We start from the raw sequence: 72089 nt of genomic DNA, 5'->3' as shown, positions 1-72089 counted from the left end.
GCAGAAAGCGCCACTGCACTACCAGGCTATAACTCATTCAACACCTTTCAGCCCCAGAACATGGATTGAAGCTCCAAAGGTGGTGGTGTTTCCATATTCATAAAGTATGCGCACATCTCCAAACTGGTAGCCCAACATAATGCATCAGAGATAATTCAGGTGCAGCTAACATTGGTTAAGACAGTGACTCAGGTCATAGCCTGTTATAGGTCCCAAACCATGTCTCAAGACTCACACTCCATGTTCCTAAGCACCCTGGAGAATATTAGGGTCCAATCTAACACTCTCATACTGGCGACTTCAACTACCCCTGTATTAACTGGGAAAACTACTCATGTACCAATACACTTGCCCAACATTTCCTGGAATTATTTAATTCCAATGACCTGGACCAGCTCATTCTTACCCCCACTAGAGGTAGCAACATCCTTGACCTGGTCATTACTAACATGCACAACCATTGCTCTACACCAGTAGTCAACTCTTCCCTGGTTAGATCCAACCACAAACTAATCACCTTGGAAATCCACCCCCCCCCCACCAAAGGTAACCACCATGAAAAACTTCTCCAAGGCTAACTTTGGGCTCCTAAAAACAGAGGTGGCTAACCTTATGGCACCCATGCAAATGGAGAATAGTTGCATGACCACTGAATCATACACCAATGCACTGTACAAACATGTACAGAAATGCATGGATCTCGCCATACCCAATAGAACCAAGACGCTCTCCTCCAAGAAAAGGAAGCCAATCTGGTGGGCCCCTGCCATAAACAAACTCTACAACAGAAGGAGGAAACTGATGTGGAATAAGGTGAAGTCCCAAGACTGGAAAAGCTCCCTTATCAACCTCAACAAAAAGTTGAGATCCCTCATCAAATCCTCTAAAGCTAGCTATGAAAACAGAATTGGAGCAGATAGTAAAGGCAACCACAAGACCTTCTATAGTTATGTAAAGAATCTCCACAGCAATACCCAGATTTGCTCTGAGCTACTGCACAATGGTACCTCCTATACCAAGCCAACATAAATTTCCAATATACTGGCTAATGGATTCAGTGCCAACTTTACCCCTCCCCCCAAAGGACAAATCACAATACCAGTAGATTGCCAGGCACCCAGTATTACTGCTGCACAGGTTAAAACAGCACTTTCCAATGCCAAGAATACAGCTTCTATGGGACCTGACAATATACCTGGCTGTGTTCATAGGTTCATAGGTTCATAGGTTCATAGGTAGCTACTAGGCAATTGGCCCTAGGGCCTATATAAGTCTAGCCATATGGTACCTGTCTTTCGCCACCCAAGAAAATTATTTTCCTGTGCCCCTGTCAAGCAGAGCCACGGAAGTGATCCCTGGGGTGAATTTCCTATCTCCCATCCAATCATCAAGATGTTTCTTGAAGAGTGCTAATGAGGAGTTTTGTTTGATATAGATAGGTAGTTTGTTCCAGAGTATGGGAAGTCTTTAGGACAGGACTTTTTCCCTCCAGCATGTTCTGTTTATTGTGGTGACAAGGTTTAGATCCCTAGAGCATGTAGCTTGGAGGAATTGGGATTTCTTTAAGTGGATCATGTTCAACAGCTCTGGGTTTGACATAGCTTTGTATGTTAGGCAGAGATCACCTCTGAGTAGGTGATATGCAACGGAGTAAAGCTGGAGTTTTTTGAGATGGTCTGCATAGGCATCTGTTTGAGGCCGGTAATCCTCTTTGTGAGGTATTTCTGCAGCCTTTCCAGTTGTTGTAGATGTCTTGTAAGGTACATACCAAAAGGGTCGTTGCACTCTATAATGGGTCTAATGAGTGATGAGTAGAGGGGAACAATGACCTCTTTTTTCCTGGATGAGAAACCTTTTGTGATGAGGTGTGCCACGTAGAAGGATTTCCTGACTACTGTGGCAATGTGATTATCAAAGGAGAGTCTACTGTCCACCTGTGTCCCAAGGTCTCTTATCACACTTTTGGTGTTAAGTAGACTACCGCCTATGTGGTAATTCATGGGTACAGAGTTTTTACCAAAAGGGATGACAATGTACTTTTTGGCATTGAGCTTGAGGCCATGGCTTTGACACCAAGCATCTGTCCCAGTGAGGCCCTTTTGTAGGATGTCCACATCGTTAGGAGTTTTGATCATGGCTCCTAGTTTGCAGTCATCTGTGAAATTAAGCCAAAATCCTTCTGTGCTAACCTGTACTTCAGAGGAGTAGATACCAAACAGGAGAGGGCCCAGGACTGAACCCTGTGGTACTGCACTTGTCACTGGTCTGAAGTTGGATTTAGAGTCTGCTACTTTAACAGTGTGGGTTCTGTCAGTGAGTCAGTTGGCAACTCATCTTGTGACATAAGGAATTATACCTAGTTTAGTGAGTGTATCTATAATTCCAGAGTGGGGGATGGTGATGAAAGCCTTGGCGAGATCTAGATAGGCTGTGTGAACCACTTTACCCTCATCTACGGCTTTGGTGACTGCTTCAAAAAAGTCTATCAGGTTTAGGAGGCATGATCTGCCTTTTACAAACCCAAACTGGTTAGGGTCCAGAGTTTGGAGATTACCAATTTCATTGTTTATAAGTTCCATGATAATACGTTCCATAGCCTTGCAGACCAGGCTCATCAGGCTAATGGGGTGGTAGTTCCTGGGGTCTGTGGTGGCTCCCCCTTTGTGGAGTGGGATAACCATTGCTGTGCACCATTCAGTGTGCACAAAGCCCACTGAAAGTGTTCTACATGAACTACAGAGTGAACTGGCACCTCACCTGTGTACCCTGTTCAATCACAGCCTCTCCTCAGGCTTTGTCCCTACTGAATAGCACACTGCTATAGTCATCCCTCTCCACAAAGGAGGAGTGACTACAGACCCTGGGAACTATCACCCCATTAGGCGAAGTCGGATATGCAAAGCTATAGAATGCATCATCATCATCATGGACCTAATAAACAAGGATATAGGGAATCTCCAAACTCTGGATCCTACACAGTTTAATTGTGTGAAGGGTAGATCATGCCTGCTAAACTTGGTCTACTTCTTTGAGTCAGTCACCAGAGCTGTGGATGAAGGCAAGGTGGCTCATTGGTTCATACAGCCTACCTTGATCTGGCCAATGCCTTTGATACCATTCCCCACTCAGGAATCATAGAAAGACTAGGCATCAACCCCTATATCACTAGGTGGGTTGCAAACTGGCTCACAGATAGAATCCACAGTGTGAAAGTAGCTGACTCCAAGTCAGACTGCCGACCAGTCACGAGTGGAGTCCCACAGGGATCCATCCTGGGCCCTCTCCTGTTTGGTATCTACTTCTCTGAAGTCCAGGCCAACACGAAGGGACTCTGGCTGACAAGGTTTGCAGATCATTGCAAGTTGGGAGCCATTACTGACATCCCAAGTGATGTTGACATCCTACAGAAAAGTCTCACTGACAAATTGTGTCAGAACCATAGCCTTAAGCTCAATGCTAAAAAATGTGTCGTCATCCCCTTTGGGAAAAACCCAGTTCTTATGAATTACCAAATCAGTGGTCATCCACTGAACACAGAAGGCATTATAAGAGAACTGGGAACACGGTTGACAGCAACCTTTCTTTTGACTACCACATTACCACTGCGGTCAGAATATCCTTCTATGTGTCACATCTCATTACTAAGAGTTTTTCATCCAGGAAGAAAGAGGTCATTGTCTCCCTCTACTCTTCCCTCATTAGGCCAATTATCGAGTACAATGCCCCATTTGGCATGTACCTCACTAGACACCTGCAACAACTGGAGAGGACGCAAAAGTACCTCACAAAGAGGATACTAGGCTTTAAACACTTGTCCTATATGGACAGACTCAAAAAACTCCAACTATTCTCTGTCTCATATCACCTACTTAGAGGTGGTCTCTGCTTGACTTACAAAGCCATGTCTAATCCAGCTCTGTTAGAAATGCTACATCTAAAGAAATCCCAATCCCTCCGCACCACACGCTCCAGAGACCTCAACCTCATTACCACAGTCAACAGAACATGCTAGAGGGACAGGATCATAACTCAGAGATTGCCCATGGTATGGAATAGACTTCTCATACATGTCATGCAGAGCACCTCACTGGCCCTCTTGAAGACAAATCTTGATGAGTGGATGGGAAATAGAAAATTCACCCTGGGGATCACTCCAGTGGCTCTACTCGACAGAGGCGCTGGGAACTAAGGTCGGGTGGCACAATACCAGGTTATTCCTTTGGGTTAGGCTTGTAGAGGCTCCAGGGCCATTAGCCCAGTACATACCTATGAACCTATGAACCTATGAACCATTGAAGATTAAGACCAACCTAATCACAATTAGTGAAAGGATTTTATAAATTAATACTGTTATAGTAGGTTTATATTTTTTAACTTAAACATTTTTACAGACAGACGCTAGGCTGTTTAATTCATAGGTACTTACTAGGCTACTGATCCATGAGCATCCTTAGAAGTCTAGCCATGCATTCTTTAGAAGGCTTTAGCCCTTCTATTTTAAATAAAAATAGCCCAGAGCCAGACAGGCATTTACATTTGTAGGGATTTGTATCCATATCTGTAAGTGCCAAACCAGGGGAGAACTTATTTTTCTTTATCTGGAGAGGAAGACAATTCCAGAGAAGTGGCATTCTCCATGATACATAACTATCACTCAGATATGTTCTATGTATGTTACAGACGAGATTAAGATCTCTTGATCTGGTGTATGTGTCACTGTTAGACTCACAGATGCGAAGTAGTTCCAAAAGGATGGGATCAGTCAAGGCTCTGTAAGTGAGACAGAGATAAATCCACAGTAGAATGCAAGATACTGAGAAGAGGGATAGTACATTGGGACTGTCAGTGTGCAGCTTTTATGATGTAGGCCCTTGATTTTCTTGATGAGAAGGCACAGTGGTCATTCGGGTTGTGAGAAGTGTTTGGACAGATTCATACCAAAGGAAATATTATACTCAAAGCCTAATAAATGCAAAATACAGTGGAATGATCATATCCCCTGAACACAACATCATACCCTTGCAAATAAGCTGTGCAATGAAAATGGATTTTCTTACAACTGCAGACACATGGTGATCAAAGTATAGCTCATTATTTACATAGGTTCCCAGGTCCCTAACTACCAGATAAATTTTCAGGTATGTGTTATTAATGTAGTAGCTGTACAGAACATGATAACTGTTGCAGGATACTATTATACATGTTTGGACATTTAGTTTTAGGCTACAGATTTGACACCAGCTATTTGTATGTGAAAGGTCTTCTTGGAATATCTTAGTTCCTTCTGGAGAGTCTATGATGGCACCAAGTTTGCAGTTGTCTACAAACTTAGATAGACAAAAACTTTTAACATTAGTTTTGACCTCCAAAAAGTAAAGGCCAAAGAGGAATGGCCTAAGGACTGAATCCTGGGGTACACTACTAGTGAAAGCTCTTAGGTTCATAGGTTCATGAACTAATACTGTTATACATGTTTGGACATTTAGTTTTAGGCTACAGATTTGACACCAGCTATTTGTATGTGAAAGGTCTTCTTGGAATATCTTAGTTCCTTCTGGAGAGTCTATGATGGCACCAAGTTTGCAGTTGTGAAAGACTGGATTAGTTTTGACCTCCAAAAAGTAAAGGCCAAAGAGGAATGGCCTAAGGACTGAATCCTGGGGTACACTACTAGTGAAAGCTCTTTTTGAAGAGTAAGAGTCACTCACCTTAAATTTTCTGTTAGTCAGTCAGCTTGCTATCCACTGAGTTATTTAGGGATTTACATTTAATTGGGTTATAGTTTACCAAATATACCTCAGTGAGAGATGGTGTTGAATGCTTTTGTGAGGTTCAGATACATACTGTGTATGCATGTTACCTCATCCATTGCTTCAATAACTTTCTTGAAGAATTCAACCAGATGAAGTAAGCAGAATCTTCAATTGAAAAAACTGAACTGGCTCGCGTCAATAGTTTGTAGGGTACCTAAGTCCTTATTTATAAATTCTATAATAATCTTTTTCATAGCTTTACAGATAAGGCTGGTCAGACTTATGGGACTATAATTACTTAAGTCTGTTGATGCCCCACTTTTGTGTAGGTGGATAACTCTTGCTGTCCTCCATTCATCTAGCACAAAGCTTGTTTGCAACTTATATTGAATAGTCTCTGTGGGGGGTGGAGGTCCTGTTTTAGGCTGGCCAGTAGACATACTGGTATGTTATCCTTTTCCATATGTTATCCTGCCCCATAAAAGCAGTGTTCTTGCCTTGGATACTGCCTTCAGGACTTGTCCTTAGGAGATAGGATAGGGTTGAGAATGCTGGTGTATGATGTGGGAATATGGAGGGTAAGAGGGGATTGAAGTTAGAGATACATGTATTCACCAGTAGATTGGTTATGTTTATGTATTTGTTATCATTTACTATTAGCTCTGTGCAGTGCTGAGCATTGTTTTCAAGGTTTCTAACATAGTTAAAGAAGATCTCGTGGTTGTATTTTGCCTGGTCAGAGGTGCTGGAAGCTGTTGAAGACTGGGGGGCAGAGGGTGACAGAGTGACTTAGTGATCTAAAAAGGGCAATTTTTTTAAAACTATTTACTACCACAACATAGGTTCACTTGATGGACATTTTAAGCTTAGCTAATTTCCATTTTGCTGCTTGAATTAACATTTCCTGATTGGTCTTACCTGTCCCATGGCTGATAATTGTATATTAGCCCTAGTGAGAATAAATGTGATCACACTGTAGATAATTCATGTAAGGGATGCAGCATTTAGGAACTCCCTCTATCCATTAGTGGCATGAGGGGTAATCCTGGAGTACATTTTCTATTACCCATCCTTAGATCCAAGTTGTATTTGAATATGGACAGGGATGAGCTTTGTTTTACTTGAATGGATAGTATGTTCTGGATATATATCCACCCTCCACAACATTCAGTTTTGATAACTGGACTGAGTATTTCTTATGCCATTTGACTTGCTGATGTTCAGTAGGTCCATCTGTATTAGGACATGTCTTGTATGCCAGACATGTCACCTCTAATCACTCTGTAGGATACCGAGTATAGTGATAAATCTTTGAGGTGGTCCATGCAAGACCTACTGTTTAGGACTTGTATCCTTTTAGTAAGGTACCTCTGTGGGTATTCCAATTGTTGCATGGGTCTGGACAGATACATGCCAAATTAGGCATTGTACAAAATGATTTACCTAATGAGGGCTTTGTAAAGGGGGATAATAACATCTCTAGATCTAGTCACAATCAATTTGTTTATAAGCTGTGCAATATAGAAAGACTTTCTTATGACTCTGGGCACATGTTGGTCAAAAGTTAGGTCACTGTACACACAAGTTCCCAAATGACAAACAACTGGGTCAGTCCTCAGGTGGCATTGTCAATTTGGCAATTCCCTGGAGTAGATAGATGACTTCCTAAAGGATGTGATAATGTATTTCTTGGAGTTTAGTTTCAATTCATTTGTCTGGCACCAGTTATTGTTTGGGACAAATCTTCCTGCATGATGGTTAAGTCATTTGGGGATTCAAGAACTGCTCCTAGCTTGCAGTCATCTCAAACTTTGGCGACCAAAACCCTTTAGTATTTTTTATTTTACTTTTGAGATGTATATGTTGTTGTCTTTTGGCTTTTCTCAGTTAGGGGTCACCACGGCGGAACTCCGGTCCGCTAATGATTGGCAGTAGATTTTCATGAAAGCCGAGGTGCCAGCTCGATGTTTAACCTTCAACGAAGGCACATCCATTTACGCATGTCTTTCGAACGCCCACCCAACCGTGGGGAGGACATGCAGACTCCACACAGAAGGCACTCCCTGCACTCCAGCCGAGAATTGAACGGGAGAACCTCTTGCTGTGAGGCAACAACGTTACGCCAAACAAAAAAACTCTCAGCACCGAAACCTGGGGTGCACCATTGGTGACTGGTCTCTTCCCCTATTTTGATCTCCTGCATCCTGTGAGCAAGCATACATGTATACATTCTTTGATTCACCTTCCTGATTGTATTAACTTGATTGTATTAAATTATATTCCTTGTATAATACAGAACCACTTGTTAGAATGTGTTTTAAATTTGTAGTTTGGAGCAGTCTTCTAGTGAGCAATGAAACAAAATGTATGAACCAATAATGACAAAACTACCCATTTCAGAAAATGTCATCCATAAAAGGCCACTCAAACTTCTGTCATTACAATCCACCAATATCAGTAAATATGCAAAATCTCTGCAGAAGTAAGTCATCTAAATAATTCCACATTAAAGGGATCTGTAACTAATGAAGAGGTTGCTGCTAGCAAACAACTTTATATTTCATTGTTTCATCTACAAATAAAGTTCCTGTTGCCCTTGAAGAATAAATTGCCTATGCTACATTAAAAAAATGATAAGCTAGAAATTTTGCAATGGGGAATAGATGGCAAACTGTTAATGGGTTCATAGTTGCTAAGTAACTCCTCCAAAGGAGGACATTCATAGGACTGCAGCATCCACTCCCATTGAAGTACAACACAGCCCAGTATCAGTGATCCATCTGCATACTGTGTGAGTAGAACCGACAGCCTTCTGTCTGCATCAAAAGCAAGTATACTACCTTTTGTGCTACTAACAATGCAAGCAACTTAGTATAAGTAGCATTAAACTTCTCTTCCCATGAAGCTCTCAGCTCCTTGTAAAATCCACTTGATGATCAACTAAATCTCTCAACTTTGCAGCACAAGAAATCTGGAAAAAGCCAAAATTTATTTGGGGGGCAAAGGCCCAAAACCAGGAATGCATTTTAAATATTGCTTGTATAATCTTAGAAAGTTGCTAAAATAAAGCGTTTTGTGTTACCATGTGTTTCCTGAAAGATAGGAAGACTGAAACTTAAAGAGCTATCATTATTTAATGAATTCAGTTCTCACTGATTTCCCAGAAAAACACAAATTTTAAGAGGAACAGACCAAAAGTATGAACCAAGTATTCTGTGAAAATCTAGACAGTGGAGAGCTATGGACTCAACTCTCTGAATCACAGTTGGTGGTATGGGTAGACAATTCAGGATCTTCTTTGAGCCTAAGTAACACTAACCACCATGTATACCTCACTGGGGCATTTTACACTCACACACACACACACACACACACACACACACACACACACACACACAAACACATGCGGGAGCAGCATAACTCTTGCAAATAAAAGAACAAAACTGTCCTTATCGGCATGATTCGGCAGCACCAATGGAACAGTGGCAGCATACCTTCTGTAACACAGAGCAACAAGGGAACAAGAACAGCTAGTTTAGTTAGTTTACCTTCACCACACGAACACGTTAGAGTGAAAACTTCATTTCATTAATTTTTCCTTACAGATCTTGCAACTGTAAAAGTGGGGGGGGGCTCCTGCTCCCCCTGGCTCTATGCTTATAGCACCCATGGCCTGGGTGGTTATTTTTTACCTCATATCTAGCTTTCATTGATTTGATCATGATCCAGAGTTCCCTGTTAAGTTTGGCAAAAGTATTTTTGGCATTTAGGGAGTTACAGTTATTTTTACGTGTAACAGCTTCCTGTGCTTTTATTGCAGAGCTTGTCTATATTTGGATTCCACCACTGGGGTTTATTGATAATTTTGGCAATGTTTTTACTTCAGACAATGGTAGATGCATGTGTGCAGTTAATTACATGTGCATAGAATATTTCAGTAAAGGATTCCACATATGCAGAGGGGTAATAAGATTTCATGGGAATGCTGAATTTAGCTAAATCACAATTCAGTTTTAGTAGATTAGCTTCAGCATAATCTCTGAATTCTGAGTTATTGGAAGATGCTTCTAGTTTCAGTCTGATGGTATTTGTGACTGATTTATCACCCAATTTGACTAGGGAGGAAGTTACAACTGGTGGGGAATAGAGCCGCCCTATTTTGGTGAGAACCAAATCCACTACATTGCATTGTTTAATTGTGTATAATTAATGCATTTTCACATTTTATTTTATTTTCCTAATGAAGGACATTAAAGGAATCTAGCTTGTTTGAATTAGCAGTCATCTAACAACACTAGAAAGTTCTCTTAAATATTAAACTTGTTCTCATAATTGAGGAGGGGAGGATTGAATTTACTGCCAATTAATGAATACACAGTGTATTCTGTGACCGAAAATAGACATTGCAGTCATTTAATAACTTGTGAACTAGATGATATCTCTAACTGACTCATTTTTGAACTATGTTTTGGCATTTACTTATACAACTTCTTTAGGAAAGCAGTTGAATGCATTCATAACCCTCTACAGGATAAAATGCATCCAAATACTTACTGCCTTTAAACCACTGCCCATCATAAATATTACTTCCAAGTCACCCAATGTTTACATCTTGTCAGTGGTAAATATTGAACCCATTTATTATCTCTGGACATCTCTTAGACTGCTTTATACCTCGCTGAGTTCTGAATGTCTTTCACAAACTATTTTCTAGTGTGCTTAAACATACTGGTGCACTAGATAAGTCTCAAACAGCTGTTTAAACAAAGGTACTGGCATGTTTTCTCATGATATTACCACTCCTGATGCATCTCAGTATTATTGTAGCCCTCCATATTGACTTCACACTTGTCGACATCGAATAATAATACATTTAATAATACATAAGGCAGTCACTGATTTGTTTTAACTTAGGAGAACTGTAGTTTGTCTCTGGTCAGTACAGAATGTCAAACCTAAAAGATTTCCAGTGTCCTGTCATGGTGACTAGACATGGAGAACAGTGTGCTTATGCATGTGCACGCATATGTGTGTGGTTGTAGTTGAATCTAATCCCAACGCACAACTTCCCAAATGGCAAAAAAAGAAAAAAAAATGTTTTTGATTGACACTTACCTTAACCAAAAATCAAAATTCCAGAACCTAACCTCATTGATACAAACACAGATCATGTAAAACCCACACAGAATTGATCACAAAAGGCAAATAGCCTTACTTTGTCAGTCAAACACCAACATAAAAAAAAAATAAAAACTGCCAGACATACTTTGAACAGTGGCACTGTCTGTGAATGTTTTTTTTTTTTAGAAAGTAAGATGCAGGTTTGATGTTAAAAGCAAGAGCATATATAAGTTTAGTGTTAGAGCAAGTAAACATGAGTAAGGATAGGCTTTATCCCCATTCACCACCTTACCCTGCCACTAAACTGAACTGTATACCTTACCTTTTGAAAAAATATTTCCCTAGCAGTACCGCTTCACAAGACACAACCACATACTTCCAACAATATCAGAACACATACAGAACACTGTAACTATTACCTTACCCACCCCTTACTCTAAGCCTAACATGCAAACTCTCACACAAACACAATCCCACCCCTAATACTAAACCACTTACCTTTTTCAGCAAAACTCGCATTTGGCAAAATGCACATTTGTTCAAAAAACATTGCATTTTACTTTGTTGAGAAAATGAATGGTCAACAAAGACAACTGTTTCTTTTTTATTTTAGTTTGTTTGAATTGATTCCATTTAATATTAATTTTTTCAATGATTTTTACTGGATTTGGAGGATTTTTCTTTCTTTCTGTCTAATTATATATTTATATATATATATACACATACAGATATACACACACACACACACACACACACACACACACACACACACACACACACACACATATATATATATATATAGATATATATATACACACACACACACACACACACATATATATATATATATATATATATATATATATATATATATATATATATATATAGGTTCATAGGTTCATAGGTTCATACTAGGCTATCTGCCCAAGGGCATTTATAAGCCTAGCCCATAGTTATGTGGCTTTCGCCACCCCTTTAGTTTGAATAAAAACTATGCCTATCATTTTCTGTGCCTCTGTCAAGCAGTGACACTGAAGTAATCCCTGGGGTATATCTGCAATCTCCCATCCATTGGTCAAGATTCCTCTTGAACAAGGCCAGAGAGGTGCTCTGCCTCACATGTACCGGGATTTTGTTCCACAGCATAGGGAGTCTCTGGGTGATGAATCTGTCCCTCCAGCACATTCTATTTATAATCGTGTCAAGGTTTAAGTCTCCCGCCCTTGTGGTTCTGAGGGATCTAGATTTTTTGAGGTGAAGCATATTCATCAAATCTGGGTTTGACATGGCCTTATATGTCAGGCACAGGTCACCTCTGAGCAAGCGGTATGAGACTGAATAGAGCTGGAGTTCTTTCAGTCGGGCAGCATAAGACATATTTTTGAGACCCTTTATCCTTTTGGTGAGGAACTTTTGGGGCCTTTCAAGCTGCAGCAGGTGTCTGGTCAGATACATTCGAACGGGCATTGTACTCAATCATAGGTCTAATGAGTGATGAGTACAGGGGACGATGACCTCCCTTGATCTAGATGTGAATCCCTTCATGATCAGGTGGGCAATATAGAAGGTTTTCCTAACTACTTTAGCAACATGAGTGTCAAGCGAAGGCTACTGTCAACCTGGGTCCCCAGATTCCTGATGACTTTTTCTGTGCTCAGTGGATTGCCATCTATATGGTAGCTAGGTGTAACCTTGTTTTCGGTATGACTATGCATTTTGGCGTTTAACTTCAGGCCATGGCTCTGGCACAAGTTATCCGTTTCTGTGAGGCCCTTCTGGAGAATATCTGTGTCAGATGTGTAGTTTGCAGTCATCTGCAAACTTTGTCAGCCATAACCCTCCTGTGTTTGCTTGTACTTCAGAAAAGTAGATGCCGAACAAGAGTGGACCCAGGACTGAGCCCTGTGGGACACCACTTGTGACAGGCTTTGAGTCTGACATGGCTCCAGCAACTCTGACCCTGTGGGTTCTGTCACTTAGCCAGTTTGCAACCCATCTTGTGATGTATGGGTTTACATTCAAGCTGATGAGTTTTTCGATGATACCTGAGTGGGGTATTGTGTCGAAGGCCTTTGCCAGGTCGAGGTAGGCTGTATGGACTGCCTTTCCCTCATCAATGGCCTTGGTGACAGTCTCGAAAAAGTCAACCAAGTTTAAGAGGCAGGATCTGCCTTTGACAAAGCCAAACTGGGTTGGATCCAAAGTCTGCAAGTTCCCTATGTCTTTATTTATGAGTTCCATTATGATCCTCTCCATGGCTTTGCAGATAAGGCTTGTCAAGCTAATGGGGCGGTAATTTCCAGGGTCTGTGGAGGCACCGCCCTTATGAAGTGGGACCACAGTTCCTTGGGTAGGTATCCTGAGGTGAGGCTAAGATTGAACAGCTGTCCTAACTGTGGGTTTAATTCCTCGTTGAGTTCGTGAAGCACACAGCCGGGGACACCATCTGGTCCCATGGATGCTGTGTTTTTTGCCTTAGTGAGGGCAGTTCTCACCTGGGCGTTGGAGATGTTTGGGGGGCTACAATCCTCTGGAATAGATATCTCTCCTTTTGTATATATATAAATACATATGGGTCTACTTCATATCACCTAAAACCCATTTGACTGACTTTCATTTCACCGAGACCAAATCACCTCATTTTCAAAATACTGAAAACTCATTTGACTAAATCTCATTTCACTGAATTGTAAACCATAGATGTGATGTGGGTTTCCATTCACCTGTGACTTGTTTGTGATAAAACGAATTTCTGTAACTTACAGTGCTAACTGTCAGAATTCCAATAATCATGTAGAAAGTAGTGTTGTAGTGTTTTTAAATGTCGGTATGTCTCTACATTTTTATGGGAAGTATCTAAAGTAATATGGTGGATGTTATGTGTGTTCCCAGTAGTAGGGGCAGCGTGTAGACTACTGTAAGGCAAGTAATAGGTATATGCCCTTTTCCCCACTGTAGTGTGATCCTGGAGTTAGTATATATAGCTATGGAGACTGTGGGGGGTACAGCTCCCCACATTGGGGGGTGTGGGGGGCTTAGTCCCCCACTTAGTTTGGTTTTATATTGTCCGGTTTGTGTTAAGATGGTAAGTAAGCAGTTTTTAAGATCTGGAAAGAGGTAGTTATTAGTGTTGCGAGTTTGCTTGTTTATGGTTTAACATTTAGTCTTTTGAAATTTAGCATTGTAAGCTTTCAGTGAAATGAAATTCAGTCAAATGAGTTTTCAGTATTTTGAAATTAGGTGATTTAGTCTCGGCGAAATGAAAGTCAGTCAAATGGGTTTTAGGTGATGTGAAGTAGACCCATATATATATATATATATATATATATATATATATATATATATATATATATATATATATATATATATATATATATATATATATATATATATATATAGGTTCACTTTGGAGTCTCAAAATACTGAAAGGGCGAATTTCAGTATCTCGAGACCAAAATGTCAAAACTGCAGTTGCATAAAACTGCAGAATATCGAACCCGGCAATGTCAAACTCGCAGTAGTAGCATTAGGTAAGTGTAATGTTTTTTAAGGGTTCTGGGGAGAGTTTGTGTGTATGTGAGTGTGTTGGGGAGTTTTAGGTGTGGGTTAGGGTAGGTAGGTAAGAGTATGAGTGTGTAAGTGTTGAGAGTGGTGGTGTTTGTATGTATGTGATGTGTGTTTGTGCAAGGGGGGTTTAGAATGTGTGGTGGTGGGTTTTCTGTCTTTCATTTTTTAGTGCAACCTCGGAGTTAGTATATTTAAGTAGGGGAGTTGTGGGGGGCATGTTTGTTTTGCTGTGTTCGTGTGTGTTGATTTGGTTTGTTGTAGTGTCGAAAGGTAGATGCATTTGTCTTTGTGTGGTATAGTGTTTTTTTTTATAGTCACGGCTTTGAATTTCGCAGTTTTGGGGTTTCAGGTTTATGAGTTTTTGGCTTTATAATCACGAGATACTGAAATTCAATATTTCAGTATTTCTGGATTATAAAGTGAATATGTATATATATATATATATAAATATATATATATATATATATATATATATATATATATATACTATATACTATATATATATATATATATATATATATATATATCTTCTCTGTCTCTCTGTCTGTCTCTCTCTCTCTGCATATATTTATTTCTGTATATCTGGTTGACAGAAAGTTTTTTTTTTTTTTTTGGAAGATCACCACAATGCCAGGATTGGAGAATATGCTATCTCCTACTATGGTTCAATGTTGGAGTTGGTATATATAATTAGTGGGGGGGAAAAGGGAGTGTGGGGGGATGCTTGCCCCAGCAAAAAACATGTTTTTGCTATTTGCATTTTAATGATTCTTAGGTTCATAGGTGTGCACTAGACTAATGACAACAAGGGCCATTTTAAGCTTAGCCATGCATCCCAAATCTTTGACAAGTTCTGCCACCCTTGATAAGTGTAAGCAGGGGTTTAGGTGATGAAACATTTACAATCACGTGCGTGGGTGATGAACCATTTACCGGCTTATGGCATCCTTTAAAGACATAGGTGCCAAACCAAGGATGAATTTCCTGTTCCCCATCCGTATTTCACTCAAACTGGGTTAGGGAGAAACTCTGCTTTGCATGGATGGGAAGCCTGTTCCAGAGAAGAGGTAGTCTCTGAAATACATACCTGCCTCTCCAGCAGGTCCTATTTGTATTACAGACAAGGTTTAAATGTTTCAAAAGGGTAATTATGTTGCTGTTTGTATTGGGGATATGCAGGATGTGATCTGAAAATGCCTTATATGTCAGGCATAGCTTTCCTCTCATCAGCTGTAGGAGACAGAATACAGTGATAGGGCCTTGAGGTGGTCTGCATAGGACATGTTACTTAGGCTCTGTATTTTTTTACCGGGGAACCTCTGTGGATGTTCCAGTTGTTGGATGTGGCTGGTTAGATACATACCAAAGGGGACACTGTACTCCATGATAAGTCTAATGAATACTGAATATAGTGGAATAATGACCTCCTTGGACCTAGATGCCAAACCTTTGTTTATATGTTGCAAAACATAAAATGATTTTTTTCACTACTGTAGACACATGATGGTTAAAGGCTAGATTACTGTCTATGTATGTCCACAGGTTGCTAACTACTGGGTTGAGTGTTAGGGGTGTCTTGTCAATATGAGTTACCGGGGGTGGATGCCTTCCTGAAAGATACTATTATGCACTTCTTGGAATTTAGCTTTAGTCCATGGCTCTGACATAAGTTATTTGTCTGTCTCAGCCCTTCCTGGAGAACATTTGTTTAGTTAGCAGATTCTATGATTTTGTTTTATTTATTTATTTACATTTGTTAACCAGGTAGTGTTCAACTGGGTCAGAAGCCCATTTTTAGTGGAACCCAGGAAGAAAAGCTCCTCAAAGACAAAATAAAACAGTAATGCAAAGTACAATTAGTAAGATCAAGAAAAATATACATTAGTAACTAAAATAACTAAGACATTATATTGATAGCACAAAACATACAGAATAAAAAGTACTGATCTATGTATAATTGAGTAATTAACACTTCCAGAGACTAAAATATAAAATATACAAATCCAAATAAATATGTCAGTAAAATTGACTAATAATGAAAAACAATGTTTAGTGACTATACAATGTCATAATACAGAGAATGCTTGCACAATTATATGGATTAAGTGCTTGTAACAAAAGTTTAAAAGAGCTCGGCTCTAGCAATGTTGCTGCTTAAGGGTGCTGATAGTAGTTGAGAAAAACAAGGAGGAAGAAGCCTATCCTGAAGAGCTACAGGGGCAAAGACAGGTGTTTTTGAGATATTCCTTTGTTTTCATTTTAAAGGCAGAATAGTTGGGAATATTTTGAATGTGTTGAGGGAGAGCATTCCAGGTCCTGGCAATGTTATTAGAATAGAGGGAGTCACCATGGTAGTTGTGAGACTGTGTTATTTTTAGTAATAATCTCTCTGAAGACCTGAGGGACTGGGTATTGATATGAGGTTGGTCCAAAGTGAGGAGTGCAGGGCACTAACTGGGGTTGTGAATGATTTTGTGAGTAAAGATAAGTTGATTTGTTAGCAGTTTAGTTAGTTCAAGCCAGTTATGTTGCTGAAGAACAGAACAATGATGAGCTTTGTGGAGACGGTTGCTGGCAAACTTTGCTATTTTATTATAGCAGAAATCAAGGTTATTAAGGTCAGCCTTATGTAAGTTTGTGAAGATGTGTGATCAGTAGAGAAAGGTAGATAGAAATTGAGATATTGCTGTGGCAAGCCTGGCTTGGTGTGTAAGGAAAGGTTTGGCCCAGTAGAGAGATTCAAGATTGGCATGGACTTTTTTGATTGTTAGGGATATATGAATGTCAAATTTTAGCCTATCATCTATTGTTATACCTAGGAGTTTGATGTGATTTTTAAGCTCAATCTTGGTTCCATTGGCTGAGTGAATAGAGAGAGTTGGCGATTGGGGCATGGACGTTTTATTTGTGAAAACCATTAACTTAGTCTTATTTGGATTTAGAATTAATTGGTGGTTAGATAAGTAAGTTTTGATTTCCTGTAGTGATTTTTGTGTCTTTTCTTGCAGTTCTTGGTAGGTAAAGGCAGCACAGATAAGTGATGTGTCATCTGCATATTGTATGATAGTAGCAAGTTGGGTTGCTGAATTTAGACTTCTGGTAAATATAATAAAAAGAAGGGGTCCAAGTATGGATCCTTAGGGGTACTCCAGTGGATACTGGCAGTGGAGGAGAAAGATTGTCATCCCATGTGGTAGCATGTGTATGATTTGATAGGTAACTATGAAACCAGGCAAGAGATGGTGAACTGAGATTGTAAGTGGAAAGTTTGTTAAGTAGGAGTTGGTGAGAAACACTGTCAGATGCTTTTGACATATCCAGAAAAATAGCTGAGACTAGTAGTCCCTTATTTTTGAGGTGATGAATAGAGTCAGTAAAAGCTATTAATGCTGTGTAAGTACTATGTTTAGGTCTGAATCCATGCTGTGTGTGAGATAGAAGGTTGTTAGTGGTTAGGTGATATAGGATCTGTTGGTGAATGCATTTTTCTAGGATTTTAGGTATGGGTAGGAGGATGGCAATGGGGTGGTAGTTGGAGATATCTGTAGATGAGCCACCTTTGTGGAGGGGAATGATGTGGGAGATTTTCCAGAGGTGAGGTACATACTGTTCAGAGACAGAGCGATTGATAAGGATAGAGATAGTATAGGTGATGGATGGGGCTGCTAGTTTTAAGAATTCGTTGGGCAGTTGGTCAGCTGCAAGGCAGCAGGGTTTTATTCTGGATAGGAGTTTTTTATGTAAGACGTCTGAACAGGTTTAAATGAGAAATGGTTAGTAGTTAGAGTGGTGGGGGTGGGGACTGACAGTGGAAGATTTTGGTGGTTTTCCAGGAGGGAGGTGATAGTTAATGAAGTGGGAGTTGACTTGAGATGCTAAGGATTTGGTGGTGTTGGATGTGAAAGGGGTGGTGGTGGGCATTTTCCCAGGGTTTAAGAGGTGGTTTAAAATTTGCCAAAACTTTTGTGGATTGTGTTTGAACTTTTGCAGACTGGTTTGGAAGTAGTATTTGTTGTCATTATTTATTCTTTTCTTAGTTTGATTTATTAATTGCTGATAAAAATTAGATTATCTTTGTTTTTGGTGGATTGGTATAGTGCCCTGGCTCTATCTCTTTTCTTGATGAGTAGTTTAGTATCATTGGAAAGCCAAGGTAGTTGCTTGAATTTGGTGCATATTTTTCTGGTGGGTGACAGATTATTTAGTATGTTAAGAAATTTGTTGTCAAAATATTCTACTGCAAGGTCTAGGTTTAGGCTTTTCACTGGAGACCAATCACAGCATTTTAGTAATAGACTGAATTCATCAGGGAAGAAGTTTGTCTTGCCATGGATATATTTGAAGGGATAGTAAGAGTGGATTAGAATCCTATGTCTAAGTAGAAATGTAGGGGTATGGTCGCTGAGGATGATTGGAAGGCAGCTGGCTTGGTAACTCAGGTTTGGTTTGTTGGTTAATATCCAGTCAAGTAATGACTCTTTTTATGAGTGTTTGTTAGCGTGAGTGGGATAGTTAATAGTTTGGGTAAAGTTGTAGAAATTGATAAAGTTGGCAGGGAGGTTTGAGGAGCAGGAGAGCCAATCAAGATTAAAATCACCTAAGGTGATTGTTTCATGACTGAAAGATGACTCCTAATTTGCAATCATCTGCAAATTTAGTCAGCCAGAGGCTCTTGACATTGGCCTTTACTTCAGAGAAGAAAACGCCGAAAAGGAGTGGTCCCAGGACTGATCCCTGAGAGACTCTCCTTGTGACTGGCCTCTTTGGAGAGGTAGACTCCCAAGTTCTAACTTCCTGGGTCCTGTCTGTGACAAATCTGGCTATCCACAGTGTAACATAAGGGTCTATACCTAACCTCTTGAGTTTGTCAGCAATACCTGAGTTCTCATGGAATCCCAGCCTGTGCAAGAGATCTTTTGAAAAAGACTCTACAAAGATAACTGAGTCATCTAAATACAGAAACATGTGGATACCCTGTAGCCTGCCATGTGCTATAAGTGGAGCTAGACACTTTGTGAACACTCTGGATGCAGTGGATTATCCAAAGGGTAAGGCAGAGAACTGACAATGTGATGCAGACTCGAAAAACATTAAGAAATACCTGAAGTCTGCGTGAATATGAATGTGATGATAAGCATTTATTAAGTCTAGTGTTACCAGAAAACTTGAAAGAGGAACAAGAGGCAACAGGTTGTGAAGTGACATCATTTTGAATTTGGGCACTATCACAAACAGTTTTAGGAATGAAAGATCCACAACTGGTCTCCAAGTTTTTTTTCCCTTGGAACTAGGAACATCCTTGAATAAAACCCCTTTACCCTGGAAAGGAGGAACTAGTTCTCTCTCCCTGGGACAGCATGTGATGAAGAACAGGAGGAAACAAAACAGTCTGATCTCCAGGATGAGGAATGATTCACTGGAAAGGAGGAATTTCCTCCCACTGGTATCTGTAATCCTGATGAATGATTTTCAGAGCCCATTTGTCTGAAAAAATCTCTTGCCAAAGAGAAAAATGGAGTTTCAGACTTTTTAGAAGAGAAAGAGGGCCAGGGAGGGAAGGGTTCACAGTGTATCTTGAGCAGTTTTTTAGAATTCTTGGAGAGTCTGTCATTTTTGGAGGTTCGAGACTTATTTTTGGAACCTCCTTGCCACTTCTTAAAACATCTGTTCACCTGAATTCTGTTGAGACTGTTTATTCTACTTTTTGCTAAAACAGAATGAGGAGAAAGAAAATCCCTTGGACAGCTTGGAGGAGGAGGGCTGAAAAATCTTACAGATTCCCTGGAGCAGCATGCCTCTTTCATCACACTTTTAGACCACCTCTGCAGCCGAGGGGGAAAACACCAAATCTCTGTCCTAAGAAGAATTTAAAATCTCATTTTTAATATTATCTGAGGGTTCTGAGAATGCAGCCAAAGAAACTTCCTTAAATCTGTACCAGTGGCCAAAGCCCTAGAAGAAGTATCAATAGAGTAATAACACTCTGCAAACAATGAGTAATGTATACTTCTGCAACTTTGAATTTCAGAACTTTAAATTGTCAGGCTCATTATATTAATGACTATTCTAACATATTGTGAAAATATGAAGAATGTTTTACCTACAGTTTCTTCTTGTGAAGAAAAATCTGCTTTAAATAACTTAGATTCTTCTGTTGCACAGGTCATACTCAGTGTTTGCAGTGTGTGTGTTATTCTGTTGATACTCATATGTTAAAGTTTATTCCATCATATTGTGAAAGTATCGAAGAAACTAAGTTGTTTAAAAAATGTTGCCTTCACAAGAAGAAACTGTAGATAAAATATTCCTCATACTTTCACAATATGTCAGAACAAACTTTAACATATGAGCCTGTTAATTTAAAATTCTGAAAATCAAAGTAGCAGAAGTATACACTTTTTCTCCATACCTATCAATAACTTTCTCATCCTTATTAGAAAGAGTAGGATTGGAATTAAATAAGTGCTTATCTGCAGATGAGTCGATTAAGGCTATAGCTGCTGGGTCTAGTTTGGGAATAGTGTATAAAAATTTAAAAGACTAAGGAACATTATACATTCTATCTGCCTTTTTAGGGACAGCTGGCTGACTATCAGGAAAATTACAGGCAGTAACTCACACATCCTCTAAAGCAGACAGGACAGGAGGAATGGGTGTGGGTTCTGAAAAATCCTTCTGTAACAACTGATAGTATTTTTTGAGGAACTGTGATACCTCAGTGTTCTCCCGCTGAAAACACTGGGACAATAGCTGCATAGAAAGAGAACTCCTCACAGGGAGAATCAATAAGACAGCTCTCCTCTGAGTCTGAATTAGAAATTCAGCGACAAAACCCTGAATTGGTCCCTACATCTTCCTGTCCAGATTTAGAATCTTGAATCTCTTCAGGAAAGGCTGCATCCCCATTTCTTTTACCAGAAAATACTCTACAAGAAAGATCAATAGCCTGAATCAAACCCTGAGTCAGTCCCAGTAAACTACTCTAATCCAAAGAAATTTGAGGAGTAGACACATGTTTGGTTTTCTGGTTTTTTTTTTTGTTTGACTGGAAAAATGGGGCCAGTTGTACTACTAATTGCAGCTGCTGCTTCCCCAGGGATGGGCACAACATTCTGACACAAAAGGAAACCTTTCCTGATCTCTCTTTCCTGTAACTGACTGGAGTTTTTCTTCCTTGCCCACTAAAGGGACTCCAACAGCTGCAGGGGACATGGCTAACTATTGGTCTATAGTAGTTGTAGGTACTACACCAGAGGGATACGGGGTAAAAGATGAGTGATCTGAGGTACAACAAATGGCCTCAGCAGAGTTACCCACCTGTGGCTGAAGTAAATTGCTAGCCTGTTGCAGTGGCAAAGGCTGCTTGTTTCACTTTTTCTTTCTCTTTTTCTGGCAGGAAGAAGGACAGACAGTGGGAGCACAATGTGTTCAATGGTCAAGCCAAGAATGGTGCCTCTGTCCTCGAGTAAAGTAAGCAGCAATGCCAGTAAAAGCGCCGGTCCATAAAAGTTATCTTTGTTGACAGAAATAAAAAAAAGTAAAAAGCACTTTCAAATACTATGGCAGTCCCACAACCTTAAAATAAGCATGATTTCCCCACAGAAAAATGTTTGTCAGTTAAATAACATTACTTTTAAACTGACAGAAACAACAAGTGCTCCATTTAAAAGTTTGTTGCAGTCTCAAGGCAATCTGTTAAAACACAACACTTCTACCTTTAAAATAACTTTCCTGAAGAGGAAAGTAATAAAACATCAGTAAAAAATAAGAAAATAGAAGTTTTTTTCCCCTAAAGGGAGCTTATCTGCTCAGGTAAGGAAAGCACAAGCTGACCGTCGATCCTCAAAAGCCTCAGAGGAGCATAAACTTTGAAGGTAATAACGCTCTTATGGGCTTTGGGCCCATATTTGTCTTTTAGTCAGCTCAGCTGTAGCCACTTGATAGTTTGGGTGCATGGAAGGTGTCCTGAAGTTTTTGGAAGCTGGCTGGCTGGCTGGTTGGCTGGCTGTTATATCCTTGGCAGGATATAAGCCATATAGCTAAGGCTACTGCAGCAGTGATCAACATGAAGAATACTGAATGTAGCTGCACGTTAAAGGCATAATTAAAGTGATACTCCAACAAGATAGCTCTTATACATGATGCATTTGGCATAGTGAAAATCAATGGGCAAAGGAACTTCTTAGTGCAGACATTAACTCCGATGAGGACTGCTTGGCAAAACCAATGATTCTCCAGATTAATTACTTATAGTAAGTAAATATATGAGATAGAGCTGCTAGACCAGTTCTCATGCTTAGTTGCATGGTGTGGTACTACTCAATGCACAAGTTCATGCATTAATGGGGTCTACTTTATGTGCTCGAAGTCCGAGAATATCGGATATGATATTTTCGACATGAGTACACCAAAAGCGTAAAACATCAAAAATGTAAACGGAAATCTCTGTAGGTGAAGATTTCTGTTTACTTCAATGTAGTGCGATCTCGGAGTTGGTATATTTAAGTAGTGGGGGGTGGGGGGTGCAGGGGGCTTGCCTCCCTGCCTACACTAGTTTAAATTCTTTTTTGTGTATATATTTTTTTGGACTTTGATTGTTTCATAGTTCGATGCATATGGTTCGAGCCATATGCATTCGAGCTATGAAAGTTTCGAGGTCCTAATGTAGACCCACATAAATGTTTATATGTAATATTACCCATTCTGAAAAATTTGGAGGGGATTCCTTTTAGAATTTCAAGGACTGTATTTGCAGTCCACAGAACAACAAGTCCATAAGTACAAGTATGTTGAGTATGTGCAAAGTCTGAGTTTGCAATACATTGGAGCATTCCCACATTTGTGGTACACACTGATCTAAGAGCCATATTTAATTATTTTATTTATTCATCCTTTGTTGATCAGGTTAGTCTCAATACACTAGTTGCCTCTTTTCAGGGGAGACCCGAAGTGGTATTTCCACTATTAGGGGACATTTGGTCAGGGCATCAGAGAACTTCCTTTTTATTTACAATAGATGTCATGGGACCATTTATATCAATTTGAGTTACCACCAACTGAAGCATTTGGGAACTCATTTTCACTGAAATTGTCTGCCATTGTACAGTAGCCTGTGGACATTACATTGGTCCCTCTTCCTCAAATAGCACAAGCTCTGCCACAAGGTACACATCTGTGGATGTTTTCACTGAGATTTTTTTTTTTTTGTCATTGTGAAATGTAATAAAGTTTAAGATGAAGAGCTTTGCTGTATATTAACATTACCTAGTCAAATACATGCCTGTTCTGTGCTGGGAAGTGGTTGTGACATCCCTCCTAAAGTAGTATTCCTTGCACTTTAAGGAACACTTACCAAGCTAGCCACTGTCTTTTCTCTTGACAATTAGATTACATTCTATATGCTAGTCCCTTGCTAATTTTTTCAATGTCAGCTATAAAACCGAAATTGATTTCCTAATAAGTGGCTTGAGGGGCAACGTTTGCCATGCCCCTACTCTCACTTCCCAACCACCCCACCTTACTGTATCATTATGCTTCCCACATACACCTTCCACCTATGATACCCATTCACTAAACATCACCAAACAAAACTTGATATTATAGAAACACTCCTACTTCTGTTCAGCTTTTCCTCAATTTCCATCTAACGTTTAGCATCATTCCTAACAGGCTTTCTCCTTCCCATGCTACTCTACACTATATCCACTCCTACTCAGACTGTTCTCCACCAGTACCTCTAAGTGTATTATTCTACATTTCAACTTCTTTCCCAAAGAAATCCTCCCTAGTTCCTGTCTTAACTATATCATCACCCTTTATCCTTTCAAACTCCTCTATTTCTTACATTTCAGAAAAAAATTCTCTTATAATTCCTCATTCTGGTATCTTTTCTCATAATTGTACACTTAACATCTTGCCAAGTTAACATCCATCATCCATCATCCTCACAATTCTAACAAAAATCTTATATTGTTGCAGCAACCAAAATACGTCTGAACCTCATCTCTCAATCACACTCCATCTGTATAATAAATCTTACAATTTGAAGTACAATTATCCAAAGCAACAGCATTTTACTCACAAACTGGGTATTAAACATAAAATCAAGCAAAAATGCCTTTACCCATACCATAATACCTCCATAACCATAAAACCTTTTGGTGGTATTCACCTAAACCCAGGCCCAACTCAGCACATACAAGCACCAGACAGAAAATCCTCATCAGCTCCTTTCTCACTAACACATCACCCACATTCCTATCCTGGCTTTTATATATACCATACAAACTTATGAAGCATTGAAAATAAACTCTCTGAAGTACATGCATGGAAAGCACTACATATTCCGGACATCTCTGTTGCCAGAATAACCTGTTTCCACAAGGAAACAAAAAAAATGAAAAAAATGAAGAAATTTCCCCAACGGGCTATAACATTATCAGACTAGACAGACCTAACCAAAAAAAAAAAAAAGCTGGTGGTGTCATTATTTTCTAGAAAAACACACCAAATATCTTCTTTTTCCACCACACCTTGTCAACTTTCTCTAACTCAGAAATCCTGCTAACCATGCAAAAACTAAGCTCTCACAAGACGATTACAGTCATGGATATATGCATGCCCCTAGGTATCAATGCTAAAACTCTTGCAGATATTCTCTGCTGAGTCTACCCAAAAATCCATTTTGTAACCATAATATTGGATGATGTGAATATAGACTGGCAAAACAAACCACCTGTAAATCCAAACAATAATATATATATGTACATGTTCACCCAACTTATAACCACAACAACTAGATATAACAAAGCCACAGCATGACAGTCAGCCCTTGACTGGATCTTCAAAATAAATTATCACCCCATGGAACTCTGTCAGACAGTCTAAATGATCACATACCAATTTACATCATAAGGTACCAAAACAACAGCCTCAAAAACATCATTACAGTTTGGTTAAGAAAATGTACTACATTTTCTGAAGACACTTTTATGAATATACTGCATTTCCTTAACTTGCAGTCACTAAGACTCATCTTATAGATGATGCTGTCTCTAAGTTCAACAGAATTCTTCCTAGGTGTTCTTAACATACAATTCCCCCTCAGAATAAAAAAAGTCAAAGCACCTCTCCCCCATAGCTATCCTTAGCAACTAAATAACTCATGAAACAAAGAGACAAAGCCTGGAAGACCCAAACAAAAAACTAAAACAGTTCCTACTTTACTAGCATATAGACAACTAAGAAATCTAACAAAACAACTGATTACCAGAGATAAGAAAACCCATTTCTCAGCTAATAAAAACATACACACTAATAATTCAAAACTGTTGTAGACATCAATTAATAAAGTGTTAAATCAAGGACAAGTTACACAGCCAACACCAAATACAGAGGAGCAAAACGATACCATAGCCCACCAACTCAATACTCAATTTATTCAGACAGTGCAGTCATTCACCATCCAGGTGACTAAGCAAGCTCTTAAGGTCCCTCCTCAGTCAAATAATCCCTGTCACTATTTCTCCTTCCAGCTGGTTCCCATAGATACCATCAAAAATATCACAAAAAAATAAAGACTATTAAAATTGCACCTGACAATCTGCCTGGTGAATATCTTCAAATGGCAGCTGAGGCTATTACTTATCCAGTTTCAACTCTGATAATTCAATTCATATCTGAAATTAAAGTCCCCTGGCTATGGAAAAATCATTCAATATTCGACTGCACAAGGATGGAGTCAATACAGATCCTTCAAACTATAGCTCAATTTCCATTTTATCTTCCCTATCAAAAATTTTAGAAAACAGCAGTTAACATTGGATAAGACAGTGATTCAGGTCACAGCCTGCTATAGGTTCCCAACCATGCCACTAGACCCACAGTCCACGTTCCTAAGCACCATGGAAAATATTAGGGTCCAACCTAACACTCTCATACTGGGCGACTTCAATTAACCCTCCATTAACCGGGAAACCTACTCATGTACCAATACACTTGCCCGACATTTCCTGGAATTCATTAATTCCAATGCCCTGGACCAGCTTGATCTTACCCCCACTTGAGGTAGCAACATCCTTGACCTCGTCATTACTAACATGGGCATTCGTTGCTCTACACCAATAGTCAGCTCCTCACTGGTTAGATCCGACCACAAACTAATCACCTTGGAAACCCCCACCCCCACCCACCCCCCAGCCCACAAAGGTAACCATCATGAAAAACTTCTCCAAAGTAAACTTTGGGGTCCTAAAAACAGAAGTGGCTAATTTCACGGCACCCATACAAATGGAGAATAGTTGCATGACCGCCGAATCATACACCAATGCATTGTACAAACATGTATGCAAATGCATGGATCTCAGCTTACTCAATAGAACCAAGATGCTCTCCTCCAAAAAAGGAAGCCAATCTGGTGGCCCCCTGCCATAAACAAACTCTACAACAGAAGGAGGAAAGTGATGCAGAATAAGGTGAAGTCCCAAGACTGGAAAAACTCCCTTATCAGCCTCAACAAAAAGTTGAGATCCCTCATCAAATCCTCTAAAGCTAACTATGAAAAAAGAATTGCAGCAGATAGTAAAGACAACCACAAGGCATGTTATAGTTATTTAAAGAATCTCCACGACAATAACCAGATTTGTTTTGAGCTACTGCACAATGGCACCTCCAACACTGAGCCAACAGATATTTCCAATATACTGGCTGACAGATTCAGTGCCAACTTTACACCCCCCCAAAGGACCAATCACAATACCAATAGATTACCAAACACCCAGTATTACTGCTGCACAGGTTAAAACAGCAGTGTCCAAAGCCAAGAATACAGCTTCTATGGGACCTGACAATATCCCTCGCTGTGTTCTACATGAACTACAGAGTGAACTGGCACCACACCTGTGTGCCCTGTTCAATCACAGCCTCACCTCAGGCTTTGTCCCTACCAAATGGTGCACTGTTACAGTCATCCCAGTCCACAAAGGAGGAGCAACTACAGACCCTGGGAACTATCTCCCCATTAGCCTGATGAGTCTGATATGCAAAGCTATGGAACACATCATCATCATGGACCTAATAAACAAGGATATAGGGAATCTAAAACTCTGGATCTCACACAGTTTGGTTTTGTGAAGGGAGGATCATGCCTGCTCAACCTAGTCAACTTCTTTCAGTCAGTCATCAGAGCTGTGGATGAAGGCAAGGTGGTTCATACAGCCTACCTTGATCTGGCCAAGGCCTTTGATACCATTCCCCACACAGGAATCATAGAAAAACTCACTAAGCTAGGCATCAACCCCCATATCACTATGTGGGTTCCAAACTGGCTCACAGATAGAACCCACAGTGTGAAAGTAGCTGACTCCAAGTCAGACTGCTGACCAGTCACGATTGGAGTCCCACATGGTTCGGATCTGTGTCCTCTCCTGTTTGGTATCTACTTCTCTAAAGTCCAGGCTAACACAAAGGGACTCTGGCTGACAGAGTTCACAGACAATTGCAAGTTGGGAGCTATTGTTGACATCCTGCAGAAAGGCCTCACTGAGACCAATGACTGGTGTCAGAACCATGGCCTTAAGCTCAATGCCAAAAAAATGTGTCATCATCCCCTTTGGGAAAAGCCCAGTTCCCATAAATTACCACATCAATGGTAATCCACTGAACACAGACTGCATTATAAGAGATCTGGGAACACAGGTTGACAGCAACCTCTCTTTTGACCACCACATTGCCACTGTGGTCAGAAAGTCTTTCTATGTGGCACATCTCATTACTAAGGGTTTTGCATCCAGGAAGAAAGAGGTCATTGTCTCCCTCTATTCTTCCCTCATTAGGCCAGTCATCGAGTACAATGCCCCATTTGGCATATACCTCACTAGACACCTACAACAACTGGAGAGGCTGCAAAAGTACCTCACAAAGATGATCCTAGGCTTTAAACACTTGTCATATATGGACAGACTCAAAAAACTCTAACTATTCTCTGTCTCATATCACCTACTTAGAGGCGATCTCTGCTTGACTTACAAAGCCATGTCTGACCCAGCTCTGTTAGAAAAGCTACATTTAAAGAAATCCCACCACACACTCCAGAGACTTCAATTTCATTACCACAATCAACAGAACATGATGGAAGGACAGGTTCATAACCCAGAGACTGCCCATGCTATGGAACCGACTTCCCATATATGTCAAACAGAGCACCTCACTGGCCCTCTTCAAGAGACTGAGAAAGATGAGTGGATGGGAAATAGAAAATTCACCCCGGGGATTACTCCAGTGGCTCTACTCGACAGAGGAACTGGGAGCTAATGTCAGGTGGCATGATGCCAGGATAATCCTATGGGCTAGGCTTGTAAAGGCTCCAGGGTCATTAGCCTAGTATACACCTATGAACCTATAAACCTATGAAAAATATATTCATACACAAAAGGAAGAGGGCAGTGTTTTCTTTTTGCACTGTATATGTATGTGTATCTGTGCATTTATTACTCAATGTGAGGGATTGATCTGTGGACAGAAATAACGACTATTAATAGATCACTCAGACTTGGAGGAGCATATCACAATAGGTTAAAAGAGTAGGGACTAGAGGTGAGATACACAAACCTTTTTTCACTATTAAAAATCTCTCACTATACTAGCAAATAAATTATAAATGATATGCAAGCAGTTTAGTGTACCATGGCTGTGTCCAATAGGACCATTTGTACAGAAGAGCCTGTGAGTTACAATACATAGGCTCTTGCTGTACGTTAGACAAAATGCTCTGTTAAAGCTAGCAGGAGAGGAAGACAGAAAGAAAGACAGTGAGAGAGAGAGAGAGAGAGAGAGAGAGAGACATAGGTATAGGCAGGACCAGCTTTAGAAACTCTGAGGCTCAATTTAGACCATTTTGGTGGGGTTCCACATCTAATCCCAGTCATACATACCAACCCAGATCTCCCCCCACGCTGACATCATGGACGTGACTATTTCAACTTATATATCAATGATATATGCTATTACTATATTCTAAAAATAAAATAATATGTTTACTTATTAATTTATATTTTGTCATAAGATGTGCTAATACGAAAGTACACTATTGGACTCCTGTATTACTCCCAGTTCCACCTTTTCCTTAGATACTCTCTCAAGCTGTGCTTAATTCCATCATGGATATAAGATGACTATTTCCACTGAGGACCTGTGTCTACATGGAGCTTCATCAGGTGAGTGCCTCCTGGCTTTCCAATAAACATTAGCCCAAACTCCTTTAGTACTGTCTTGATCTCCAGAACTTGGATAGGAGGTAGTTGCACCCTTCCCCCTTGTTTCTCCTTCTCACACTTCATTTTTATTTTTTTCTCTTGTTTTCTCCCTCACATCCCATGCTCACCAACAGTTTATGCTGTAAATACTTTGCAAATTACTTTTGTCTCAGAAACATTAGATTATATAATGTAACATCAGTGTACAAGTATCCTTCTTACTAAATTTACTAACTGAATTCTTCTATCTCATCTACTCGTGACTGTGCTCATTAATGCTACATATTATCCTGGTTTAACTCTGTGTGTTTGTTTTTCCATTACCAATAATCCATTATATTGATTAAAGCTTGCCTCTTTGTTGTATTTTGATCAAGGGTGAGCCTGAAAATGGACTAGGGGGATTAGTTGTCTGCCTTGTTTAACAGACTTCAAATAAATAAGTGAAATAAATAATATATATAAAAATATACATATATATGTTTACTATCAAAATGTGGAACGGCACTTACGTGAAACTGAAATGGTCGAATGCATGTTTTACAGTTTCCATAATGCCGTTCTGAAAATGTTTGAACTCATGGTAGCAAATGGTAGTGTACATTCGCTTATATGAGATTGATGTTCTGATTGGAGATCACACTACAGTGAGGATCAGGAAATTTACCCTTTTCCTCACTGTAGTGTGATCTTGGATTTAAAATATATAATTTGCAGGGGGTCTGGAGGATACAGGGTGGATTGCCCCCCTGCAAAACTGTAAAAACTTGTGCTGTAGATGTACAATTCCTACTGCAGCTTCAGCAGAACTGCCTGAGGGTCTGACATCACCTACTGACATTTTGAATATGTTTGAATGTGGATGTTGAGGTGATGATTTCCAACATTGTGTAAAAGTGACATTGCCAAATTTGAAATGTCAGTTCCAGCAACCGAATAGGCTTTATTTTGACGTTCAACATTTTGATACTAACTATATATATATATATATATATATATATATATATATATATATATATATATATATATCTTTTTAAGCTAAGTACTTTAAAAAGGCACACTCAAGCAACTTCTGGAGGCACTTCATACTACATCAAGCATATCATGTTACTAAAAGCAATCTCATTTTGAAAAAGGAAACCTGGCAAAATCTTCTAACACATCCAAGGCACCATTTCATACCTCCCATACCCAATGTCCTTGGATGTCAGGAAGTACTGCACAAATGAGTCAGTGGGGCTTTGCTTAATGTTTGTGGGAAGACTTAAGAATCAAAAAGAGCACAAAACTTCCATTATACATTCTCTTCTCATATAACCTCTTTCTTCTTTCATGAGCTTCCAGGTATCTTCCACACTTGCTTGGAATGGATCATTACCCAATTAATTTTTATACCTTGGTACAGACAACGTGTTTCTGCAAAACTACATAAAACTAAAATTTCTCAAAATAATAAGAGCAGTAACTTCACAATGAACAATAATAATAACAATAATCACAGGTCTCTCCTTAGAAATGGCACTGCATGCAAATCATCCCACTTTATAATGCTTTCTAAAAGTTTATTTTGTACTAATTTAATTATTTGTTAAACTAGCTAATTGGACTTGTGCATGCAGATCTCCTCCAGCCATATCACAGGTCACACCAGTAAAGTGATTACATGCATCAGTAATTTAGAGTTGACATTGAGCATCATTTTTTGTCAGGTGGAAGAAAATCAGGGTGCTTTAAGGAAATCTACATGGATGTATATGGAATGTGAAAAACAACACAGTTTGTTCAACTTGCTATAATACACATCCCAAAAAACTCCTCCCTGGTCTAGTTCAACCATTTTCTAGTTTTAAATTTCTGCTTGCCCCACTATTTTGCATGTGACTTTGAAACTGTGATACCCCTGCTGTACATTTATGTGTCAAACTGATTCTGTTACCATTTTCCACTTTCAGTCAAGTGGATTGTTCTGTCCACCTCTGCTTCCTACCACTCAGCATACACACACCTCATTCTTCATTTTTTTGGGATTATTGGACTCCTACCCGAAGCTGTTATATTACTGAACTTCTGTCAAGTGTTAGTGATCAGCAATAATTCAGTGTCTTGTTATTTTCTTTATTTTTAATACTTATTAGTATTTATCTTCATGATGTCTGAGAATTAATATTTCATAGTTATGTATTGTGACTGTATTCACTGGCAAACAATCGTAAACCTCACGTCAACAAGAAAAGCAAAAGAAAACACAGTACCTCTCTATCAATCTTCAAATTAGGTCTGGAGTTAATTGTCTTCAAGACAGTAACTGAGGCAGTACACAAACTCATCTGGTTAATCCAGCCAGTTTTGGCTTGAAAACCCCATTGAGCACTCCATCACAGCAGCTAACACTGTGTGTCATCTAAAAGGCAAGTAGCTGCACTTTCTAATAATACCTGATTAGCCATGAGTGCAGTGTATGGCAAGTAGTGCCCGTTCCACTAATGAGTCTTGTAACTCTTACAAGACCAAGGCTACAATTGGGAAAGTGCCTTGCACATTGCTGTACTGTGTCTCAGGCAAATCTCTGAGCAACATAAGACATAATGATCCTGTCATAGCTTGGTGTAGGGTCCCATGGGTAAGCAGGGGCATACTGGGACAAACAGGTCCCACTGGCCTAAGACTGGTCTTGGTTATAGAGATAAATGATAACACAGACAATGTAAAGTAGACACAATTGTTATTTCTGTAACAAAAACATAATAATATCAGCCTGAATATTTATCATTACTAACCATGTGGGTACAGTTGCCATGCTCTGAAGATATTGATGTTTTATATGTAATCATATAATGAAAATTCCTAAAAATATGTCACAGTTTTGCAGAAAAAATTTGTCTTGGTATTTTATAAAATGTGAATATATTTTCAACTTCTGTTTTTGGTGCTATTTGTTCCAATTGGCCTTAGACTGCACTGATCAAATGATATGCTACCCAGTGACCAAGTTTAGTTGCTTAACACATTGCTGTAATTTTTCACTTTGTATGTGGGTCCTATTTCTCTGAGGAGGAACTGCATGAGGTTACCCTATTGCTGATGGATAAGTAGGAAATAGCTGAAGGTTTCTCTGGCTATTTGATCAACATATACCCAGTATGATTTTTTCTTTGTAAGGTTCTAGTTGTACTGAGACAAATGTACAACTAGACATCCAAGGATTATAGTTAGTTACCCAAGAAAGCCAGATGCTAGTTTTTAATCATGATGATGCAAAATGCGCTGTTTTATTAAATGTTTAAGTAATGTTTTGAACATGACTGATTTTGGGCCTTTGTTCCTCAATTTATTTTGGCTTTGTCCAGACTACTTGAGCAAAGACATTAAGAGGTATGACTGATCCTTTGATATTAGTCAAACCTTGGCAGCTAGCAGTCCAGACAAACTGCCTTGTGTGCAAACTATTTGGAAAATTTTTAACGTATTCTCTTTATGGCCTCATGACATCAGCTAGTATCAATAGAAATGCTTCATGACTATTAGACCTAACAGTAGGCGCAACAGATGTGCTCAGGGGCATTCAACATAAACTCCTGTTGGCATTGCCGCCAGTCGTTGTTCCACATAACTGAAGGTTTTTGCATGCATAAAATCAAAGTAGTATTGGTTGTAGAATCTAGTATATTGAAGGGACATCTCTGACACAATGTCTGGCACAGCATATCGCCTCCTTTGTTAGATACTAGTATTTCTCACCACACCATGCTGAATCTGTCATTTGTGTAATGCACCCAAGCACATCTGTGTGATTCATAAAACAGGTTTTACAGACAGCTGAGTATAGTTTTGTAATGGTAGAGAAGGATCACTACATGACACAACAGCAGCATACACATGTCCAGTCCTGGAAATGTCACTCATTTAGACTTCAGGTTAACCTCCCTCTCCCTACTTAAACTTGCTAATGTGTGCTAACTATTACCCTGTTCCTTCCCCTAACCTCAACTTTACCTTGAGGAAACCACTATTCAGACAAAGTGTGTCTGAAGTTAGTGGTAAGCTTTTAGTTAACCTTCGCAAAAGCTAAGCATTTGTTTTCATTGTGCAATCAGTTATAGTTTTGATCCTCCAATTCTATTTTTTAGTAATTGTGTCATTGATATGGCAGCATAGTGCTCCTGTGTTTCAATGCTTGTGCTTGTTGATTTTCAGGAAATATTCTACACACACACACACACACACACACACACACACACACACATATATATATATATATATATATATATATGTGTGTGTGTGTGTGTGTGTGTGTGTGTGTGTATGCATATGGGTCTACTTCACATGGTTGGCATTTCAGAACGACGAAGACCATATGGCTGACACCATATGACTGACATTCGAAATGCTGACCAAGTGGAACCGGCATCTCTTTACAGTGCGGAATGGAAAGATTTCCATCTTCCGCACTGTAGTGTGATCTCGGAGTTGGTATATTTAAGTTACGGGGGGTGTGGGAGTCAGACCCCCATACGGGGGGTGCATGGAGTCGTAGTCCCCATGCTAGCAGTGTGAAGGTAAGTTATTGTTGTATTGTTGTATTTTTTTTTTTTATTTCATGGTCGACATTTCGAATGTCGATCATATGGTCTCAGCCATATGGTCTTCGACATTCTGAAATGTTGACCATATGGAGTAGGCCCAGACATATATATATATATATATATATATATATCTATATGGTTTACTATTGAAATGTCGAACGGCACTACATCGACTGTACTATATTCAAACACGGAAGTTCGAAAATAGTAATGTCGACGACAAAAAAACAATCTAGGGCTATGTTTTAACATGGGTCGAGGTAGAGGAGATGTTTGTAGTTCTGAATAATACTGAACACCTACCTCGACCCATGTTAAAACCATTCCTAGATTGTTTTTTTGACGTCGACATTACTATTTTAGAACTTCCGTGTTCGACTATAGTACAGTCGACGTAGTGCCGTTCGACATTTTAATAGTAAACCTATATATATATATATATATATATATATATATATATATATATATATATATATATATATATATATATATATGTATATATAAAATGGGTCGACTTCGAAATTTCAAATTTTCCCAACTTCAAATTTCTTATAGTATAGACCATAAGATCGAAGTTTTGAAACTTTGAACTATTTAAATGGAGATTGTCATACAACGCAGAACAGTATATTTACTGTTTTCCTCACTGTAGTGAGATCTTGAAGTTGCTATATTTAATTAGCAGGGGGTGTGGAGAATGCCTGAGGGCTTGACCCTCTGCAAAAACATAAAAAAGGGTTTTTTTTTTGTTTTTATTTTTTTTTTAATTTATATTTCAAAGTTTCAAAACTTCAGTTTTTTGTTTTAGACCATAAGAAATTCGAAGTTGTGAATTAAAATTTAGAAGTAGACCCATGTACATATATATATATATATATATATATATATATATATATATGTGTGTGTGTGTGTGTGTGTGTGTGTGTGTGTGTGTGTGTGTGTGTGTGTATAGACACACACACACACACACACACACTAGTCATTTACTCAACAGTGTGCAGTGTGTGAAAGGTCACATGGAGGTGTGGTTGATTAGATGCCTGGTTGAGTATGTGTGATGTCAAAGAGGAATTTCAGTTGGGGAAGGAAAGTGTAGTGCTTTTGACCCTAATGGCAATAATGCTGTAAGTATAAAAAGTTTTAGCATTAGGGATGTGAGTTTGTGTGCAAGTGTTTGTGGGTAAGGTTAGAATAATTGCTAGATTAGGGGACAGTACTGTGTATGTAAGGTGCTGTTTGTGGAGCATGTCTGAGTGTCTTGCGTAGTACTGTTATGAAAGGATTTTTGTAAGGGAAGATATATGTTTGGAGTTAAGGACAGCAACAAGGGAAATGTTATATTTAGCAACATGGTATGGGGGTGGGGTGAAGGATACAGTAGCTCCAGATCAGATCATGGTCAAATTGGACAGTAGAAAGGGGAATGGACCAAGCCCCCTCCCCCACAGCCATGCTGGTGCCCCTCCCCAATTGTCATAAACACTGCCCAAAACTGTCAGTGTGAATACTTTTTTCTTCTTTATTTCTGAAATAAAGGCAGGGATATGGATTTAATTTAAAACTATTAATGTAATTATCATTTGTTGACCAGGTTAGTCCAACTAGGCTAGTAACATCTTTTCAGGAGGGGCACCCATAGTGGTATTTATACTACTAGCAGAATTTTTGCTAGGACATTGGGGAACTTCCCCTAATCTTTTTAATAACTCAGGTAGATGTAAAAGATTTACAACCCCTACAATTAATACAGACAGATAGGACCTCAGTTTAACATCTTATTCATCCAAAGGACGACACACTCAGGAGTGCAATATTACCCCCCTTAAAGTTCACTGCACTATCAACAATCAATCTATGTGGTGTGAGAGTAGAACACAGTCTTCTGCACCAAAGACAAGTATGCTATCTGTTGTGCTACTAACACTGCTTTGAGGTTCTGTAGCATGGAGACTGATGGCGATTTGCTAATCAAAACAGTCGCATATTGAAAACAAACTTAGAATGAGCAACAGTAAACTTCTTGTTCCTTGAAGCATTCCTTGAAATGCACCAAAACTTGAAGATGCACTGAAACTCATATTCCCTGAAAATGCACCCCTGTAGTTTTGAAGATTTTTTCCATTAAGCAGTGAAACAAAACTTATGAACCAGTAAACTGTGATGACTAGCTTAGCTGGTAGTTGATGTAGAAGTCTCTTGTCACCTGTAACTATGGTACAATGTTTGCACCTGAGCAAGCTAATTAGCTAAGCTGTCATCCCTAACTAGGGTGTTACACACATACACCCACAAACAATGCTCACAATGCTCAAAGCTTGCTTGTCTCCTAAGGGGAAAGCCCCATTTTGAATTTTGCTAGGTTTATATTATCATCTCATGTGTGCATTGGGAAAGCAGTCCATTCCTGTTCAAAAAAGAAAGCCCCATTTTGAATCTCGTATGTTGCTGTAAACGTTCCAGTTTGTGCTTAAATCATCTTGTGCATGTGTCATACTAAAGACATATGATGTATGTACACACACAGTGGTGCACCCTTAAAGAAAATAAAGGAAATAGATGAAAAAAAAGTAAACTTTTTTGTTTTTTAATTGTTTATTAGCAATGAAATGTGGCAGCCTCCAGCGGGGTCCCCCGAGCTAGCATGCCCTAGGCAACTGCCTATGTTACCTTGTACTGGATCTGGCTCTGAATAACTCACTTCATGAGAATAAGCCAAAAGGAGTAGACCATAATTCATTAGCATCATTAGTAACAGTCTACAGGTTAACTGATTAGACATTTCCACGGTAGTGCTAACTGGTTATGAACCGAATTTTTAAATTTAAAAAAAATGATAGCAGGTTAAATGACTTTTAAACTAAATGAATAAGAATTAGAATGTCGTTACATCTCACTGGAACATCAAGTGCTCATACGATGCATCAGTAATTAGGAGCATGATTTGCTGTTTGACAGATTACATTCAGCACTGTTTTGGATCATTTTTAGATTAATTAAAGGATGTTTTGATGGGTACTTGATGAAGATTGCCTCTAATTGTTAATGGTCAATCTAATTATTAGCAAATGACATCCTATGAAACATGGAAAAAGGTAGACTAACAGGAGCTATCTTCATAGACCTATCAGAGGCCTTTGCCACTATGGATCACTCAGTTCTACTCACCTCCTTATAAAAAACTAGTTATCAGCCCACAAGCTTCACAATAGCTTCATGTCTATTTATCAGGTAGATGTCTTACAGTTAAGCTTGGCTTTACTTCCCCAAATCAGTCCCCTAAATAAAGAGTACTGCAAGTGTCAATCTTGTTTCTGGTTCTATTCTCAGTTTACACAAATAAACTTCTATTTGATTTCCCAAACCTGACTATTCTTTTATATGCAGATAACATGGTCATTTGCAGGTCAGGCTTGACTTCCCCTTCTTCAAAGATCTCCTTCAATCTGACTTGAAAAATCTTACATAATGGCTCCTATGACAAAAGCTGCTTTGTACCTTAAAAAATAAAACTATACTCTTGGAAACACCAAAAAAACTAAAAAAAAAAAAAAGACTCCCCAATAAGTGCATCACACTTGATAATAAAGAAATAATAGAGAATGTCAGGTGTATGTCAGAACAACAAAATCTCAAAATGTTGATCGCTCACATGAGCGAAAATCAGGAATTCGAAATCGCTATTCCACAACCCCCGCTAAATATATATTCCTACTCTGAGATTGCACTACAGTGAGGAAAGGGCAAATATTCTGCTCTTTACTATACTGCGATCCCAAAAATCCAAAATCGACTTTCTGATTATTCGCTCATGTGAGAGATCGACATTTTGAGTTTTTGGTGTTCTAAAGTAGACCCAGAATGTCCCTACTTACAGATACCCGGTGGTCTAGTAAGACCACTCACTCAATTTCCAACACCCCACACACCTTAATAGATCAAAAGTTAATAAGCTCCTCTTCTCTGCAAGGACTTCTTTACTTCCTTTTCACACAAGTTTGATCAGCTACAGGCACAGATGTCCTTGTTCTACACGTAGAATATATCCTAATCCATATTGCCTCCACCTCCAAAAAAGTTATCACAATACAAATGATCACCTACTGCATATGCAGACTTATACCTCTTACCCTTGAAAAGACTACAACTGCCATATGACAACCAAAGCCAGCTGGCTTCTTACATCCCCAAGAGTTGCCTTTCTTCTTTGCTCTGTGATTTTTAAGCTTATTAACATGCACTCCATAGCTTTCTTTACTAGTAGACTTGCACAGACAACCCACATGCAGCCTTAGCTCCCTCTCTGCCAATGACCCCAACACAGATATACTGTTCACCAAATTAAAACAGACAGAACATCCCTTATTTGTCTTGGCCCCACAAAAATGGGGAATTCATGTGCAAAGAAATTTCAACCATTACTTGCTTTCTTATTTTCAGGAAAGAACTAAAAGCTTACCTCTTCATGTAAGCCATATGCAAATACTTCAGTAAAGGGAATATCACATACTCCTAAGGCACTCACACTAAGGAATTCTCTTTCTACATTCAGCAGCTGATCTATCTTCAGATAAATATTCTAACTCTATATATAGCTCAACATATGGAAACTAATAAATATTTTGTAAACAATCACTGTTTGCTATTTTCTCATTTTTTGTCTTGTGAATTATTTTCATCCAGGCTGAACCTGAAAATGGTCCATGGTGATCTGTGTACAATCCCATTTAACAAATATAGACAAAAAACAAACAAATAAACACATAAATAAATAAACAAACAAACAAACATAAATAAATAAATAAATAAATAAATAAATAAATAAATAAATAAATAAATAAATTATTGACTATTGATTGTCTAGCTCTGCATTTTTTCAAAAGGTAAGGCCATCCTCCTTGTTGAGGCCAAATCATATTTCAGTGAAGCCCAAGAAGTCTAAAAAATGTTGTGTAAGCCTGTTGAGAGCTATATGCATTACTTTTATGTAGTCTAAATTTAAATACAGAAGCATAAGTCAATGATTGTTTTTGGCTGTACATCAGAGAGACTAATATTCTAATCCATATACTGATTACTTCAAACATGAATGTAAGTGTTTTGGCAGGGAAATCTACTTCTGTGCAGTGCAGCAGATGGCTTTTCTGTATATGGAGGGAGCCCCATCTTTTTGATATGTAGGGAAGGCTGAATTATTTAAATGAATCTCACTTCATTAGAGTCTGAAAACCTAGGATAAGCTTATTAACATGTTCTTACCTGGCATGAATATTCCTTGGTTTCTAGGATCAGGAGGCATCATGTGGCATTGAGGTAGAAAAAGTTAAAAGAATACTGACTGCAGAACTCAGTCTTGAAGAAAAGTAGACGACTTTATTGGGGGAAGAGAATTTGTCACCAGTTTTAAGTTGTAGAGAATGGCGAGAAAGATAAAACAACATGGGTCAGAAGAATGTCTATGGCATATGCTGTGTTAATAAGTAATGCATGATTATGCAGTTGAAATGTGCTTTGGTTACATTAAAGAAAGTAAGAGTTTAGGGTTTCCATTACTGAGGCCATTTATTAAAAAAAGGATCAAGACACTTCTTTACAGTTCTGTTTCAGTGACCACGTCTGAAGTCTAATTTTTTCTTAGTATGCTGAATTCTTACGTAGGGCATTATTTAAACCTATATATCACAGAATAATATCACAAACCAAGTGCATGGAAAAAATTATTTCTCATAAAAAAACAATAAACTAACATTCTGGTATAATAAAAAATAAACTTTTATTCCCTTGTGCAGTTGAAAAAGAAAGATAAACTAGTTTTCATATACAAGCTTAGTCAGTATTTCCTGATGAAGCTTGTATAAGCAAAACAAACCAGTTTATCTTTCTTTTCCAACTGTACAGTACAGGGGAATAAAAGCTTTTTTATCATACCAGAGTGCTGATTTATTGTTTTACACACACACACACACACACACACACACACACACACACACACACACACACACACACACACACACACACACACACACACACACACACATATATATTTTTCTGATTCTCAAATGAAGTACGGGATGAAGTGACGTTCGTCTCTTTTATAAACAAGACTAGGGTTCTTATGGTTGGTTATGGCTATAATAGTGGCCAACTCTCACACACAGTAAATGCTAAAGTGGTAGAGTGAACAGATAAAAAAGTGAATTAATGGCTTAGCAATATAATGTGAGCACATGCTTAAGAATTTAGGATGAACTGCCTCAATGTCAACTTTATCTGGAATTGAAACACTGTAAAGTAAATTGGATAACTCCTGCAAGCTAGATTTTCTGAAGTAAAATGGTGTGATATACTGAGAAGGAAAAAAAACAGAAACCAAAAATATAAAGGAGTATACATTAGGTGTGACACAGAAGCCCTCAATGAAATTTTGAACTAGTTAGTGATGACACTATGTTATGTCCTCTGAAGATTCTACGGAGATATTTCTAAATGCTTTACTTTGACATGCAAGATTATTTTTGTCTGGGGAGTTGAAAAGTCTTAGCATTTTGTTTTCCAGTAGTTATTTTGTGAATGTGACATAAGGTGATAAGTGAGATATAGATAATTATATCTCTATCTATAATCTATCATATTCCAGTTATACCAAGTAGAATCCTGTAAATTGTGAAAAACAACTTTAAGCACAGGAGTCCTGCTGTTCTGAAGGATACTGTATATGATATTTGTTTTAGAGTTATTGAATATAGGATACTAATCAGCCTGACTAGGTTTAGTGGATAATAGCTATTCCTTATGACAAGGGAAAGTACTGGTTCAGATTATAACTAGTGAGATTCCACACTTCCTGTCTAATTGATGAAATATAACTGGATGGTCATCACATAACGTAATGGGGAGGAAATGAAAATTAAAAAAAAAAATTGAGGCTACTAATGGCTACAACAAGAAATGAGCTCACAGTTGTGATCTTGTCATGCATAACATCCTGCTGTTGCAGAGTACAGCAAGGTATTTAGATCATAAGTAAAAGAGCACTGTTTTTGCATCCCGAACAAGTTAATGCTCAAGGTTGAGTTTTGATGGCCCTAAATGTTTAAAAGACAGAACAGTGTGCATTTTTAATAAGTTTTTTCAGCCTTCTTAATTTGACTCCCCTCTATCCCATTGCAATAATCATGCCCATTGGATTTCCTTATACTGTGAAAAATGTTCATGACAAGACCATTATTTCAGTCAGCAACAGATGTTTTATAGCCCTAACCTCACTGCTGTTGGTTGTCATGCATACTGACTGAAGTCATGTCTTGCCATATGCTCTTGTGAAGCACATGTATGCTTAAACACATGCATGATGAAAGGTACGCTGTACATGTACACTGATTGTAAGAATTAGTACATATCTGCAGCCAATGTACTGCATGCTCTTATACCTATCCTCCAGTTGATGTTAACAGTGTAGCAATCCAAACCACATCTCATCACCGAATGAGTGATTGGATGGTAACCATTCAGTCCTACCCTGCTATATTGGTTCCCATGTCAGAGCTTTCCAGGGAAACAATAAAATATTACCTTCAGATATGCACTGGCACCATAATATATTTTCATAATAAGCAAGCTGTTGCTGCGTGGATCTGCAGAACTGAAACTGTCCATGAGTGTACACATTAGAAAATTTTATGAGTAACATGATGCCATCATCATCAGCCATATCACCTGGTCTAGCACATCTGAAGAGTGACTAGAAAGAATACCAAAATGCTATACTTAAGATGTTAGGTTTTATTAAGATTTCTGACAAGCCTAGCATATCAGGATTAGCTTACGGCATTTAATAGCAGCATAAACCTCTGACTCAGATGAGATGCATTCTAGTAGCAGTCTGGGCACTGGAGTATCTGGATCTGTGAGATATGAGGTGTTGGTCTGAGTGGCCAAAGTTGGTTCAACCATCTCAAAGAAAAGAAGGAGGCCAAGATCTGGACATTATAGTGACACTTGGTAGAAGCTTGGTAAAAAACACTGGGATACAGTGGTGACACCTGGTGGAGGCTTGGAAAGAAATACTAGGATGTAAAAAAGAGTTGTGATGTGTTCTTGGGTATAGTAATAGCTGATCACAGCACTGGTGGTTAAGAGAGACTAAAGTACTAGAATTTAATGTCATGGCAAGTTTCGCTCACCACAGTGCATTGCATTATATGAGCCATCAGCGTGCTTTTCTGGGATTTTCCACTTTTCTTCATTGTGGAGCAACAGTGGAGTTAGTATATAATTTTGGGGGATGGAGGGCTTCTCCTCACATCAGGGGATGTGCAGGGGGAGCGTTACCCCTAGAAAAAAAAACTTTTTGTGTTTTGTGATTTCACCTCACTGTTTCTGTTATTGAATTTTTGATAAACAGAAACAGCAAAATGATTGCTGATGGCTCATAGCTAGACCAGACCACATACTTGATTCTACCAAAGAATCCTCAGCATTGTAGTTGAAACTGAATATATGCATGTAGGCACGTGTGCCACATGTGCCACTAAATCAGTGTTGCAGTCTCCACTTTAACTGCACATATATCAAGCCACAAACTGTATGAAGGACAAATTAAAAATCCAAGTAACACACTGAGGGTGATGCCACACCAAATATTATTCCATCTCCTGCTCTCAACAGCTGTAGAGTGAGGTCTCTACTCCTGGGTTCCCTCACTAGCAAGTTAAACCTGTTGCACTGGTCAAGTGAGAGAGGTTTCCATATATGCAGCTGATGATTGAACAGTTCCAGGGACCTCAAAATGTCAGAACTACGTATATACTGAGAAACGTTTTTTCAAATTCTTTAGTTTTATTACATATGGAGTGTACACAGAGATGGGTGAGAATTAGGGAATCTTTAACGTAAAGGAAGACTGATCCAAGTTTAGGGCTGATATCACCAAATGTTGCAAGTAAAATTCAATGTAGTTGACAATATTTAATCAATTTCATGAACTATCTTTTTATCACATCTAGCCATCAAATGACAGTATTTGATTGGCAGGACTGACAGAAGCAGATGATAATATGTGTGGAAAACTTATAACAGGATAACATGGGTATACATCATCATGTGTATTGCACCTAGTCAGCCACTGTAGCTAGATAGCACATGCATGTAAGTTACTGAGCATGTGCAAGATCAGTGCCATTTTTTATTGTCAGTCAAAGTGAATGCAGGCATGAATGGAGATGCAAATGTGAGTGTGTTTGAAGTAATGAGTCAGTCAGCTAGCTTAAATATATCTTCCATATGTTCATAGGTTCATAGGTTGGTACTAGGCTATCGGCCCTAGGGCCTATACAAGCCTAGCCATAACAATTCCCTGGCTATTTCTTCCCACATTATTTACTTCCCTGGACCCCACACAGTTACAGCTCCTGTTGTGTTTACATACAATAAACAACTTGAAGTCATCACACTGCATCGGTGTCTCATTTGAATACAAGAGACATGCAACATCTGAGTCTGTTTCATGAATACGTAATACTGCCTCTTTTTAGGTCTTTTGAGAAGATGTCTTTTGATACTCTATACCTCAATGTTTGACTTTTGTTTGAACTGTTAATTTAATGTATTCCATACTGTATGTATCACCTCCTTGTGTGTATGCAATGAAAGCTCTCATAATATGAAACGAACGTTCCATGTAATTTCCTGTTATTCTATGTATGTGTTGTTTGGAGCTTATCTCCCTGAACCTCTGCTGAAAATGGACCTGTTTCCAGTTGGACTTTCTCAGTTAACAAATGTAAAATAAATAAATAAATAAACATGGTGTCAGAATGGCATCCAAAGTTTATGCAACTTGCAAACCATGAGGCACATAGAAGTGGAGAGATATGCTGGAGCTCACTTGCAAACAGGTCAACGGTTATTCAAAGGTTCTTAAACTCGTTTAAATGATTTTTCAGTCATCAAATAAGTGGCAAAGCATTCAAAATGTTCTAAATAATTAATGAGATAAACAAAATGCTAAAATTGTGACATACTGATAAAAAGTATTCAAAACAAATATAAAAGTGCTTGAAATAATTTTTGAAGTGTTAAAATGTACAAAAAGGCTAAAACAACCACATTTTTTGCAATGTACTACTTTTTTGCATGAACTGAAACTTTTCAAAGTGTCTGGAGTGTTCACAGTGTTTGCAGTGTTAAAGTAAAGCCTTTTCAGAGATATTGTTGTGCATTTTAGCATAATTACAAGTACCTGGTCTATGCTTATATTTAAATGAATTTTATTGTTATGGCAGAGGGATTTCATAGGCCTAGACCACTGGTGTTTTATAATAATATTGCTGAGAATCGGTGAGTGTTTGAGCAAGAATATATTTTAATACAGACTGCATTTTCTAATAAAGATGCATGTAAAAGAGCATTCATACTTCTTAATTTAGCTTGTTCAGAAGCCATTGAGAGGGATTTTTTTTGTGTTTGCACCTGCCATGTATGCAGTGAAGGGGGAGAACCGCCATATTGTGATACAGGCTGAAATGCAAGAAGACCCTGAGTGCTTAAAACATAAATTTAGTGAAATGTGTAACCCTCAAATGAATTTTACAATGGAAAGGCACATGTTTCACACAAGAAATCAGACACCTGGTAAAACTACAGTAGCATATATTACCGACTTAAGACATAAAACAAAAATGTGTAGATTTTGTGATCTGAGAGATGAGCTGATAAAAGACAAGCTTGTGTGTGGTGGTAATAATGATGCAGTGAGAAAGATTTTGTGTGGAGACAGTGATTTAATGTTGAGCAAAGCCATTGAGATTTGTCAAATATATGAGCTTACAGAAAAACATACAAATATGCTTTCAGATGAGAAAAAACATGCATGCAGTGTCTGACAGTCTGAATGTTGACAGTGTACAGTATAAAGCTAAGATGAAAAAGAAACATAAACCAAATGGGGCCACAACGCCCAACCTTATTGTTAGCTGTCATAATTGGGGAGGCTTAGCTTTTGGTCAGCAATGTCACAAATGTGAAAAGTGGAATCATTGCAAAAGGCTTTGCATGCCTAAAGTGGCACATGCTTTTATTAAAAGAGAGCATCAGAAGAAGCAAGTCGATCAGATAGACAGCTGTGAGCAAACTTTTTAGGCTGATGGTGCCTCTGTGATTGATGAAACAGTTAACACAGTAGATTATTGGTTGACAGCAAAGAGTAAAATATTTTGTAATGTTCGGATTAATAGGTAACCTGCTGAGCTTAAAGTAGACATTGGATCCAAGTGCAATGTTATATCAGCACAAATGTTTGTCAAAGTAAGAGCTGGTGAGAAATGTGATTCAGCAAAGTGTGCAAAACTAGTTGCTTATGGTGGTGAAGAGATTCAAACTGATGACATAGTAGTTCTCATATGCCATTCTGCTGGGAACAGCTATAACTTGCAGTTTTATGTAGTCAGAAGACAGATACAGTCACTGTTAGGTATCAAAGAGAGTTGGGAATGGGACTGATTTCATTTAATATGGAGGTTCACCATGTAAGTCTGAACAACCATGATAGTTTTACAAAGAATAGTTTTTGTGGAAATGCTGCTATTTTCAAAGAAGAGCTTGGCAAACTTCTAGTCAAATATTCCATGAAGTTAAACCATGAAGTAAGCCCGGTTGACAAACCAGCAAGTAATGTTCTTGTAGCAATGCAGAGCAAAATAAAAGCAGAACTTGACAAAATGGTGAATTTAGATGTCCTTATACCGGTAAAAGAACCAACTGAATGTGTATCCTCCTAGGCCGTAGCTCATAAGAAAAGCTCAGATGATATTCAAAACTGATAACAAAACGGCAACCTCCTCCAAAAACCAACACCGTAAAATAGGAAGTACACCAAAAGGAGAAGCAGTCCAACTATCCAGAAGCTTTTATTCACCAATAATAAATGAACGCTGTTAAAATCATCCTCCACGGACTTCATCAGATACAGTTTCATTAAAACAGTTGTCCTTTTAAATACAATTTGACGTCAGTACCCTAACCAATCATAAAATCAATTCAATTAAACAAAACTTTCAAAAAGTTATTTTAAAACCTGTAATACATTTTATTTGTAAATGAATGTAGTTCTATAAAAACTCTTAAAAATACTTTTATAATAAATATTATAATATCTTAAAATAAATTATAATAAATTATAATATAAATACCTAAAATGTCTTTCAAAAATGTTTAATACTTTAAAAGGTGGCTGTTATAAATGTTTGTTAATGTATACTGCCATCTACTGGCGTATATAGGGAAATAACTTCATTTTTATTCCATACTTGCTTTTAATTTCAATAGTGGCTGGATTGAAATATATTCGTTCAATCCTGGATTTCTGTTAGCTTCAAGTGCTAACTGCCACCATAACTCCCTATAACCTATACATTCTTCCCATGGACCACCCCTCAATTCTTTTTAATTTGTTCTAAGACAAAAAATCTATATTTATATTCTTCACATTCCATGGAATGTCTATACAGTGCGTTTGTGTCTTTATATTTTTTTATGTCGTACATATGTTCGTATATTCGTCTTCTCATAGTTCTTTCTGTTTTTCCGACATAAAATGAGGTGCACTTGGTGCACATGACCAAATAAACCAACCCTCTGGACTCACAATTATAATATCCCTTGCTGTTTAACCAAAGGTGTCTACATTCTAAAAATATTTTTTCTTGATTTATAATAAATTCACATTGTTTGCAGGAGCCGCATTTGTATGTACCCATCCTAGTTGAATTTGCTCTATCACCTGTTCTACATTTCCTATTATTCCCATTCTCCAAAATGTATTTAATACATCCTGGGTTCCGAAACACCACTCTGGGTGTTATTTCAGAAAGCCCTTTTAAATCTGTTAATGTATTGAATTTTTCCCATTCCCTTTGGAATGCTTCTTTCACTTTTATGTTTAAGGCATTGTACTCCAAAACTAATGCTTGTTGGTATTTAGAAGTGACTTGATTTGTAATATTTTGTTCAGGTTCTTTTTCTCCTTTTATCGGTCTAAATCTTCCTTCTCTTCCTGCCAAGACCTCCTCTTTTATTTTGTTAATAAAATCTTTGGGGTAACCCCTTTCCAAAAACATGTTTGTTAAGTTATCACATTCGGTTGAAAAATCTACATCCAAGCTCGACATCCTTGAACCCCTAACCAGTTGTCCTTTCACCAAATTCTTCTTACAATAAATAGGGTGCCCACTGTCATAATCTAAAAAAGAATTAACATAGGATTTCTTCCTATGTACTCTAGTCTCAAAAGAATTTTCTTTTTTCATTATCTCCACATCCAGGTATGCTATTTTCTCATAGGATGTGGTGTAAGTAAATTTAAGAAAGTCAGTGGTTTGCCCTATAAATGTGATAAATTCCTCTAGCTTGTCATAAGTTCCCTTCCGAAATATTATGATATCATCTAAAAACCTCTTGTACAACTTGCAATATTTAATGTACTCAGATTTAAAAATAAATCTTTCTTCCCAGTTTGCAAGAACTAGGTTGGCAAAAGTAGGAGCACAAACAGCACCCATCGCGACCCCCTGAGTCTGTTGAAAGTATTCTCCATTATGTATCAAAAAATTATTCCTTAATATTATGTCCATTAAGCTTGTACATGCTATTTTGTCCACATGCGATAAAATCTTGTCCGCAAACACTTCCTCCTCAAACATCATAATACCTTCATTATAAGGAATGGACCCAAACAGGTCCACTACATCAATTGTCACAAAGATTATCTCCTTGTCGAAGAGATCCGGAACCAAACTTCTTAGGAGATCCCATGAATCCCTAAGTATGGAATCTTTATTTGTCCAAATATGTTTAGCTTTTACATCAACGAACTTGGCCAGTGGTGTTGTTTTTGAGCCACCTTCTGATACTATAGGCCTGAGGGGTGGGTTATCATGTATTGAAAATAATAGGGATCCTAGGTTTCTCTTTTTTCAGGAATGATAGCATTTTAAAGTCTATGATGTTTTCTATGATCATATCATCCAACTTAATATCAATATTCCTATAAGCTAGGTTTATCTCATTTCTAGAAACTACTTTATATTTGCTTTCATTCCTTAATATATCGTTCATCTTGCCCTCATATTCCATACTGTCCATGATTACAACCCCCCCTCCCTTATCAGGTTTCATTACCCTAATACCATCATCCTGTCTTAATTCATCCAATTTCTCCTTTTCACTTGTTTCTAAGTTGTTTCTATAACCTGTTCTACATATCACTTTTTCAAAGTTTTTTAACTGTGGTTGGATGGGTGGGTTGAACGTGGATCTATTTCTTAAAGATCTCTGTTCGTTGGTTATTTGGTTTCTATCCACACTTGCAGCTATATCTTCGTTAAAAAATAAAATCTCCAGATTCATTTTTCTTAAAAAAATTGTTAAATCTAATAAAGTTTGAGTTCTATTACCTTTTACTTTGGGAATAAACTTAAAACCTTTTTCTAATAAGGTAAAATGCTCTTTACTAAGTTCCATACTACTAAAATTGTAAATAGTGAACCCATTTAAAGTACATTTATTACCAACCTGGTGGAAAACTTGAGTTACTATAGGTGGGGGTACTTCAACAGTTTCAATTAGTAATGTTTCCCCATTCCTCTTATCCCCCCCCCTCCATTGAAAATTTCCATGTTCTCTGTCACCTGGTTCAAATTCCCTTTCATGTCTCTCTAAGGGTGGAAATTCTATGTCATAATCATAAGTATATGTATTCCTATTATCGTTCCTGTATGTGAATTTTCTATCTTTGTTGTGTCCATTAAAATTGTTAAAAGTATGTTTTTTAATAAAATTATTATTATTATTAGGTTTGGGGTAACTGACCTCACTTTCATATTCCTTAATATCCCTTTTTAATTTGTCCATTTTTCTCTCTACCAATTCTTTACATCTACCATCAATTTCATCCTTCAGTTTGTCATACTTCTGTTTTTCACCATGAACTTCAAACATTAAATCTTCTTTAATATGTGCATCTATAACATTTATTTGTTCAAATAAAATGTCTAAATTCCTTACATTCTCTTCAATAATACATTTTATAATTTCAAGTCCGCAATTATTAAACACTTCTAATAAATGCTTGTGGAATAAAGACCCTACTTGCACATTGTTAGGGTACTTCCATGTCCGTAACCCTTTCGGAACAATTTTACGTTGCAAGCATTCATTCAAATATCTGTTCTCTATAACAATTGCCTTATACTTATACATGAGCTTTGAAGCATCGTCAATTTTCTTTTTATAAGAATCAGAGTTGGTGGCATGACGTGTATTACCACCACAAGAGTCAAAATCAAAAGTCTGAAGTTTTTTAAGCCAAACATTCATCTCCTGTGGATCGGAGATGTTTACAGTACCTTTGTTATGTTGCAGTTATCATCAATATCGTTCTCCTCATCCAGGAATAACTGCGGTGTGTTAGCTGGGTCAAAACTTTGACCATTCGGTCCTCTGTCATGGCAAAACCTCTTCTTGCCTCTGACCCAACCCTTCATTCTCATCCGTCACTTCGGTGGAAGGGAACAAGTCCACTAGGGCTGTGAGCTGCCCTACTAATTTTCTAGTTTGACTAGATTCTTCATTTACGGTTGGAACATCCTTCTCCTTATCCATGCCGCTTAGTAGACCAAACTGATAACAAAACGGCAACCTCCTCCAAAAACCAACACCGTAAAATAGGAAGTACACCAAAAGGAGAAGCAGTCCAACTATCCAGAAGCTTTTATTCACCAATAATAAATGTGAAGAATATAAATATAGATTTTTTGTCTTAGAACAAATTAAAAAAGAATTGAGGGGTGGTCCATGGGAAGAATGTATAGGTTATAGGGAGTTATGGTGGCAGTTAGCACTTGAAGCTAACAGAAATCCAGGATTGAACGAATATATTTCAATCCAGCCACTATTGAAATTAAAAGCAAGTATGGAATAAAAATGAAGTTATTTCCCTATATAGATGGCAGTATACATTAACAAACATTTATAACAGCCACCTTTTAAAGTATTAAACATTTTTGAAAGACATTTTAGGTATTTATATTATAATTTATTATAATTTATTTTAAGATATTATAATATTTATTATAAAAGTATTTTTAAGAGTTTTTATAGAACTACATTCATTTACAAATAAAATGTATTACAGGTTTTAAAATAACTTTTTGAAAGTTTTGTTTAATTGAATTGATTTTATGATTGGTTATCAAATTGTATTTAAAATGACAACTGTTTTAATGAAACTGTATCTGATGAAGTCCGTGGAGGACGAAAACGCATGAATTTTTAACAGCGTTCATTTATTATTGGTGAATAAAAGCTTCTGGATAGTTGGACTGCTTCTCCTTTTGGTGTACTTCCTATTTTACGGTGTCAGATGATATTCAAATATGTATTTATCTGAAACACTTAAACAAAGCACTTAAGCATCTTCATCATCCAATGCATACAGTAGAAGAAGTAGCTACTCTTATGCCAAACGCTGCTATATTTTCAGTCTTAGATGCAAAAAGTTAATTTTGGCAAATTTTGCTGGATCACAAATCTTCATTGCTAACCACTTTCAGTACACCATTTGGTAGATACAGATTCTTAAGAATGTCATTTGGGATAAATTCTACCAATGACGTATTTCAACATGTGATGGAACAAATTATTTCAGGTTATCCATGTGCTATCATAGTAGATGACATTATTGTAGGGGACAATGGTGAAGACATACATGATTGAAACCTCAAGAAAGTTGTAGGATGTGCACATGAAGTGAGTCTTAACCTGAATCCTCAGAAATATAAATTCAAACTGAAATAAGTTACTTATGTGGGTCATTTGTTTAGCAGTCCTGGCTTACAACTAGATCCATCTAAGCAAGCAGTAATTCTTGAGATGCCAGTTCCAGAAAATGTCACATCTTTACAATGTTTCCTTGGTATGGTCAACTATTTAGAAAAGTTCATACCAGACCTGACTGAGCTTTCAGTACCCTTATGAGAGCAGACATGCAAAAATGTAAACTGGTCCTGGCTGGAACAACATCAAAAGTATTTGATATTCTGAAGAAGAAAATTACCAGTCCACCTATACTGAGATATTATAATGTTCTCAAATCTATAACTCTTATGAGTGATGCTTCAAAGTATGGTCTTGGTGCAACATGTCTTCAAGAAGCCATATCAGTAACCTATGCATCCCGAACATTAACTCAAACCGAAATGCAGTATGCACAAATAGAGAAAGAGCTTTTGGCAGTAGTGTTCACATTTGAAGTTCAATGATTATATTTGAGCACTGTCCCAGTAACCAAGGAGCCTCAATCCTCACCACTAACACCAGTGAGGGATGTGCACATTGGGAGGATGATAGGTACACACACATTAAAGTACAATTTCCCTTAAGAACACACAGAGATCACAGTCAGTCTGGGGCTGGTTCTCCCTCTCTCTCCAGATAGCCAATAAGACTCCCCACTGGCACAGCTATAGGATTAAGATCTCAGCCAAGTGGTCAGGCCAAAAACTCCAGCACACTTTATGACCAACCAATGCTTTGTGTCCCTGCACTAGTAGCTGACACACACACACACACACACACACACACACACACACACACACACACACACACACACACACACACACACACACACACACACACTTTGATATTTGATTTATATAGAAATACACAGACACTCAGACACTCCTGGGAAAGGCTGGCACAGGTTTACTAGCTATACCCCCTTCTGCCCCGACTATAAGACAGTACCAGCTGCCACCAACCACCCTTATCAGCTACTAAAAAGGCCCTTACCAAAGGGTGCCCAATCTTACTGTGTAATGTTACTATTATCCAAATGGTAAGTGTGACCAGAACTTTTAAAGTTATTCAAAAGTGGATTGTACAGTATCACCAAATATATATGCAATTACTCTAACAGCTTAAATATCTATAAACAAAACCAGCTACAATTAAAATGTTTAAATATATTTAATACTAAATAATAAAAGCACAAGACAATACCCAATAACTCAATACAGTGACAACAGAGTTCAGACTCACAGGAAATATTTTAAAACAACATTGCAGGACAGTCTCACATAAATACAGAAAACATTTAAACTAATCTTGCTGTATTCTTATCCTTATCTAAGATATACTATGCCCTAAATGTCTTACTTACAGAGCCAGGCAAATACAGATGAGTAGATATTCTTACTAGGTCTAAGACAAGATACAAAATGCACAGACTTTCTCTCTGAGATAGTTCTTAAATTAATCACAGACATTTCCACTGGGTCATCTCTGATTAAATCATTCTTGTCAATTCTGAATTTAGTTTCCAGGCCAAGAAACTTAAAATATAACACCTCAGTGTCAAGAATACTTATCTCTTAGACGCTGACACTTATCTTTTAGAAACTTGCCTGGAACTGGAAATCATAAAACTTTTAAACACCTTCACATTTGAAACCTGCAATTACCTCTGTTTCCAGACAATAGGAAAGCCTACAACACAACTCTAGACATTGTGTCTGCTTTGAACTGAAACAGAGATAACAGAGTCATAAACAATTTCAACTTATTTTCTCAGTGTTTGCAAGTTAACTCTGTATATTCCCAGCCTTTACCATCAGCACATACATTTGCATAGGCATGTAGTTTATGCACATTTCTGCTCTTTTCCAGCAGGATGTATTGTGGTTACAATCTTGAAGCTCAGTATAGAACATATAGTTTGCTTAAATTTCTAAGGAAAGCATACAAATCATATTACTATTCACAAATGACACAGAATTATTTACAAAATTCTAGGTGGCTGAGCTGGCAGTTTTCACAATATTTATGGAAGACCTGTCTAAACTGAGACTTCACTAACCTCTAGTAATTTTGAAAAAGCCAATACATACCACTCCAGCATATCTGCAATGCATGATGTTAAAATTGTAAAAGTACAATTTCAATATAGTCTATACTAAAGGCAAGTATCTATATCATGCAGATGCTTTGTCAAGAGCACCCATACAAACAACAGAACAACATGAAAATGAGAAGGAAGACATGGAAAGTAGTCATGGAAGTCAGAAAATTCCATTGTCACATCTCGATGAGCTCAGAAATCACACTGCTTCAGACCCAATTTTTCAGAAGCTGCAATGTTGTATTAGCCAAGGATGGTCAGCATGACAAACTAGTTTATTACTTGACATGAAGAAGTATAGTCCTTACAGAGCTGAGCTCATAACGGAAGATGGAATCATCATAAAAGGTCCTAAAGTGATAATTTCTATAACATTACAACAGGAATATATCAAAATTTTCCATTGTGGTCACCCGGGTACTGATTCGGGTCTATATCACAATGTCAAACTTGCAAAAGTTTGATTGTTGTAATATCGAACCCTTATGTCCAAAACCCAACAAAATCGAAAGCACAGAACAGTGATTTCTTTTCCAAGGGACAAAAATCGCTGTTCCGTGACAAAAAAAAACAAAAACTTAACCTTAAACTTAAACTGTGCCCCCCACACACCCCTACTTAAATATACCAACTCCGAGATTGTACCACAGTGGAGGAAATAGCAAAGCTCCGAAAACGGGCCACCGATTTTTTTCCCTGGGAAAAAAGTCGATGTGCCGTGGCTCCGCTATTTTCCACTTTTGGACTTTAGGGTTCAATATTACAACATCCAAACTTGTTTTAGTTCGATGTTGTAATATAGACCCTACTGATTCCACCAAAAGAAGGGCAAGAGGCATAGTATTTGGCCTTCTATGTCAAAAGATATAGAGAAGGAAACTCTAGCATGTTCCATTAGCAATAGTACTAGACTGCACGGACAAAAAGAACCACTTCAGATAAACCAGATTCCTGAATTACCATGGTAAATGGTTGCTACTGATATTTTCAACTGGAATGGTCAGCATTACTTAGTGTTAGTAGACTCTTACTCTAATTGGTTTGAAATTGACCTTCTTCCTAACTTAACATCTAGCACTGTCATTACGAAGTTGAAGAGACATTATTCTGTACATAGTCCGCACAAAGTTATTTATGACAATGGTGCACAGTTTACAAATCAGCAGTTCAAGAAATTTGCTGAGTTTTGGGACTTTGTCCATGTTACTATTAGTCCTGAGTATCCACAGTTCAATGGATTAGCTGACCATGCAGTTCAAAGTGCGAAACATTTGTTAGAGAAATCCAAGAGATATATCAATGTTTTTCTTAACTTAGTCTCAGAAACATTCCTCGAGATAACTTGTTTGCTTCACCTGCTCAGAAATTAATGTCCAGACAGACAAGAACAACTTTACCAATCAGTAAACAAATGTTAGTACCAAATGTAAAGAATAACAGAATGGTCAAGGCTCAACTTTCGAGAAAACATCAGTCACAACAATAAGTCCAGCAAAACTCTTAAACCATTAAGACAAGGAGAAGTGGTGAGAATGCAAACATATAAAGGATATGACTGAGTGGGTATTGTCCAAAACCTTGTGAAGAACCACGATCTTACATCATACAATCTATTGTAATGGATTTCAGAAGGAATCGAAGACACATATTACCAGTCTCCGAACCAGTGACAAGACAAATTGCTTGTGCCAGAGACTCTATTTCTCAGAGTAACTCTACACTTGTTCAAATTCCAGAGGACATGGTAGTTTTTTCAAGTAATCCTGATGTAACCTCTGAAGATCAACTTGAGAAAGAATCCCCAGAGACTGTCCCTACTGCTAAAGCCAGTCATAGTTTTTATGTGACCAGATTGGGTAGAATTTCCAGACCCATTTCAAGATACACAGCGACATGGACCTGAATTAATCTGTTGCTATATATTGATGTGATATCTAGCTTGCTAAAATATCTTGTTCTCCTATTGCATGTTGAACAAGTCGAACAGAGTGGATGCAGATCATTGTATGTATTGTACCTAGTCAGCCACTGTAGCTAGACAGCATGTGCATATAAGTTACTGAGCACATGCAAGATCAGTGCCATTTTGCATAATCAGTCAGAGTGAATGTAGGTATGAATAGAGACGCACACAGGAGTGTGTTTGAAGTAATAAGTCAGCCATTTAGCTTAAATATATGCTCCAATTACAACTCCTGATGTGTTTACAGACAATAGACAACTTGAACTGATCACAGTGCCTCAGTGTCTTATTTGAATACAAGAGATGTGCGGCAATGGGGTAGAAAGAAAATAGTTTTAGAATGAGACCAAGTATAGCAGTGATAAACAGAATGCTGCAGTAGGTTACAACTAACCAACTAATACCTAAAAAAAGGTGTGGTTTAAAGTAAATAAGATAGCCGGAACAGGGAAACAAACTGAAATGGCAAATAAAATCATGTAAAAAAATATATAATGTAACAACATTCTACAGTGAAATGATGGCAGGGTTAAAAAAGGTTTTTTTAACTTATAACTTGGATTATTGGATTATTTCCAGCTACGAGGTGCCTGGATTCCTGTTTTGGATTATTTGTTTGTGGCCAGGGTTAAAAGAAGTGTTCTGCCAGGGTGTTAGCAGAAAAACAAAAATGGCAGTAGGCTAACAATTAAGTGACTTACTATGGAGAAAGAGAGAGAGTATCACAGTAGCACTATTAGAAAGAGTGGACAATGAGGAATAATGAGAGTGGTGTAGCAAGAGGAAAACAAGTGCCAAAAAACATGTGATCATGGACAGGGACAAGGAGAAAGACTTCAGAAACACTGTGTAGCACACATTATAAATGCAAGGTATGTGAGGATGGTTATCTACAGAGATGAGTAATTTAGAACATAATCCAGAAATCATACTGAAAATAGTCAGTGATTGTAAAAGAACCACTAATTCACTACTGTAGCACAATATCAGATGTTTTATCTATTAATTATTTGTTTGTTTTCCCAGAAGGTGAAGTAATCCAAATAGACCATTTTAGCTATGACCTAAACTAAAACAGAAAGACAGTACAATGAATATAATAGAATATATGAATGAAAATATGCCCATGTGTATATTACTTATTATTTTATTTTCATTTGTTAACCAGGGTACACCACTGATCCAAGTGGACCGTCTTTGTGCTCAGCCTCAGAAGAACAGATATAAATCAAATGAAATCTTCAAAAGATATAGAACATACCAAATCAAATGCAATTAAACATTAATAAGAGTAAGCAAATGCACAACACTTGAGCAAAGCATTTCAGTAATGTAGTAACAATTCAGTACAAAGTGGGCTAGGTTGGCATCTACCTATTATGCAAAACAGTACATACTGCATAAAGCAAACGCACAAACACCAATATAAATGTATGCTACAGAAGATGACAAACTCTCTGTATACAGTACTTTTTTCAGTGAATGTGCAAGATGGCTTAGTGGTTAAGGTCTTTGTCTTCCATGCACAAGGTACAAGGTTTGATCCTGACCTCTGGCCATTGCCTGTTTGGAATTTACATGTTCTCTCTGTGCCCCCATGGGATTTCTCCCATATTCAAAAAACATCCTGAGTGTTTCCATCTCAAACTCACCAGGTGCCCTACAGGGGGAAGAGTGGTACAGACCAACCACGTTGGGCATCTACTGTGGTTTGTAGTATCCTCAAGATAGGAGATCACAGACTGCACACTTTGGCAGGGCTAGCCACTTGACGGTGTAAAATATGGCTCTAGGTGATTCAGTCATGTTGACCCAACTAACTGGGTAGTTACTGGGGTTGAGGACCTGGCCTACTCTGACCCATGTCAGGGACCCTTGCTAATGATGGGAGGGGAAAATCCCAGCAGCCCTGGGTCAATAAGCTACTGGCTGGCCGCTAGTATGTAAAACCAACCTGCCAAACATGAACTAAGAATTGCAATGCTTAATGTAGGTTCATTGATATGCAGCTTGGAAGTATCCAAGAAACAGGATGCAACAAAGCCACTTGGCTTGGGATCCAGGCTCTACTACTCAGGTGGGCGAAAAATGATGTAGGATTTGTGGTGAGAGAGGGGCTTCAGAAGGCAGTAAGGGATATCATCAGAATTAATGACAGCCTCATGGTATGTAATGATAGGGCAGTATTCATAGTCTCAGCCTATGCCCCCACAGCAGGGCTGTGGTAGTGAGGAAAAGAGTACATTAAGACAGCAGTTGCAGGACCTACTAGATAAAGCAGGACAACATGAATTGGTGTTGATAATGGGTGACTTGAATGTACATATTGGGACAGACTGAACTGGATATGAGGACTGCCTGGGTCCACATGGGTGTGGCAACAGGAATAAAGAAGACAAAGCCATTCTAGACTTCTGTCTGGCAAATGGCTTGATAGCAGCCAACACATTCTTCAACACATTCCTCAGAAAGAGACAGTTACAAGATCACATACAACAGTAGCCAACATGCAGCTCGGGTAGGCTTCCTCCTAATAAGGAAAATGCATTGGGGTAGAATCCATGATTGCAAAATCACCCCCAGTGAAACAGCTGGCCCACAGCACAAACCACTAGTTGCCACAGTCAGCTGCAAGCAGTGGTCAGAGAAGGCTCTAAGGTCAACAGAGACCAGGCTGAAGACCTGGAAGTTGACTAGAGAGAAAGTACAGCAGTTCAAGGAATTACTCAGGGCTCTAGCACCCCAAGAAGAAGAGGAGGAAATAGGTGGAGTTGAAGAAGAATGGCAGCGCTTAAAAACAGCATGTGTTAGCCGAGGCAGGTATGGAAATAAGGTACATAAGGAAAGTTGGTAGTGGAATGGAGAAGTCCAGGAAGTCATCAAAAGAAAGAAGGAGTACAGGAAGAAGTGGGAGATAGAAAAGATTGACCTTGCTAGGAAGAACTACTGGTTGGCAAACAAAGAAGCTAAGAAAAGAATAGGGCATCAGAGGCACTCTACCAACTTCTGGAAAATGACTCAGTAAGGAGAACAAAGAAACTATATCAGGTGAAAGATAAAGAAGATAGTCAGACACCCTTCATAAGGGATGCCAGCAACAACCTGCTCACCAGTCCACAGGGCATCAAAGGCAGATGGAAGGAGTATTTCCAGTAGCTTCTGAATGAAGAAAACCCCACAGATGCTGTACTACCACGGAAACCGCCTATAATTTAAGAAGAAGAGGAGCCCACCATAGAAGAAGTAAGAATAGCCACCCTAGAAGAAGTAAGAACAGCACTAAGGAAGATGAAGTCAGGGAAAGCAGCAGGCTCAGATGAGGTCACAGCAGATATGATAAAGATGATGGGTGAGATAGGGTAGAAATGGCTCCTGAAGGTGCTAATAGCAGTGTGGAGAGAAAGGTGCATCTCAGATGACTGGAGAATAAGCATACTCATACCAGTGTACAAGAACAAAGGGGACATCCACAACTGTGGGCAGTACAGAGACATAAAACTCCTATCACATTGCATGAAAGTTCTGGAGAGGGTGATTGATAAATGGATAGGCAGAGTAGTAGAATATAAGATGGGAAATGAGCAGTTTGGATGCAGATCAGGATGCAGCACAATTGACCCGATGTTTGTAATGAGGCAGATACTTGAGAAGAGGCTAGAAATGAGGAGAGAGTCCAACTGGGCATTCCTAGACTTGGAGAAAGCATATGACAAGATCTGAAGAAAGCTGATCTGGGCAGTACTGTAGTTTGAAGTCCCAGAAACACTGGTAGAATTAGTGCAGGCTATGTACAAGGACCCAATGACTCAAGTAAGAACAGTGTTCAGTCTCACAGAGGGGTTCCCAGTGGGAGTAGGTGTACACAAGGGTTCAGCTCTGAGCTCACTGGTGTTCATACTGGTGATGGACTACATTAGCAAACAGGTTGGAGGGGACAGCTTCACAAAGCTGCCGTATGCAGATGATGTGGCAGTACAGGTAGACTCTGAGCTAGAACTGCAGCAAAGGATGGGAGAATGGAATGCAAATCTGAAGGCACATGGGATGAAACTAAGCACAGATAAGACGGTGGTAATGGCAGCAAATTGGGGAAATCAGAAAAAGCTGAGAATAGAGATAAAAGGGAAGATAGTGGAACAGATAAATATCTTCAAGTATCTGAGAGGGGTGTTTGAGGAGAAGGGGAGTCTGGATAAAGAGGTCAAACCTAGAATCAGAGGAGTTGCAGCCAACCAGCATAGAGTGTCAGATGTAGTCTATGAAACAAGAATGCCAAAGAAGCTGAAAAGTAAGGTGCACAAGACAGTGGTACGACCAGTACTACTGTATGGTACAGAAACCTGGGTAGTAAAGGCAGAACAGTTGAAGAAGCTAGAGGTGATGGAATGAAGTGCCTCAGAAAGTTGGTAGGATGCACACTGTGGGACAAAGAAGTGAGGACATAAGAGCAGAAGTCAAAGTAGCTCCAATTGCAGAAAAGATCAAAGGGAACTTCAAACCAGTGACAAGTGGAGTACCACAGGGTTCAGTCCTGGGACCTCTCCTGTTTGGTATCTACTTCTCTGAAGTACAGGCTAACACAGAAGGCCTTTGGCTAACGAAGTTCGCAGATGACTGCAAACTAGGAGCCATAGTCGAGTCCCCAAATGATGTGGACACCCTACAGAAGGGCCTCACTGAGACAGATGCCTGGTGTCAGAGCCATGGTCACAAGCTCAATGCCAGAAAGTGCATTGTCATCCCCCTTTGGTAAAATCTCTGTACCCATGAACTACCACACAGGTGACAGTCTACTTAATGCCGAATGTGTGATAAGAGACCTTGGGACCCAGGTGGACAGTAGTCTGTCCTTTGATAATCACATCACCACAGTAGTCAGGAAATCCTTCTACATGGCACACCTCATCACAAAAGCATTCTCATGCAGGAAAAAAGAGGTCATTGTTCCCCTCTACTCAGCACTCATTAGACCCATTATAGAGTACAATGCCCCTTTTAGAATGTACCTCACAAGACATCTGCAACAGCTGGAAAGGCCATAAAAGTGCCTCACAAAGAGGATTACTGGCCTCAAACAGATGCCCTACACTGACCATCTCAAAAAAACTCCAGCTTTACTCCATAGCATATCGCCTACTCTGAGGTGATCTCTGCCTAACATATAAAGCTATGCCAAACCCAGAGCTGTTGGATATGCTACACCTAAAGAAATCCCAATCCCTCTGATCTACATACTCTAGGGAACTAAACCTTGTCACCACAATAAACAGGACATGCTGGAGGATAGCTTCCTGTCCCAGAGACTTTCCATACTCTGGAACAAGCTACCCATCCTCATTAGCACTCTTCAAGAAAAATCTTGATGAGTGGATGGGAAATAGGAAATACACCCCTGGGATTACTTCTGTGGCTCTGCTCGACAGGGCACAGGGAAATTCCTTTCTTGGGTACCATAAGCAAGGGAACATTGTTGGCTAGGCTTACTTAGGTCCTTGCCTTGGGCCGATAGCCTAATACCTACCTATGAACCTGTGAACCTATTATGGTGGTTTGGGCACATGTGTAGAAAAGCAGAAGACAATCTGGTGAGGAAAATTTTGGACAGACAGGAAAAAGGTAAGAGGAAGTAAGGACATCCAGCAAAGAGGTGGATGGATTGTGTGAAAGAAGATCTGCGACAGTGAGGCGTGAGTGTTGAAGAAGGCAGGAGTGTGACACTAAATCAAGAGAGTTGGCGACAGATAACACAATACCCTGACCCCATGTAGAAAAATGGGAAAAAGGGGGCGGATGATGATGATGTGCAAGAGTAGTAGGGTTTGAAGAAAGCAGAGAGTGGGAGCATTAGAGGTTAAAATGAAAGGAGGGATAGAAATACATGTCAAACAGATTACCTTACTGACCCTCATCAAGCGCAATCTTGATGAAGTGGATGGGAAACCACAAATTTGTTCCAGGGGTTCCACCTGTGTCCCTCACTGATAGGGGCAACAGGAGCTGACTGAGGTTTCTTTTTGGGGATAAACTCTTGGCTAGGCTTGGAAGGGCCCCAGGGCCATTACCCTAGTAACCTTCTATGATCCTATGAGCTTGGAAGTGGAAAATTATATGAGTGGGTTGGAAATGATATAGTGGGTGGATAAGTTAGATCTGAGAGGGACAATAAGAGTGGATGACACAGTTAGGGGAAGTTTATATGATTCCCCCATTTTGGTAGCATTTCCACATCAATCAAATGTTTTTAGGAAGATAATGGAAATAATTTGTTTTATGATGGTGCTGCAAAGCTCAGGAGTGAGGACTGAAAAGTTGTATTTTGGTACAGTTTAAATTAATAAGAGGTATTTGCAAGGTCAGAGCAGATACAGGGTGACCTAAGGGTATATGATGAAAGGGTCTTTCATAGACTCTCTTGTTAAGCAAGGGAAAATGTGTCCTCTATGGTATGGATAGCCACTTGACTTTCTTAGAGTGATGCAGTGGTGCCCTTGCAATGATTTAAGGTTTACAAAACTACAAATATTATTTGACAATATCTGAAGTGTGGTGACATTTTGATTAGAGGCTGTAGCAATGATGAAGAAGCTTGTGACAAAAGGAGGTACTGCCAGCACAGCTACCTGGAATTTTGTAAATAATTATAATGTCATTTGTGAATATCAAACTAATTTATCCAATATGCTGGTGTTACAACTGTATTAGAACTGTATGTCATGCGTATATCAAACTGCTCTGTGCAGATGTTTGTGTTGAAAAGGTATTTATAAAGTGCTTGTGCTTAAACTGTATCCACAGTGTGCCCTACTGGAAGAGAGCACAAAAGTACATGCACTACTGTAACTGTTTAAATGTAAATGTTAACAGAAGAAACTGGAGAGTTAACCTCAGTCCACCAAACTTTAGAAAAATATTTGAAATTAAATTACTTTATAGGTTAGGCCATAAAGATATTTCAGTGCAGCTAGAGACACAAAGTCTGTACAAGGTAGCATTCTGTATTGTTTTTGGAGTGAACTAATTGCTACTTTGGAAGCATGAAGGAATGCAATTGTTTTATGACTTACAGCACCTGACAAAGATCTGAGCAAAAGCCCTTGTCTGGGTATTTTTACATGTAGATGCTAAATACTGCCAGCTTCCAGCAGTGGGGATTTTGCCTGGGAACTAAAAGTCTGATGACAAGAAGTGATGTAATTCTGCCAGCTATCCCAGCAGTAATAGCGTAGATATTATTTTGAGAAGTATCTCAGTGAGTATTTTGTATTCTGTCTCGGACCTGACACCAATAAGAACCATTCACCACATCTGCCTTACTCTAATTAAGTAAGTTGCTAGGGTATGGTAACTCTCTTTGATTCAGTCAGGAATATGGTAAAGCTTGGTTTAGATTTTGTTTTTCTTTACTTGTGTGAGCCTTTACTGCAATGTTATTTTAAATAGTTCCTGTGGTTTTGAACTCTGATTCCACTAACGATTTCCTTTGGTTTTGAACTCTGATTTCACTGTGATATATATATATATATATATATATATATATATATATATATATATATATATATATATATATATATATATATATATATATATATATATATTCTTGTATTAGTCACTATTAAATATATTTAAACCTTTCATTGTGGCTGATCTGTGTAGAGATATTTAAATGTTGAAAGTACTATGCGGGCCACTCCTAATAGCCTTGCTCTTGGTCAAACTACTATTTGTATTAGCATTAATATTACACAGTAAGATTAGACACCCTTTCTTAAGGTCCCTAAAGTAGATGATAAAGAGTAACTGGTGGCAGTGGTAACTACCTTAGAGTCAGGGCAGAAGGGGGCCTAGCTAGTAAATGTGTGCCAGCCTTTCCCAGGTGTGTGTGTGTATGTGTGTGTGTGTGTGTGTGTGTGTGTGTATGTGTGTGTGTGTGTAAATCAAACATCAAAGAGTATATGTGTCAGCTACTTGGTCAGGGACACAAAGAACTGGTTGGACAGAGAGGGTGCTGGAGGTCTTGGTTTGGTCACTCACCTCTATAGCTGTGCCAGTGGGGAGTCTTACTGGGGATCTGGAGAAAGAGGGAGAAACCAGCCCCAGACTGACTGTGGTCTCTGTGTTCTCTTAAGGGAAATTGCACTTGATGCAGAGAGCTGCATCTGGAAATAGTGTGTGTGTACCTGCTATCCTCCAAGTGAACATCCCTCACAGGTGCCAGTTGTGAGGATTGAGGCTCCTTGATTACTGGTCCAGTTGAGGATCATCACAAAACTATAATCCATTTGCATGAGTAGAATTCATATCTGGCTGGTGGAGATAGAATGTATGACATTTTTCTAGCCCAGATGAGGATTTGGTCAACTTTTGCCTTGGCAATTTGAATATGTTTGTAAAGGTTGAGTGTGGGATCTAGCCAGATCCAAAGATATCTGTAACAGTGCACCATTTATAGCAATTTGTTCTGTTGTGGGATACTGTCCAGTATGTGCTGATTTCGGTAAGTTTTGTGGAGTTCCAAATAGCATTGCTTTCATTCCCCTTATTTTTTTTCCAAATGTTTTGATTTTCCAATACCATGACAGGAATGCATCCTCTTCCTGAGTCTGGGCATGATTAACCTTCAAGTATTGCTTCAGTCTTTGATGTTGGCCAAGAGTGCTCTTCCTAGCTGCACTGCACCCAGAAAGTGGTTCCTTCTCAAATTCTTAAGTTACATGTAAGGGTAGCATATTTTAGTTTATTTGAATATTCATTTGTATTTGCTCTGTTGCTTTTTTATGTTGAGCATGAGTTTATGTTGGTTAATCCAATTATATGAGTTCTGACAATTCAGGCTCTAATTGCTCTTTAATGTGTGAGGGGTATGTGCCTAACACCGCTTGACTATTAAACAAATCCTACAGTACTTGCAAGGACACAACACACTAGGGACTTTTAATTATTACCAAAAAACACTAAAACTTAATAAAAAACATGTTTTTCAGCATGAATGATGTGGGGGTACCAGACACCAAGGAATTTTAAATATTATCCAAGTCACTTATGATGTTAATAGAATAATTGCTTTTACTGTACAAAACATGTTATGAGCAATAAGAAGTATAAAACTTTAAGTTCTGGCATTATTGACAGTAACCATTTGTGTTTATAAATTTAAGAGGCAATGGGAGAGATGTTCTGCAAATTAAAGGACAGGCAAGATGTGTATGTGTGTAGGGGGGTGAGTAAATGAAGGGTTTAAGTGCAAAGGTAATGTGGTGTCTTTCCTTTTCAACTTTTGTATCATTCCCTGATCTCTACCTTAGTTTGCTGTAGTTAACTTGTCTTGTTTTAGTTACTTTTTCACATATTTTCAGTACTAACTATTTAGATTGTGGTTTTCAAACATACCTCTCAACCTCCAATTGTTCTGGTAAAGAATGTTGAACCAAGCTGAAAATAATGGGGGGGGGTTGACAAAGGCTCCAAATCTCAGCCAGTTTTTTAATGCTACTTTAATTAACTCTAAAATGCTGGAAGTGCTATATTTTTATGGAGAAACACAAAAAGAAAGGGCTTAACAGGGCGTCTGGTGTCTGAAACCTCTCTTCTGTGATTCAAACAAGCTTTCTCTGAATATCTACACAAATAATCACAACAAGAAAAGGAAAACAAGTCCGAATCACTGGTGTAAAAATAATGCCAAGTCCCCTAAATGAAAGCAAATCCCATGATGAATACTCAAATTTTATTGTAAGTTTATTGGTTTAGCGCTTTCATCTACTCACTGTAGACTTCCTCAGAACACTGTATACTGAGACATTAAACATTTAAATATTAAAGGCCATCCAATCACTTCACCTCATCAATTAACTTCATAATTATTCATGAATTAATGAACATTGGAAATATGTTTAGGATGAGGGGATACCCCAACGAACTTATTAACGATACAACAAGATATGTCATTAAAGAATGGGGGAAAATACACACCCTTATTAGGGGCTGACATGGATTATAAAAAGAGATCCATTAGTACAATAGGCACAGAGGAGGTTATGAAATTTAATAGAGCTTGTATTTTACAATATAACCCCTCAGTTCAGGACGTAAAACATATTATAAATAGGAATTGGAATATATTGAGATGTGATGAAGGAGTTCACAACAAATTAGGAGATAAACCCCATTTCATGTATAAAACAGGACCTAATATAAAAATGAAGATAGAAAATAGTGTTTTATTGAGGGATATACATAGAAACAGGACAGAAGGTACTAGTAAATGTGAACACTGCAATCAGTGTTTTGCAGTGAGAGAAGATCATACTATTACTTTGGGGAATGCTAATAAAACAATTATTAGATTCAAGAAAGGTAACTGTCAGACCCAACATGTGGTCTATCTAGCCACATGTACCAGATGTCCTAGTTTTTATGTAGGAAAAACAGATAGATGACTAAGGAACCGTATATAAGACCATCTGTACTGTAGCCGAAAGAAAGATATAAACAACGCATTATACAGACATCTGGAAGGTAGTAAAATGTGTGATACATTCAAGTTTGCTATATTAAAATGTGTTAAGGTGAACTCTAGAGGTGGCAATATTAAAGCCAAACTAGGGGAGAGGGAGGTGTAACAGCAGATTTTTGTTAAATGCAACCACCTCACCTGGAATAAATGAATGTATTCCCATTATTAAGTAGTTGAAGTGGATGTATCCCTTAGGAAATAATTATTTATTATTTATTACATATATATTCATCTTTTACATAAATGTGTTTTTTACATAAAATGTAACTCAGAAGTAGTAAACCCAAGATATAAAATGACAAACATGTAGTTACTTTGTATACTGCATCCATGCACATTCATATACACAAATACAGATATTTCATTGTTTTAAATATATTTGAAAATTTTGAAATGTGTTTTATATATATATATATATATATATATATATATATATATTTATATTTAAATGTGTATTTAACATTGTTTTATATATATTTTTTAAGAATGGAATGTTGAGTTTTTAAACAATTCATTGTATATTTTAGATTTGGAATTTAAGGTATGAATACATAGTTATGGTAATCAATTCATGAGTATTTATGCAGTTAATTAATGAGGTGAAGTGATTGGATGGCCTTTAATATTTAAATGTTTAATGTCTCAGTATTACAGTGTTCTGAGGAAGTTTACAGTGAGTAGATGAAAGCACTAAACCAATAAACCTACAATAAAATTTGAGTATTCATCACGGAATTTGCTTTCATTTGGGGGACTTGACATTGTTTTTACACCAGTGATTCGGACTTGTTTTCCTTTTCTTGTTGTGGATATAGTGGTATTTCGCTGGTGGACTATTACATTTGGATCTTCACAAATAAGTTGAATGCAAATGTCATACAGGCTATTTCTAACTCCTAAACCATATGAATCTTTCCTGCTCCAAGTCTAGACAACATTTAAACCACAATGTTGTTTTTCACTCACTATATATACATATTATAAATACTATATATAGAACTCTTTAATATGCTGCATCCACAATAGTGCTTGTGCCTGTTTGATTTTCTAATAATTTCTAAACTTTTCATACTGTTTACTACAGTCTGTGCTATACCTCACTTTGCTCATGTACCCATTATGTTGATATGTAACATTTATTTTATTTATTTATATTTTATTTATTTGTCTTTGATAACCCTGAAAATCTGACTGAGACAATGGCCCATTTTCATGAAGACATGAGTAAAAGCTTCACAACAGATTCAAAAACATTTAAACAATAGTTGATAAGAAATTATATACAAAGGGACAAAAGACCCACCACAGATTTGAGGAGAAAGGCTCCACAAAATATGCATGAAAGCATTTTACGATAGCTGGTAAGTTATTATATACAAGTGAAGAAAATCTCCACAACAGATAAAACACAACAGATTAAAATACATTTACAGAATATTGCTAGGATAAATTGTGATCAAGAATACAGTATGTACTGCAAGTAGCAAGACACTTTGCAGAGGTGGATAGCCTGTATAAAGTAAATTAAAATATAATTAATATATAATAATAATCTATATTTCTAAAAATATATGGAAGTGAGTATAATTGAATATTCTGCTCCCAAGATAGAGTGATCGAATGAGATGATGAGGAGGAATGTGTACTAGGCCTAATTAAGGACATGGAGAGTGTCGATTATTATTAGTAAGATGAGAATGCTACAAAAGAGCACTAGACAGGAAATGCAGATTAGTATGTGATTGTTAAAGAGGTAGAGGAGCATACATTAATAGTATGATATCACTAAGGTGAGAGCTTCTTTTGATGTTAAGTCAATACTACCTGCTAAGATATAGAGGTCTGAGCAAATTTAGAGTGAAAAAGGCATAGTTATAGTAAGTAGATTGTCATGCATTTGTCTTGCGGGTTGGGCAGGTCCAGATCCACTTCCAGGTGTCAAATAGATATTTTATAAATTAGACTTGAAATTGGAAAGGTTGCTAGTATGTTTAAATAATAAGGGGATAGATTTCAAGGTTGCACAGGATTAATGCTACTGCCCCACTCCTGGTGAGAGAAAGAGCAGATGGACATTGGTTCCTGTGTGTCTTTGATAGGCAGTGTAAATGGGACTTCACTGACTAGTCTGCTTGCAGTTTTATCTATTGAAACATTTAATTCCTAGGATCACAGGAGGTTACTAGGCTAATGGCCCTGGGGCCCTTACAAGCCTATCCAAGAGTTTATCCCCAAAATGAAATCTCAGTCAGCACCTGTCACTCTTTTCTATGGGGGACACTGGTGGAACCCCTGGGACAAATTTGTAGTTTCCCATCACCTAATCAAGGTGATAAGTAAAGGGATCACCAGGGTACTCTTTTTGAAGTGTATGGGAAGTCTATTCCAGAGACAGGGCAGCCTCTGGGAGACAAACCTGTCTCCCCACCAGGTTTTATTGATGTTGTATATTAGATTCAGGCCTTTCATGTGGGTATTGCATGAGGAGTTAGACTTATGGATATGGAGCATATCTAGTAGGGGAGGGTCCGAGGCTGCCTTTTAGGTGAGACACAGATCACCGCTGAGCAACCTGTACCATATCAAATGCAGAGATAGCGATTTGAGCCTGTTCACATAAGACAGGTTTTGGAGGCCATGGATTCGCTTTGTGAGGCATTTTTGTCACCTTTCCAGTTGGTGCAGATGTTTGGAGAGGTACATACCAATGGGCATTATACTCAATTATTGGTCTAATGAAGGAGGAGTATAGAGAGATAATAGTCTTCTATTTTCTGGATGCAATCCCTTTACTTATGAGATGAACCAAGTAAAAGGCTTTTCTGACCACTGCTGCTACATGATGGTAGAATGTAAGATTGTTATCAACCTGAGTACCCAGGTCTCTCACCACAGGTTGTGTGCTTAGGGGGTTGCTGCATATGTGGTAATCAGTAGGGGCCATGTTTTTGCCGAATGGTATGATGATATATTTTTTCCATATAGCTTGAGGCCATGACTTTACCACCAGTCATTAATTGTTGTGAGACCCTCTTCCAGTATGTTAACATCATTTATGGAGTCAATGACAGCACCCAACTTACAGTAGTCTGCTAACTTGGTCAGCCACTGGCCTTTTGTCTTTGCCTGGACCTCCGAGAAGTAGATGCCAAATAGTAAGGGTCACAGGACAGATCTGTGGGGAAACTCCACTACTAACAGGTGTGCTATTGGAGGTGGAGGCACCTATTTTGACCTTGTGGGTCCCATTGGTGAACCAATTGGCCACCCACCTGATGAGACAGAGATTTACACCAAGTTGTGTTAGCTTTTCGATGATGCCCAAGTGGGGGATTGTGTCAATGGCCTTGGCCAAGTCAAGGTAAGCTACATGTACTGACTTTCCTTCATCCAGGGCCTTGGTGACAGTCTCAAAGAAGTCAACCAGGTTCAGCAGGCAAGATCTGCCCTTGACAAATCTGAACTGGGTGGGGCCAAGTGCTTGGAGATAGCCTATGTCCTTGTTTATGAAATTACTGTAGAAGAATGAGAGTGGTTTTCAAAAAACCTGGAAATATAGAGCTGGTAAGTATATTTTTTGCACTTTATCTAACTGTTAGTGTTCTGCACTGTCTTTATTTATTTATTTTTTTGCTTGACTGAATTATTTACTTACCTGTGTCTGCATTTATATATTTGCTGACCTGTGGCCGAATTTTGTGTTTTCTCCCACCCTCTCACCCAACAGCTATTGTGTTCTTAAAGTTAGTGGCATTTGCTGTTGCCCACCCCTACTGCAACTTTGATCTGGGGCACTCCTCCCTGTCCCATCTCATTAGCTCATTCTACCTAATATAGAGATCATTTGGGAAGGCCACAGCCATTAACCCCTTAACCTTGAATTATCTTCTGTTCCTCCTTTCTCCCTTTCCACTTTATAAAAAAAAAACACTTTAATCAGCTGCTTATATTTTTTCTGTATTTGTGTTTCTTCCTACTTCTCTGTTACTTCATCTTGTTCTTTCTTGCTACTTGCTGCTTGTTCTCTAAAGTGTTCAACTGCATCTTTTCTGTTGTGCATTTATTACTGCTTGTTTATAGCCTGTCTAAATTAAGTGTTATTCTAAGCCTCTTAATTTTGGTTTAAACTGTTGGGTTTTAGGCCCACCCCTTAGCTCTCCCTGCCCTTCTCCCTTAAATTCTGATAAATATGGATGGATGACTTCCTACAGTTTCTCCTGCCAGCCTGGTTGATATGAGCATCCTGACACAGTGTAGCAACTGCCTCATCTACATGGACAACCATCTACTACTACTACCACCTAGGAATCCAATTTGTGAGAGATGCAATTACATTAGCAACCTAGAGTCCATGGACGGCATAATGGTGCAGTGGTAGTGTTGTCGCCTCACAGCAAGAGGTTCTCTGGTACAATTCTCAGCTGGGGTGCCTTCTGTGCAGAGCCTGCATGTCCTCCCTATGTTCATGTGGGTTTCCTCCGGGTGCTCTGGTTTCCTCCCACATTACAAAGACATGTGTCTGGAGACTTTTTCCCCGGGCCTCCACTGAAAATTAGATAAAATCCAAGTCAGACTTTCCCAGTTAACAAATGTTAAATAAATAAATAAAAAATGCTCTCTCCCTTTCAAGTCAGTATATCTGACACTGAAAAAGTTGTCAACACAATCACTACACCTCAAACACCACCCACACCTAAACAACACATACCCATATATGCAGAGGTCCTTAACATAAACATACCCAAGCAAAGGAGACCTCCGATGCAAAAACACACCCGATCTCCACAGCCCTCCACACCATGTACCATGCATAGGCCACACACCTGTGTCTCACAAGCACTAAGGCTTCACCATAAACCCAACATATTGGTCATAGGAGACCCCATTGTGAAGCACACAGATGCACCTCTCACCAGGCTGGATAAGGAGAAAGTCACAGTTAGTTGTCTGTCAGACTCTACCATATCACATATGCACTCAAGTCTCTCAACTACAGGAATCTGTCATAGTCCATGTTGGTGTGAATGACTTGAAACATACCTCCATGTACTATATGAAGAGAGACATGATTGAGCTTTCTGATTATGTGTCCCAGGCAGGTATGTCCCTAGCCTCTGCTGACACCCAGAATGATGCCTCAGTACAAACAGAAAATTATTGTCTTTAACAATTGGCTTAGTTTCTGGTGTCATTCCATGAGGATCCAGTACCTGACAGCCTGGGAAGATATGATTGACAAACCACGATGCTTTGCCAGAGATGGCCTGTATCTGTGTCACCTGGGCTTCAGATTTCTGGCAATGGTTCTTGCCTCCCCCATAGTGCCTTTTTTAGGAAAAGTGATGAGGTTAAAACTACCAACATAAACATTTTAACAAAACACAAATTAAAGGTCATGCTGCTAAACGCTAGGAGTCTAAACATGAAACTGCACTCATTGCAAGTATTTGTAACCCTGGAAAATGCTGACATCTGTGCAGTCACAGAAACTTGGTTCAAAGCTGCAGAGAGCACCCCAGCCTTACCTGGTTGCTCATCCTGTCATTCATTCAGACCCCAAACTGTGGGCAGTAACACCTCCATGTTGGTCAAACAGTTCGATGCACAGAAAACACTCCAGGTGCAGTTAACTATTGACATGACCCCTATTCAAATCATAGCTAGCTACCATCCACCAAATCTGACTCAAGATGCCCAATCTGCCTAGTTGGATCTGTTCGAATCTATCAAGATTCAACCCTTCACCCTGATCCTGGATGACTTTAACTACCCAAACAGATTGGAAGAACTATTCATGCCAGAACACAAATGCTCAGAGATTCCTTGATTTTGTCAATGCAAACACCTTGGAACAGCTAGTCAATGCCCCCACAAGAGATGACAATATCTTGGACTTGGTATTAACCATCATGAGTAACCACTGCAGCATCCCTACAGTATCATCCTCCCTGGTAAGATCCGACCAGTAAACGGTCACTTTTAAAGTCACCATCTCCCCCAATCCCACTATATCTAGGGTCAGGCAAAAAACTTCTCCAAAGCTGATTATAGCCTCTAAGGGATGGTATAAACAGTTTCACAGCCCACTCCCCCTCTGTAGGAACTGGCACCAATATCCAAAACTACACTAAAGCACTATACAAGCATTTATATAGCTGCATGGAATCAGAAATACCCAATAGGACTAAATCATCCTCCACAAGGAAGACTAAACCTGTCTGGTGGACATCTGCAGTAAGTAAAGTCTATAACAAAAGGAAAAAATTGCTGTCCAAGACCTAGAAGGAGCAGGTGCCAAATTAGAAGTAATGTTTCCTTAGCCTAAACAAACAAATAAGTGCACTAGTGAAATCCTTCAAAGCAAACTTTGAGTCCAAATTGGCCACATC

This window comes from Protopterus annectens, chromosome 2.part2 (genome assembly GCF_019279795.1).
Source record: "Protopterus annectens isolate FY-2018-M chromosome 2.part2, PAN1.0, whole genome shotgun sequence".
In the NCBI taxonomy this organism is placed as follows: Eukaryota; Metazoa; Chordata; order Ceratodontiformes; family Protopteridae; genus Protopterus; species Protopterus annectens.
Note: the sequence above shows the minus strand (reverse complement) of the source record.